Consider the following 57,592-nt stretch of genomic DNA (forward strand, 5'->3'; position numbering starts at 1 on the left):
CGCCCCCTCATGGTCGTTTAAGGAAATGCAGGCTGGGCTCCAGCTGACCCTGCGGGCTTGGGGCGGCGCCAGCGGAGCCCAGATATCTTTCCATTCAATTGACCTCGACGGTAACCCCTCTCCGGTCCCCGTAAGTGAGCCCTGGAGTCGGCCCAGCCTCTCACGCTCCGCCTGTTCTCTTGACCTCGGCCCCGGGGTCCCCATCCCACCTCTGCCCCTCAGTCCCTGCCTCTGTCGCCGCCGGGTCGGGGGGTGAGGCCGGGAAAGCCCCTCGGGAAATCCCCGTGGAGCCACGGGAGAAGGGGGTGGCGGGAAGAAGCCCCGGGCGCCAGTATTTAAGCCCCGTCCCCCGCAGGCGGCGGGACAGAGGGCACCGAGCATGGAGCAGGGCCTCGCCCTCCTGCTTCTCTGCCTGGGGCTCCTGCTTCAGGGCCGCAGTGAGCAAGGTAAGGGCCCGGAAAGGAGGGGGCTTAGGAAAGAGGAGGGAGCTCGGGATATGATAGGGGAGGGACTCAAATTGGGGAGAAGGCCAGGAGGCAAGGGGTTCGGAGGCAGAGGGGCTTGAAGAGGGGAGGGGCCTTGGGAAAGAGAAGGCGCTCAGAGGGAGGAGGGGGCTCAGAAGGGGGAGAGGCTGGGAGAGGAGGGGTCTCAGGGTGAGGGCATCAGTGCTAGGTGGTAGCCGCTGCTGCCAGACGAGGAAGTTGAGAGGGGCAGAGACAGACAGGAGCCTGGGGGCTTGGGCCACCTTCTAACCCCAGGGAGGCGGGCGGGGGGCAGAGGTCGGGGGGGAGCTGAAGGCCGCCTTCTGACCCGCAGGGCAGGTCCTGGAGGTGGAGCCCCCGGGGCCCGAGGTGGCAGTGGCGGTGGGCGAGTCGCTGCAGCTCACCTGCCGCCTGGCCTGCCCCAACCGTTCGGCCGCCTCGGTGCAATGGCGGGGCCTGGACACCAGCCTGGGCGCGGTGCAGTCGGCCCCGGGCAGCAGTGTTCTCAGCGTGCGCAACGCCTCGCTCTCGGCGGCGGGAATCCGCGTGTGCGTGGGCTCCTGCGGCAAACTCTCCTTCCAGCGCACTGTGCAGCTCTTGGTGTACGGTGAGGCCCGTCCCTGCTCGGTACCTCTGCGCAAGTGGTCCCCCGACCCCCATCTGCTGCCCAGGTCGAGGCCCAACCCTACATCACCTCCTCCAGGGCGCCTTCCCCGGATTGCCCACCTGCCCAGTTCAAACCCTCGCGGCTCTGGAACACATTCTCTCATCTCTGCACTCCCCCACTTGTTCCCCAGTCTTCACTCACTGCCTCGAATCCACTCCAAACCACCCGGAGCTGACCCTGCCTTCCCTGCTCTGGGTCTTTCCCCCACCTCATCTTCTAGCCACACGGGTGCAGCCCCTGGGTCTTTGCACAATCCTTTCCTTGTCCTGTTCACCAGCAGTGCCCACGCTACCTCCTCTGGGCTCAGGCAACCCCTATCCACCTTCCCCCACCCCACAGCCTTCCCGGACAAGCTGAGTGTGTCCCCAACGGCCCTGGTGCGCGGGCAGGACCAGGAGGTGGCCTGCACGGCCCACAACGTCACGCTGGTGGACTCCGACTCCCTGTCCTTTGCCCTGCTCCTGGGGGACCGGGAGCTGGAGGGGGCCCAGGCCCTGGACTGGGATGTGGTGGCCCAGGAGGATGAGGAACCCCTGTTCCATGTGACAAGGCGCTGGCTGCTGCCCCCCCTGGGGGACCCTGCTCCACCCCACCTACACTGCCAGGCCACCATGAGGCTGCCCGGATTGGAGCTAAGCCACCACCGGGCCATCCCAGGTGAGTCTAGGGGTGCCCGGGAAGGGGGAGCAGACTTGCTCTGGCTCTTCTAGATCGTGGCTCATCCCCCACCCGCTGGGTGACCTTGGGCCACCTTGAGGATCTCTGTCCCCACCTGGACTGGTCATAGGATATGTGGAGGTAGGGGAAACAACTGGGGAGACTGAGCTCGATCTTTAATCTATTCTCCCGGGACAGCCAGAGCGATACTTCTTCCGTCATTCATTCCTTCATTCAAGCACTTTTTACTGAGTACCTACCGTGTCCCAGGCTCGGTGAGGGCACGACCCTGCTCTCCCGGGGCCCACGAGCTGTCCTCCCCGTGGCCACGAGAGGGCGCCCGTGAGCACCGAGTCGGCCAGTCCCGGCCGTGTCCACCGCCCTCCAGGGCTCCCACCTCCCCGCCCAGAGGGCCCTGCACTACCTGCCCCTCCCCTCCCTGCCCTCCCCTCCTCCTCTCTCCCCTTCACTCACTTGCTCCAGTCACGCGGCGCCTCGCTCTTCCGCCAACCCACCAGACCCAGTCCTGCCCCAGGGCCTTTTCACCTGCTGTTCCCGCTGCCCGGCCCCACTCCCCCCCAGATCCCCCCAAGGCTCCTTCCTCACCTCCCTCAGGTCTTTGCTCAAATGGTGCCTCTCAGTGAGCTTCCCCTGAAATCCCCGTCAAAGGGACGCGCACACACACACACCCTTCTCTTACTTCTGGTTCTTGACGCCTCTTATCGACGTCGGGCATCCTGCATGTTCTCATTTGTACCTGTCGTGGTCTCAGCTGTGTCCACAATAGCTGCAACAGGGCGCAGCACGCAGTAGGTGCCCCATAAACACTTGTCGAGTTAAGGGATAAATGGAAACATTTATCACAGGCCCCCACACAGTAGATGCCAAGCCCACGAACAGGGCATGAAGCCCCCAGCAGCTTCTCTAGCTAAAGAAAACAGCTTATTCTCTGACAGCCCCTCATATTGATGTGCTTGGGCTCCCAGGAGCCACAGGAGGGTCTTGAGCAAGGAGGCTCCCAGGAGAATCAGACAGAAGCCAGGATACTGGGATGGGTTTATCCCAGGGTGTTGTGAGGGGGCACAGAGGGGCAACTGGGTCTGAGAGGTGTTTTAGCAGAACAGGTACAGTCCCTCATGGCCCCGGTCTCCCCTTCTGTAACAACGAGGGATGAAGCAAAAGACCTCTGAGCCCCTCCTCGCTCTGGCTTCCACATCCCCCAGTAACAAAAGCGAGCCTCACCCCACGTTCTGGGCAAGCAGCATAGCCGTCACCCCCATTTCACCATTGAGGAAACTGAGGCCCGGGGAAATTCAGGAGTTGATCTTGGTGCTGCTGCAAGTGAGTGGGGCCCTGAGGAGAGGGCCCCACCCCTGACCACTCGGGTACTTGCCCTGGTGACTCACCCAGGTGGTCCAGGAGAAGGGCTTGAAGGGGCTCTGGTCCAACCCTTCTGTCCAAATAAAGAGACTGAGGCAGGAGAGGGGGCTGGGGCAGCCAGGAGAAAGACACAGCTACGGTGTTTTCCAGTCCTGCATAGCCTGGCTTCCTCGGAGCTCCCCGCATCAACCACCCTGGAGTCCCCAACCACAACTGCCCCGGAGCCCCCCACCTCGACCACCCAAGAGCAGGCCTCCACCCCTGGCTCCTGCCACCCTGAGATCCTCCAGCCCCCCATGTCAGCCAATCAGGAGGCCACCTGGGACCTGTTATGTGAGGTGGCCTGTGGCCCCCCCGGTGTGGCCGTGCACTGGACCGAGGCCCCTGGTGGTCTGGCAGCCTACGAGCAACGAGAGGCAGGAGCGCGGGCTTGGCTGAGTGTGCAGCAAGCTAGGTGTGCCCCCAGGGGCTGGTTCCAGTGCCGTGCGGACCCGGGGGGCAAGATGACCAGCCTGTACGTGGACCTGAGAAGCTGTGAGTTCTGGGGCCTGCGGAGGGGTATGGGCAAGGGCTGGGGGGATCCTTGGATCAAGACCTTAGATAAGAAAATGCCCTGCTCAGCCTCAGTTTCCCCAGCCGTCCAGTGGGCTCCTCGGGTATCGTAAGGTGACGTAGCCTGAGAGTGACCAACAAATAGTTGTTGAGTCCTCTGTAAATTCCTGGCACCACATAGATTTCAAAGCACTTGGTATACTCCAAACCTTAGCGTTTAGAACAGACTGTGGAACAAAGATAAGAATAGAACGCGGCCACACGGGCAATTCTAAATTTTCTAGTAGCCATGTTAAAAAACAAATAAAGAAAAACAGGTGTAGGTAATTCTGATACTGTATTTTATTGGACTCAATCTATCCAAAATACTATAATTTCAACATTAATGGAGCCCTGGTGGTTACAGCAACCAGCCGGCTGCTAAGCAAGAGGTCAGCAGTTCGAAACCACCAGCAGCTCCTAGGGAGAAAGATGTGGCAGTCTGCTTCCGTAGACATTTACAGCCTTGGAGACCCTATGGGGTCGCTATGAGTCGGAATCAACTGGATGGCAGTGGGTGGGTGGTACAGTGGTTAAGAGCTCAGCTGCTAACCAAAAGGTCAGTGGTTCGAATCCACCAGCTGCTCCTTGGAAACTCTATGGGGCAGTTCTGCTCTGTCCTGTAGGGTCACTATGAGTTGGAATCGACTCACGAAAACACGTAATAGTATTATTAGTAGACATTAATACAGAAAAAGTATTAACGAGATATTTATATTCTCTTTTTCTTTGCAAAATAAGTCTTCAAAGCGCTGTATGTATCTTACATAGACAGCAGTTTTCACTCACACCAGCCACTTTCCGGGTGCTTAAAAGCCGCAAGTGGACAGTGACTGCCTTGTTGGACCTAGTTCTAAACTAGAGAAACCTATGCAAGTTTCAAAAAAATAAATAAATCGCAAAATCCTTTGAGTAGCCCAGAGGTTTTGTCAATTTCAGGGACCTGTAAACTAGGGAGCACTTTCTAGCTGCTATTCTCAGCCTGACCTGTTTCTGCATTTCCTTCCCCAGCACCCGACCCTGTGGTCAACCAGCCATCGGCAGCCCTGTGGACCGGGACCTTGGTGCTGGGGCTGCTCCTCCTGACTTTCCTTGCCTACCGCCTGCAGAAGCACTGCCGCTCCCTGGGCTGAGGGCCATGCACCCGCAGTTTCTCTACGCTGATAAGACAGGCAGTCACCCCTCCAGACATGGCCTGCCTCTTCCTCAGCTTAGTTGTGGCCACAGGACATTTGCATGGTTCTGGACAGCACCAGGCCAACAGCTGGACCTGAACCCTGATGGCCAAGGCATTGGGGCCCCCAGCTGCCTGGGTTTCCCCCCTCCGGCGGGGCCCCTGGAAGCCCACCCCCAATGGTTCAGAGCTAGGGAATAAAGGGCATTTGGTCTGAGCATCAGTGGTCCCTGCCGTGGTCTGAGGATGCTGCTTCCTTCACACAGTTCTAACTGTCCCCTGCATAGGCGATTCCCCAGAGACACAGGGGTGCACAGAGACACCCCAGCCCCCTTTGCTAGGGCTAGGGGAGAGGGAGATGGGAGAACACAAATGCTCTGTGCATTGAATAACGAGGAGTTCCCCCAAAAGAAATGCAGAAGGGCATTTGGGAGGCAGCATGGGCAAAGACATGGAGGGGGCTAAAGTGGTGAGGGAGGCAGGAGAGTGGCTGGAAACGAGGTCAGCAGAGGGAGGGCACTGGGGAGCCATGGGAGCTCTAGAGCTGTTAGAAAGGTCCCTCTGGACGTTACCTGATTAGGGTTCGTGCCCTGGAGCAGACGAGCCAATGAAATGTACTCCAAGTCAGAAAGTTTATTAGGAGCGGGCACCAACGGAAAGTCCAGCAGGCTGCTTTATGGAGTCCCGAAAAGCAATTTTTATATCAGAGCTTATATATCATTTTTGCAAAGGTTACATAGTGTCTTCACATCACAAGACAATTACAAGAAACTCTTTATTAGACTAAAGACATGCATGCCAGACATCTGGACTCTAATCTTTACATTTGTAACAGGCAAAAAACTTACATAAAAATCTCTCAGCTAGTGGATGGCCTGCCAAGTGTACTCTGAGACAAGGAACAAGAGGAAAGTTACAGACCAAAAGCACCAGGCAGCTTTCCCAGCTGCTGCCTTGCAGGCTGAAGGCTCTCCCCCAAGAGAACAAAGAAGTGAGACCAAGGCTGCGAGAGCCAAGAAGTCCCTGCATTCCTTTGGAAAGAGACCAGTACAGCTGGTACAGTAAAAAAGGACATTGAGAGTGTACAAAATGCCAAGCAAAAAAAAAAAAGCCTTACAGGTTACTTAGAGTATTATTATGGTGTTAGTTGTGTCAAGCTCTCAGTCGCCCATTTTGGAAAGGAGAAAACATGTTGCGAGGTATTAGGGTCACATGGAGGCCAGGAAGGAGCCCTGGCCCTGCAGTGGTTAGTTACAGTGCTTGCTAACCAAAAGGTTGTCAGTTTAAACCCACCAGCAGCTCCGCATAAAAAAGATGTGGCAATCTGCTTCCATAAAGATTTACAGCCTCGGAAACCCTGTGGGCAGCCCTACGCTGCCTATATGGTCGCTAGGAGTGGGGGCAGCGGGTTGGGTTGGTTTGGAGGCCAGGAAGGGAAACAGCCTGGGATGGGACCTGGGGGCTGAGGAGGTTCATGCATTCTTCCTGCAAACACCTCAGCTACTAGGCTGGGTGGGAAGGCCCTGCCCCTGAGAGCTCCCAGCCAAGAGGGGAAAGCGCACTTCAAAACTACTGTTAATGCAGGAACCCAGAGCAGTCGTCCAACCCAAACTGGAAGGTGAGGGGTGCGACTTCCCCCAGGAGAAAACCCCCGAAACCAAACCCACTGCAGCCTAGTTGATTCGCACTCATAACGACTCTATAGGACAGAGTATAACCGCCCCATGGGGTTTCCAAGGAGCAGCTGGTGGATACAAACTGCCCCTTTTGGTTAGCAGCCCTAGCTCTTAACCACTGCGCCACCAGGACTCCTCCCCCAGGGGAAGCCAGTGCGGGGCTTCACTTAACACACAAGCTCAGAAATGAGCTTCAGATAAGGGTCTGAGGGTGTGGGCGGCGCTCAGTTCTGCAGCCTGGGGTGGATGCGTCCCCGCCCACGCTCCGACTGGGGACCTCTGGTAACCAGGGAGGCTGGTTGCTAGGAGACCGTGCTACGGAAGAACTCTCTGCACACGACCAAAATGGCACGCTATCCGGCTTCATGCCCGAAACCAAGCCCTTCTAGATAGCCATTTTGGGGTCTGGCAATATTCAGATTCTGGGCCCAATCCAGGAGAACCAATTAGTGCACGTAAAGACGGAACCCGCTGAAGAGTGCCAACTAGGACCTAGGGAAAAGGGTGGCCTCTCCTTGAGACTTTTGAACTCTCCCAGCGGGATCCCGGCGCCTCTGCCCTCAACCAAGATGGCGTCTCCGGCGCACTGTGGAATGTGGCGGCGGTTCCGGTCCCGCTGCCCTCACCGAAGATGGCGGCAGTGGAGAAGCGGCGGCCGACTGTGGTCCCGGTGGCCGGTTTCACGGACGGCGGGCGGCCGACGGTGTCCCGCACAGCGGCAGTGGCCGAGAGTGAGGAGGACTTCCTGCAGCAGGTCGGCGTGACGGAGATGCTGCGCGCAGCCCTGCTGAAGGTGCTGGAGGCGCGGCCCGAGGACCCGATCGCCTTCCTGGCGCACTACTTCGAGAACATGGGCCTGCGCTCGCCCGCAAACGGCGGCGCCGGGGAGCCCCCGGGCCAGCTCCTGCTGCAGCAGCAGCGCCTGGGTCGCGCCTTGTGGCACCTTCGCCTGGCTCACCACTCCCAGAGGTGCGGGGTTGGGCCGGGGCTGGGCGGGTGGGGACCGCGGCCGGACTCCAACTCCCAGCGTGCACCGTGCTGCTCCCCGGCAGAGGCGTGGGCGCCGGAGCGCGGGACATGCTGGGGATCGTAGTCCGCAGTGTCTTGAGGCTGCGGGTTACACCTCCGGCGGAGAGGAGGTTTGAGGTCTCCAGCCGGGATCGGGCGCTCGGTGGTTCTGGCCGGCTTCCCCTTTTCTGATGCCTTTTTTGTAGCTGCTGAGTGTCTCTTTGCAGTGCACCCCACTTTTGAAAGCCATTGACCCCAGAGAGAACCTTTTCAAGGTCACAGAGCAAGTTCTCCAAGCCAGGTCCTTCTTCACTGCCTCCTTACCAGCCTTGTAGCATCCTGGGCCATTCAGCCAGAAAATGAATATGGACGGGTCTGGGCTGTGAAGACAGAGCGTTCCAGTCACCCAAGGCCCCTACCCAAATAGTTCCAACAGAGCCACTGGGGCCGTGCCGGGGAGAGGCTCCCACGGGCAGGAGGCATGACCCCAGAGGGCCTTCCTGATGTACAGGAGCAGGGCGCGGCCACTGAAAGGTCCTGCAGGTAAAATGGCCTGAAGACCTTAGAGCTGGAGTGTGGGACCCACGGTGGGGGAGGGGAGGCTGGAGGGTCTGGCTAAAGGTGGGGGGCAGCACCTGCTCTCCCCTATGCCTCTGAGTCCAGGAGGGTTCTGAGTCATGGAAGGTGGTGTGGGATTTCGTGTGGAATGAATGAACAGTCCACATCAGGGTGGGCTGGGAGAAGCTTTTTCACACAAAGCACATACCAGACTTGGTGATTGACTGGGTGTGTGCGTGGGCTGGTGTTTTGGGGAGGGGGCTCTCCAGAAGCTGATCCAGAGACAAAGATTCGTAGGAAGTGATTGCAATATGAGATACCCCCAGTAGAAGAGAAGGAGGATGGAGGGGCAGGGCAGGGGACAGAACCAAGCACGGACGCCCTTTCAGTGCAATCCCTTATGGAACTAAGGTCACCGAGGGACACCGTGAACTCCTGGATCCCCAGCGCCGGAGGCAGCCCTCCCCCAGAGAGTGGCAGGTGCCAGCCACAAGGAGGGAAGCGCAGAGAAGCTGCGGGAGGAGCCAGGCTGGGAGTCTGAGCAGGACGCCACCATCCCCACCAAAGGGGTGAGGGAACAGCGTATGCCCGAAAAACACACCAACAGCACAACCAAGTCCAGCCCAGGGTTCGTCGGCCTCAGACCATTCTCTGGGGCACCCTGTGCACTGTAGGGTGTCGAGCAGCATCTCTGGCCTCCACCGACCCCATGATAGTAGCACTCCCCCGGTCATGACAACCACAGATGTCTCCAGACATTGCCAGTGTCCCCAGCTGAGACCCCCTGAGTTAGGGGATTCCACTAACCCTCAAGAGACACTGTGTCCCATTATCATCTGACCTACTGAAGTCCCAGGACGCTGCCCACATTTAAATCCACACACAGCGTAGGGAGAGAGACGAGGGAAATCACAGAGGGTGGAGGGTCACCCTGGTTGGCACGGCCTGACCCATCAAGGATTTGTCCTGGTGTGCAGGATGACTCAACATTTCTCCAAATGGCTAACACAGGGTCTTTCCCCTCAGCACTTCTGACATGCAGCTGGGTCATTCTCTGGGGTGGGGCCATCCTGTGCATTGTAGGGTGTTGAGCAACTTCCCTGGCCTCTACCTACGCCATGCCGGTAGCACCCCTCCCCCAGTCAAGACACCCCAAATGTCTCCAGACATCACTGAGTGACCCCCAGGGGGCAGCACTGCCCTGGATTGAGAACTCCTGGGTCAGGATGAAAAGTAAGCCTCCCATGTGTCTTCCTGGAGACAGTCAGTAAATACCTCCTTTTCCTTTCTTTAATAAGCACCAGCATGCTTTACAAACTGCTCTGCGAGGACCTTAACATGCATAGGGCTCTCACTAAGTACCCAGTCCCCACCTCACAGACCCTGAAACCCAGGGTCACACCGTGGAGCCAAGAGGGCAGTCCTGCCAAGACCAGAGCTCATAGCCTGGAACTAGTCTCACCCACTGACTCAGCAGATGGCATGGGTGCCTCCTCAGGGCAGGGACTCGCTGATGACGCAGGCATGGCCCCCACACTCAAGGCAGCCCCCAGGAGAGGTGGGTGTGGCTAGCAGCTCAGAAACGGGGTGTTGCTGTCCCCCACGCTTTTTGTCCCACCCTCCACCATGGCTTTGACCTTGCTGGGCTAATCACCCCTTTGTGTGTCTTCTTGTCCCAGATGCCAGGAATGTGTAATAAACAGCGTTTAGACAAGCCCGAGGCCAGATGACAGCTCTGGTCAGAGGCCTATGTTAGCACCTGGCACGCGTTCCATTCTTCCACCCTCATAAGAATGCTGATGTACCGGCATTAGGAGCCTCATTCTCCAGCTGAGAACATGGAGGGGCAGTGATCACAGCCAGGTCATAGCCGTGGTCATAGCCAGGAAGTCGCAGAGGAAATCCAGGGTGGGTCCAGGGAGGGCCTGGTGCATGGAAGGTGCTCAGTGAAACATAGCGGAGCCCAGCAAGTACCAGGCTTTTCCCCGGGGCTGCGGCCTCAGAGAAGAGAGAATTGATGGAAGAGGACTGACTGGGCTGACGGTGCTGCTGGGAGAGAGAGGCTACAGGGCACAGAGTTGGATCAGTCAGGATGAGCTGCATTACATGGTAGTAACAGATAGCCCTGAAACCTCAGTGGCTTTAACACAACAATGGCTCGTTTCCCACTCTTGCGACTTGTTTGACATAGGCTGGCAGGCAGCTTTGCTCGTGCAGTCCTGATGTAAGTCCACACAATCAGGGATGTGGACTTGGGGAAATGGAGGATGACTCTTAAAAATCTCCATCAGAAGTGGACCACACATCACCTACACTCACCTTCTGGTGCTAAAACAAATCACGTGGCTTCACCTAACTTCAAGAAAGTGGAGAAGTGCCTGAGAAGAAGAGAGCTGGAAGCGCATGTGAGCAGCAGCCCTTAAGAAGCCCTCATGGTCCTCATGTCCTGGTGTGGAAGCCCCTGTGTGTTCCCCTCCCACACCAAATACAGCCAACCTGGGTATTCAGTAGGATGTTGTAGAATCGACAGAATGAGGTAAAAAAAAAAAAAGACATTGACTTCTGCCTTGCTTTTGATTGGATTGCTTGCTGTGGGGGAAGCCAGCCGCCATGTTGTGAGGGCACATAAGCATCCCCACAGAGATGTCCACAAGGTGAGGAACTGAGGCCTCTGGCCACCAGCCAGCACCAACCTGCCAGCGTGGGAGGGGGACGCCTTGGAAGTCTGCCTGCAGACAACACAGACATAGCCGACAGACATCTCGACTGCAGCTTCCGGAGACCCTAAGCTAGATCCACGCAGCTCAGCTGCTCCTAGCTCCCGACACACAGACCATGCTACGTGATATATTTGTGTTGCCGTTTTTGGTGGCTTGGTTTTGGGGTAATGTGTTATGTAGCAATAGATGAGAAATACAAGCACTAGCAACCACCACACTTATTGCCACCGAAAATAAAACACAAACCCATAGCCTTTAAGTCAGTTCCAAATCAAAGCAATCCTATAGGGCAGAGTAGAACTGCCCCATAGGGTTTCCAAGGAGCACCTGGTGGATTTGAACTGCTGACCTTTTGGTTAACAGCTGAGCTCTTAACCACTGTGCCACCAGGGCTCCTTTATTCCCACGGGTCTGCCCATTTCCTCATGAAGTTGGTTCAAAACACGACCTACAGCAAAGGGTTACGAGGAGGCGTCGGTGAGCTACCGTGGTAATAAAGACAGCAACAATGAGCCAATGTTCACTGAAGGCTCACGCTGCATCTGGCACTGTCACTGCTTCGCTGGGTGATCTCATTGTCCGTAAAGCTCTGAGCCCAGCACCCAGCAGATAATAAGGGTGCAGAAGATGGGTCCTTTAATGCTCAGCAAAAACAAGGAATTTACAGTCGGATGTGTCGAGAATTGAATTCCAGCTGGGAGAGTCTCCCAGATAGTAGGTCTTTGATCTGAAGGGCTCACCAGGACAGCGTGTCCTCCTGTAAGCTCTGCAGTGGTGATTCGAGCCGCCAGCATTAACTGGTGGGTCTCGGGAGCCAGCAGACCTGCTGCAGACAGATGCCCATTGGCTTGTTGAGCAGACTGCTACTGAGCACCTACTGTGTGTTGATCAGTTGAGCAAACATGCAATCAGGATGCATTGATAATTACAGGTGATTGGAATGTGAAAGTTGGAAACAAAGAAGAAGGATCGGTAGTTGGAAAATAACGGCCTTGGTGACAGAAACAATCCCAGAGAACAAATGACAAAATTTTGCAAGACCAACAACTTCTTCATTGCAAATACCTTCTTTCACCAACATAAACGGTGACTGTACACATGGACCTCACCAGATGGAACACACAGGAATCAAATTGACTACATTTGTGGAAAGAGACGATGGAAAAGCTCAATGTCATCAGTCAGAACAAGGCCAGGGGCCGACTGTGGAACAGACCATCAATTGCTCATATGCAAGTTCAAGCTGAAACTGAACAAAATCAGAGCAAGCCATGAGAGCCAAAATATGACCTTGAGTATATCCCAGCTGAATTTAGAGACCATCTGAGGAATAGATTTGACTCGTTGAACACTAGTGACCAAAGACCAGACGAGTTATGGAATGACATCAAGGACATCATCCATGAAGAAAGCAAGAGGTCATTGAAAAGACAGGAAAGAAAGAAAAGACCGAGGTGAATGTCAGAGGAGACTCTGAAACTTGCTCATGAACATCCAGCAGCTAAAGCAAAAGGAAGAAACAATGAAGTAAAAGAACTGAAGAGAAGATTTCAAAGGGCCTCTCGAGAAGACAAAGTAAAGTGTTATAATGACATGCGCAAAGAGCTGGAGATAGAAAAACAAAAAGGGAAGAACATGCTTGGCATTTCTCAAGCTGACAGAACTGAAGAAAAAATTCAAGCCTCGAACTGCAATGGTGAAGTATTCTATGGGGAAAATACTAAACAACGCAGAAAGCATCAAAAGAAGATGGAAAGAATACACAGAGTCATTATACCAAAAAGAATTAGTTCACGTTCAACCATTTCAAGACGTAGGATATGATCAGGAGCCAGTGGTACTAAAGGAAGAAGTCCAAGCTGCTCTGAAGGCATTGGTAAAAAACAAGGCTCCAGGAATTGATGGAATATCAATTGAGATGTTTCAACAAACAGATGCAGCGCTGGAGGTGCTCACCCGTCTATGCCAAGAAATATGGAAGACAGCTTCCTGGCCAACTGATTGGAAGAGATCCATATTTATGCCTATTCCCAAGAAAGGTGATCCAACCGAATGAGGAAATTATAGAACAATATCATTAATATCACACGCAAGCAAAATTTTGCTGAAGATCATTCAAAACCGGCTGTAGCAGTACATCAACAGGGAACTGCCAGAAATTCAGGCCAGATTCATAAGAGGATGTGGAACCAGGGATATCATTGCTGATGTCAGATGGATCCTGGCTGAAAGCAGAGAATACCAGAAGGATGTTTACCTGTGTTTTGTTGACTATCCAAAGGCATTCGACTGTGTGGATCATAAGAAATTATGGGTAACGTTGTGAAGAATGGGAATTCCAGAACACTTAATTGTGCTCATGAGGAACCTGTACATAAATCAAGAGGCAGTTGTTCAGACAGAACAAGGGGATACTGATTGGCTTAAAGTCAGGAAAGGTGTGCGTCAGGGTTGTATCCTTTCACCATACCTATTCAATCTGTATGCTGAATAATCTGAGAAGCTGGACTATATGAAGAAGAATGGAGCATCAGGATTGGAGGAAGACTCATTAACAACCTGTGTTATGCAGATGACACAACCTTGCTTGCTGAAAGTGAAGAGGACTTGAAGCACTTACTAATGAAGATCAAAGACCACAGCCTTCAGTATGGATTACACCTCAACATAAAGAAAACAAAAATCCTCACAACTGGACCAATGAGCAACATCATGATAAATGGAGAAAAGATTGAAGTTGTCAAGGATTTCATTTTACTTGGATCCACAGTAAACAGTCATGGAAGCAGCAGTCAAGAAATCAAAGGACCCATTGCATTGGGCAAATCTGCTGCAAAGGACCTCTTCAAAGTGTCGGAGAGCAAAGATGTCACCCTGAAGACTAAGGTGCACCTGACCCAAGCCATGGTATTTTCAATTGCATCACGTGCATGTGAAAGCTGGACGATGAATAAGGAAGACAGACAGAAGAATTGATGCCTTTGAATTGTGGTGTTGCGGAAGAATATTGAATATACCATGGACTGCCAAAGAATGAACAAATCTATCTTGGAAGAAGTACAACCAGCATGCTCCTTGGAAGTGAGGATGGCGAGACTGCGTCTCACATACTTTGGACATGTTGTCAGGAGGGATCAGTCCCTGGAGAAAGACATCATGCTTGGCAGAGTACAGGGTCAGCGGAAAAGAGGAAGACCCTCAACGAGGTGGATTGATACAGTGGCTGCAACAGTGAGCTCAAGCATAACAACGATTGTGAGGATGGCGCAGGACCAGGCACTGTTTCGTTCTGTTGTGCATGGGGTCACTATGAGTCGAAACCACCCGACGGCATCTGACAACAACAGCAACTGTGTGATGGGCAGTGCTCTAGGCCATAGGGCTGTTGTAATGGTGATGGAGACATAGAAAGTCCCTGCTCCGTGGGCCAACATCCTGGTGGGGGAGGTACTTATAGGAAGCCTGATAACCGCTGTGAAGACTAATTGAGGAGGGAGGGGGCTGAGGGGGGATGAAGGCCCCACCAGGGAGGTGGTATTTGAACTGAGACCTGCCTGAGGGAGGGGCTTTAGGGAAATGTTGAGAAGGGCATCAAGTGGCGGGAACAGCATGTGCAAAGGCCCTGAGGCAGGGCCCGGCGAGTTGGGGGCAGGGGTGGGGGTACGCTAGCCTGGCCGACATCTCCTCTGCCCCCTCCCCCCAGGACCGCCTTCAACAACAATGTCAGTGTGGCCTACGAGTGCCTGAGTGCCGGGGGGCGCAAGAAGAAGCCAGGGCTGGACGGCCGCACCTACAGCGAGCTGCTCAAGCGCATCTGCCGCGATGGCGAGGCCCCCGAGGAGGTGGTGGCGCCACTGCTGCGCAAGATTCAGTGCCGGGACCACGAGGCCGTGCCGCTGAGCGTCTTCCGCGCCGGCATGCGCACCTGCTTCGTGCTGCTCGAATTCGTGGCGCGGGCCGGTGCCCTCTACCGGCTGCTCGAGGACCCGGGTTTGGCCGCGGCTGACCGCCGCGTGGGCCAGGCCGTGCTGGACACGCTGGAGGGCGCGCTGCAGGCCGGCGACAGCGACGCGGGCGCTCCCACGCGCTACCTGGAGGCCGGCTCGCGCCTCGGGCCCGACAGCCTGGCGCTGGCCATGGACCGCGCTGTGGTGGCCCGGCGTCCTGGCGTCCCCATGACCCGCGAGGAGTTCCTGGAGAAGGCTGCTGCCCTCTTCATCGCCAAGGTCAAGCCTGTGGGCTGAGCCCTGTCTAATCCCCATCACCCCACCTGCCTCCTCCACCTACCACCTGGAAGTCCTGAGGTCAGAACAGCTCACCTGCTCAGGGAGGAGGGTGGGCATGGGACTGGGAGGGGGTGCCCTGCATGGAGGGGACCTTCCCGTGCCCAGATTGATGTCCCCCAACCCCAGCGAGGAGGCTGAGCCCCAGGAATGGCCTTCTCCCCGTGCTCTGGCTGCACCCTCCCAGACCCTACTCCGCTCACGGGTTCTCTCCACGGCAGTAATAAAGCATTTGCAGGTCTGCCCTAGTGTGTGCGTGTTCCGGGGGGCACCCCATCCCCCGCCCCTGGAGACATCAGGGATAGGCCAGGACTGTGGCGGGGGGCTCTATCAGCCGTTGTCCCCACTCCACCAGCCTGGAGGGTGCCTGGCCCCAGCCCACCCTGCAGTGCTCTGGATCTCTGCTCAAGCAGCTGGTCCTTCACTCAGCCTATTACCCGAGCTGAGCAAATGATCGTGGTGACGAATGTGAGGGCTGGCACGGTGCATGCCTGCAGTGTCTTACAGAGCTGTCACTAGGGCCCTAGAAGGAGGTTGATTACCACCTGCCTGTGGCAGGTGGGGAAACCAAGGTCTAGGGGCCTGTCTTAGACTGGGTTCTCTAGAGAAGCAAAACCAGTAAGGCATATAAATATCTACATAAAGAGATGTATATCAAGGAAATGGCTCACATGGTTGTAGAGAATGAAATGTCCCAAGTCCCTGGGTCAGGCTGGAGGCTTCCTCTGATTCACATAGCCACAGGGCTGGCCAGCCCAAAATTGGCAGGTCTGACAGCAGGGCTCTTGCTCACAGGCTGCGAAAACCAAGGAATTCATAGATTGGCAGGTAAGCTGCTAGCTCAAGTCTCATGAACTGGAGGTCAGAAGAGCAGGAGCCGGCTGCATGATCCAGAGGGAGCAAAACCCCAGGAGCCTTGCCAAGAAGTCCACCTGTATTGGATGCAGGTCACACCCCCAAAGAAGCTCCCCTTCAACTGATTGGCTCCTCACAGCAGATCCTGTCATGGAGGTGATCCCATCATACCACCATGAAACCGTATCATAACTGCCGGCCACTGAGAATCATGGCCCAGTGAAGCTGACACACAACCTTAACAGTCACAGGCCCCATGCTGCCTCCCTCACATCAGGGTCTGCTCAGAAGCCCCATCCATGAGATTCATCTAGTGTTTACTGAGCTTCATGGCTCACGGTGGCAACTGCCCAGTACACCTCACACCCGAGTCCCTCTGGGGTCAGGCTGACTTTGCTCCTCAGACATCACCGCCCACCCTGTCCCTGCTCACCCTTTCCGTGGGTACCTATCACACCTAGTCTTGGGCCCAGATGCCCTGTTCTGACCCTTGCCAATGAAGCTCCCAGAAGCTGCCTGCCTGCCCTGCAAACCTCTCCCTCTCGCAGAACTGTCCTTTCCTGCCTCCACGTGCTCCTGCCTCCCAGGATGGCCCCCCGGGACTCCCAGAAGGCTCCTCGTCCCAGCCACTCTGGGGGAAGGCCTTCCAGCCATCCTCTCAACTGTCCTGTGCCATCCAGGAGCCTCCTCCTTTCTCACATCCTCCTCCAAGGCCCACAGTTTCGATTAACACCTGCTGGCCAAGGAGTCTCAAGTTCACCTCTCAGGCCTGGACAGGGCCTTCCTTCAGCCCAGGGTGCCACCCACTTCTGGTGTATCCATGGGGAAGCCTCAAGGACACTTCAGATTCCCACCCAAGATGGAGCTTCACCATCCCCCCACCCCCCAAGCCGGGGCTGCTCTGGAGTTTCTGGTTTCTGTGGAAGGGCCTGAGCAGATACCAGGAGGGTGGCCTAGGTGTTTCCCTGGTGTCCATCCCACCAGCCATCACCACAGCCATATCATAACTTCTCACCCCGTTTCCCCATCTCCAAGGTCACCACCACACAGCCAGTCAGAGCATACCAGTCCCCATGGGCTGCAGTGATTGGTTCAGTTACAAGCATGTGACTCCCAGCCAACAAATGAAACAAAACCCAGGACTTTGTCTGGGAAAGTGGTACAGAGTGGCTGAGCTGGGGGGACCTGGGTCTGCAATTCTGGGACCATATAGTCACCAGGGCCTGTGAAGGAGTCTGTTCTCAGGAGAGCCGAGCTGAGAGGCCCCCCAGCTTCTTTTCTTGCCTCTGTCCCCTTACTCACTCTGGCCGAGGCACCCCGGCCTCTAGCTTGTCCTTGAACACTTCCAGGGCACTCCTATCTCAAGGTCTTTGCACCTGCTATTCCTTCACTCTGTATCAGTGTCCCACCAGACCCATATAGCCGGGCCCCTCACTCCACTCTAGTGTCTGCCCAAATGTCACCTCTTCAGAGACAACTACTGTCTAAAATGGCCCTCCTGCACCCTGTCATGCTGACCCCCTGCCTGTGTTCTTTCTACATAGCCCTCATCAGAACCTGACGCTGCTGCCCGTAGGCTTCCTCACTTGTTGACGCCCTCTCCCTCTGTCCAGACGGCAAGGAGTTTTGTTCCCTTGTTTTACATTTCCTGCACTGCCCCCATCACCCACCCCATACTTCCAAGGCTGTAGGGCATAGGTAGGAAGGCCAATCCGTGGGAAATCTCACAGGAAGTATCGTGACTCATTCTGTGATTGTTTACCAACGGCTCCGTGTGCTTCTATTTAACCCTCACTTGGCCCTCTGATGTCACTGGCACTACCAGCAGCCCTGTGTTCCCAAAGGGTGTCAGCCAGAGAGCCCTGGTAACCGGTAACCGAGCTCAACGTCTTACAGGTGAGGAGGCCACCTCTGGGCCCCAGAGGCTAGCTGAGGGCCGAGGGGTGAAGCTCAGTGCTCCTCACAGATGAGAAGACGAGAGGGCTGCTCTGCCCAGGGCTCTCTAGGCATCTTGGCACCCCCCACCCCACCCTGCCACCTTTGACACTCTGATTTCCTTTCACCAGACAGGTTTGCCTGCCTGTCCCCAGCTGTGATGCCTGACTCATAGTCCAGAGGCTGGCCACCTGGGGGGAGAGGTCACCACAGTTGAGGTGTTAGTACAGCAGTGGGCAGCCCAGTACAGCTGCCAGCAGGGCGGGGACACAGATGGGGTGGCCCCACAACTACAGGCCACAGAAAACCACATCCCCCTCACTGGAGTGGGTGTGGACAGTCGGAAGACGAGGTCACCACGCCCGACTCTCATGACCAACTGGCCAGGCAAGGAATGTGGGGGTGTGTGGGTCCAGGTTGGGAGTCAGCCAGGTCAGAGCTCAGCCTGGGGTTGGAAAGGAGTCAGGGCCTAGCCAGGATCAGGGCCCAGCTGGGGGCTTCAGGGCTCAGCAGGGGTCAGAACTCAGTTCAAGGTAGGGGCTCAGCTGGGGTCAGAGCTCAGCAGGAGTCAGAGCTCAGCCAGGGGCTGGCTGAGGGTTGGGGTTCAGGGTAGGGTCAGCCAAGGTCAGGACTCAGTCATCTAGAACTCAGCCCAGGGTCAGAGTTCAGATGGGGCCAGGGCTCAGTCTAGGGTGGGGGCTGAGCAAGGGTTGGAGGGCGGCCTGGAGTCAGATTCAGCTGAGGGTTTGGGGCTGTCCGGGCTGGGGCTCGGTCCCAGGTCGGGGTTGGGGCTAGGCCAGGATGAGGGCTCCGTCCAGGGTCGCTGCTCAGTCAGTACTCGTTGAATGAAAGCTCAACGTGCAGAGCCACTCGTTTCTTTGCGAACTTCACTGCGAGAGGCGCCTTTGCCAGTCTTTCCAGCGGCTCACGAAACCGGGTGGGCACTGTAACAGGACGCCCGGGCCGGCCCGGTGCTCGGGGACCCTGGCCTCCCGCGGGGCTTCTCCTCCACCCCTCGCAGCCCCGGGCTCCAGCCTCACAGCCTGCCTTCCTACCTGCCCTGAGGGCGGCACTATTCTAGGCCCCTTCCCGGAAAACTGAGGCAGCGCCTGACTGCACCCGGGGCCCGGGCTCCCATGTCCTGCCCTCCTCTCCCTGCTCTCGCCCCCCGCCGTCTGCGGGGCCAGGGCGAACCCACAGGCTCCACGGCCCATCTCCTCTCTACAGATGGGGAAACTGAGGCTAGGGGACGGCGCAGTCGGGCCATCGAACACACCGCACCATCGAGCCTGGCTCCATCCCGCGACCCTGCCAGGCGACCCCCGGCAAGTGAGAGACCTCCCCCAAGTCAGCGCCCCGCCTCGCCCGGCCCCGCCCCCTTGGGACGTCACAAAAACGGCCCCCAAAGCTGCACGGGGCGGGCGGCCAGGCGCAGCCCAGCCCTGACCGCCTCCCCGCGCACAGGCGTCCGGGGGTGCTCGTCCGAGCGGGGGGCGCAGCGGCTCCAGGCGTGGGAAGCGCTCAGGGCCCCGCGCGCTCGGCCCCCTCCCTCCCTCCCGTCGGCCGCGCTCCGCGCGCGCGAGGCGGGGCCGGGGAGGGGGACTCGGCTTCCCGGCGTGCCCCGCGGGCGGGCGCGCAGGCGTAGACCGGGCCCGGCGGCGGCGCGCAGGCGCAGAGTGGGCCCGGCGGCGGCGCGCAGGCGCAGAGTGGGGCGGGGCGCGCGGGCCGGGCCTAGGCGAGCGCCGGGCGGGCGGCGGCGCCAGAGCGAGTGGAGCGCGCGGGGGCCTCGGGCGGCGGCGGCGGCGGCGGCGGCGGCGGCGGCGGCGGAGGAGGAGGAGGAGGCGGCGTAGAAGAGGAAGGCGGCGGCGGCGGCCCCGGAGCCTCCCCTCCGGCCGGCGCGCGGCCCGGCCCGTCTCGCGAGTCCGCAGCGGCCCCGCGGCCCAGCGCGCCCCCGGCCCCGGCCCCGGGCCCCTCCGCCGCCGCCGCCCCCGCCGCCATGGCCCGGCCGCTGGTGCCCAGCTCGCAGAAGGCGCTGCTGCTGGAGCTCAAGGGGCTGCAGGAGGAGCCGGTCGAGGGCTTCCGGGTGACCCTGGTGGACGAGGGCGACCTGTACAACTGGGAGGTGGCCATCTTCGGGCCCCCCAACACCTACTACGAGGGCGGCTACTTCAAGGTGAGCGCGGCCCCCGCGATGCCCGCGCCCGCCCCCTTGAGGGGGGCCCGGAGCCCCGGTGACGCTCACGCTGCGCCTGGGGCTGTGTCCCCGCTCCTCTGCGCGGGTTCTCTCCGCCGGGCTGGGGGGCCCTCAGTCTCTGGGCGTCCGTGCGGCCGCGGGGGTCTCCAGGGCAGCCTCGAGGGTGCCCCGTCGCCCGCTTGACCTGCGGGCCCCCAGAGAGGCTGCCCGGGGATCCTGCGTGTCTTGTCGCCGATCCTTGCTCACCTCGCACCCTGGGAGGGCTCTTCCTCTGGCTGCTCCTCCCTCCGCCGGCCCCGGGAAGAGAGGTGGAGGGGGCCCTGGCAGACCCCAGCCGCAGCTGCCTTCACTGCCTCCTCCCGCAGGAGACAAAGAGGCTCCCCAGCACAGCCAGCCCCTATTGTTGGGGAGGGAGGAGGCCGGCCCAGGGCGACTGGCTGGGCCACTGCTCCGGTTCCAACAAAGGCCGACAGGGACTTGGCAGCAGGGACCTGCTTGGACAGCAGCCACCCTTGCCGATTGCAGCAGCCAGGCCCTCTCAGCTCTGTCCTGAGCTTTACGTAACCTGCTTTCTGGGGTGGTTGAACTGGGGTCACCACTCCCCCCAGCCTCCAGGACTTGATCTGGCTCCAGGCGCCCACCCCAAGCCCCTTGCCTGGCCTCAGAGGCTCCTCTCATCCTGACTGGCTGGTCTTTTCTCAGTTCCTACCAGGCAGGGTCATCTTGAGGCCCATGTCTCTCATCCTGAGCCATCTCCACTCTCTGGGGTGGTTTGATTTCTGGTGGTTTTGTGCCCTTCCTGTTTTGGTTGTTGTGGGGAGCGGGGTGGGGGTGTTCCCTGGGACTAGCTGAGCTTCCCTCTGGTGTGACAGGGCATCAGGCCAAAACCAGGACAGATCTCAGCTCCATAATCGGAGCCAGCCTTGGACTCTGGGAGCCACCAGGCTGTTCTCAGTGCCAACGGGAAAGACAGGGGCTCTGCCTCCTGGTGTAAGGGGGAGTGAGCCCCCATCACGGTTTGCCAGGACGGGCTGCAGGGGACCGAGCTGCAGGGGACCGAGCGGGTGTTGGATGCTGCCTGGGCAGGTGCCGTCTGCGCTGCACTGTTTCAGCGCTGTCTTCTCGGTGGCCACTAGGGCAGCAGTCCCCTTTGCTGGGAATGATTCCTGATAGAGGTGATTCCTAGGAGGCTCCTTTATTGCTGGGTGGTGGGGGGGCGGGGGGAAACAGCCCAGGGTTCCTGTTATCAGGTTCTGTATCTGTGATTAGGTTTTCCGTGTGGTGGGCAGACCTGCAGTTGAAAAGGTCCTGGAATGTTTTAATTGGTTCCCTTTTTCTGAGTCTTCTGTCTTTCCAAGGGAGCAGCTGATTGTTAGGGTGAGGGTACCCTGAGAGCCCCCCAGGCCAACTCAGAGGAAGGGTGGCCTAGAGGGCCAGGCCACTGTCACTTGGTTCCTTTGGGAGATGAGTAGAGCTTTCTGGCAAAGGACACCCTAGTCCTATATGAGCCCTGATCTCTAGCATTGGGTGATTTTATTTTCCTAGAGGAGAATGGGCTGGGGAGGGGGTGCTACCAGACCTCATCATATCTGCCACAATGGGACGCCAGCTTGGTTCTGCCCCCCGCCCCAGTGTGTTGTGTGGGGAGTGCGGGGAAGACTTCACCATGAGGGGTGCTGACACATGGGTCGTGAATTGCCAGGTGGCCAATACTCCGAGCCACTTGCTGCAGTATCTCCTTTTTGAGCCAGTCAGCCCTTCCCATTTCTCCTTCGTGAGCACGGGGTGGGGGCGGGCGGGTGGGGGCATGAGGACAGGGCCTGGTGGTGCGGCATGTGAGGGGGTGTGCTTTGAAGACCTGAGCTGTGTGGCCGCAGCATTTCACTGCCTCCTGAGGCATCCACCTGTTCACTGCAGACCGAGGAGCTCCCAGGTGACCCCCCACGCTAGCCTCTGGTGGTCACCCCCAGCAGAGCAGATTGCCAGCCCTGTGCCCCACCCCCAATGATGCCTGCCGTCATGAAGGCCGCCTGCCCTGCCACACCTGGACCAAACACCTGAGGGCGGAGAGGCAGGACCGGCGTTGACTCACCCTCCCGGGCCTGGCGCAGGAGGCGGTCAGGGGCTGCTGAGCACAGACTGGTCTGTTTAATCCTCTGTTAGCATGGGAGATGGGCCCAGAGGGGTTCAGCAACAAGTTTGGGGTGCATAGCCTCAAGGGCCAGAGCTGAGCTGACTCACAGTCTGAGCCTATTGACTCTGGAGCCCCATGTGCCATCCAGCCTGCCCACCTACCTCTTGGTGCCCATGGGACCACACTGCTGCTCAGAGTCCATGACTGCGCGTGCAGCCTGGGCCCTGGACAGCTGACTCCGCCTGTGGGCCTGAGGGGCTGGGTGGTGGCCCATGGGCCTGTCTCCGCACCCCCAACATACCTGGCGCAAGTTAATTGTCCCAGGCGGTGTTGGCACTGATCCAGCCTCCTCATTCGTGTGGTTGTGGTCCCCTCGTGGGCTGGCCTGCCTACCATGCCTGGCCCTCCACCCCTCACAGGCCCGCCTCAAGTTCCCCATCGACTACCCGTACTCGCCTCCGGCATTCCGATTCCTAACCAAGATGTGGCACCCGAACATCTATGAGGTGAGCCTAGGGGGTTCCCCCTTGGGGCCCCAGGGCCCATCTGCAAGTCAGGGAGGGCACACAGCGTGTGGCTGTGGGATGTGAGCAAGTGAACGTGTGTGCGTGTGGAGTGTGAGTGCACACATGGGCATGTGGAGTGTGTGAGTGCGCGCATGTGAAGCGTGTGCGCATGTGCATGTGGAGCGTGAATGCATGTATCCGGCATGTGAGTGCACACGTGCGTGTGGAATGTGAGTACACGCATATGGAGTGTGAGGGCACGGGTGGAGTGAGTGCATGTGTGTGCGTGTGAAGCGTGTAAGTGTGTGTGCTGGTGTGTGCATGTGGGGTATGTATGGGTGAGCAGGTGGAGTGTGGGTGGGCGTATGGGTTGCACGTGGGTATCAGTATGAGGGTGTGTGTGAGCATGCAGGTCAGTACAGACGTGAGCATGTGGGGTCTGAGAGTGTGATGCATGAGCACGTGTGAGCGTGTTGGGAGTGGGTAGGTGGATGTGCGTGGGACAGCGGGTTGGTATACATGCATAAATGTGAGGTAGGTTGGTATGTGTTGGCGTACACACGTGTAGGGTATGTGAGTGTATGGGGTACGTGTGAGCGTGCATGGGTGAAAGCTTGTGTGGTCATGTGTCAGTGTGCCCGTATGGGTGTGAGCAGCCACCAAAGTGGAGGGACCCACTGCTGACACTGCTCTCTCCCCTCCCCCTCCCACAGACAGGGGATGTGTGCATCTCCATCCTGCACCCCCCAGTCGATGACCCTCAGAGCGGGGAGCTGCCCTCGGAGCGATGGAACCCCACCCAGAATGTCAGGTGAGGTGGCTCTGCCCTGGGGGCCCAAGAGGACATGGGGTTGAGGGGTGTGCAGGGCACTGGTCCCGCAGTGTCCAGGACGCCCCCCTCATTCTCCCGAGGTGGAGAGAACATAAGTAGGGTGTTGTGGCCCCCAGCTCGGCTCCGCGCTGACTCGTGTCCCCCCAGGACCATCCTCCTGAGCGTCATCTCCCTCCTCAACGAGCCCAACACCTTCTCGCCAGCCAACGTGGACGCCTCCGTGATGTACAGAAAGTGGAAGGAGAGCAAGGGGAAGGACCGCGAGTATACAGACATCATCCGGTGAGCGGGGGGTGCTGTGGACAGTGTTGGGGGAGTCTGGCAGGGGGCTCTGGACAGTGCGGGGGGGAGTCGGGCAGGGGGGCTCTGGACGGTGTGGGGGGAGTCGGGCGGGGGGGACTCTGGACAGTGTAGGGGGAGTCGGGCAGCTGGGGGCTGTGGACAGTGGGAGGAGTTGGGTGGGGGCATTGTGGACAGTGGGGGGGAGCCGGACGGGGGTGTTGTGGACAGTGGAGGGGCCTGGCGGGGTGTCTGCAGACAGTGGAGGGGGAAGTCAGGCGGGGGGGGGTATGGACAATGTAGGGGGCCATGGAGCGTGGGGAAATGAGCAGGGGGCCACAGAGCGTGGGTGTCTGCAGACAGATCAACTATAACCAAAAACTGAAAGAAAATCTCATGGTTTTCGTACTTAACGGTTGGTACTTAGATGTGTATGTTTTTTCAAACTTTTTTGAATTTACAGATATGTCTTGTATAAAATGGTCAGATTATAGCAGATGTGGTACCTTAAGGGTGTGCTGGGTGTCATTTATGTGAAGTAGACTCATCAGGCTCAGCTGGGCAAGTTTTCTCAGGTGTGGACAGCTGCATGGCCACCTCTACACCAGGTCCCAAGAGACCCCCAGCCCCTGCCTCAGCAGCCCCTCGTCCAAGCATATCTCAGCGGGTCTCAGCATCACGGCCTCTGTGTCTGCAGTGGTCATGAGGTCACGGCCTTTGTATCTCCAGTGGGTCATGGGGTTGCGGCCTCTATCTGCAGTGGGTCGAGGGGTCACGGCCTCTACCTGCAGTGGGTCGTGGGATTGCGGCCACTATCTGCAGTGGTCGTGAGGTCACGGCCTTTGTATCTCCAGTGGGTCATGGGGTTGCGGCCTCTATCTGCAGTGGGTCGAGGGGTCACGGCCTCTGTACCTGCAGTGGGTCATGGGGTCGCGGCCTCTATCTGCAGTGGGTCATGGGGTCGCGGCCTCTATCTGCAGTGGGTCATGGGGTCGCGGCCACTATCTGCAGTGGGTCATGGGGTCACGGCCTCTGTATCTGCAGTGGATCGTGGGGTGGCAACCTGAGATCTGGGTGCTCTCCTCCACGAGCCCCTGCAGCTGGGCTCCACATGCTGTGCTCTCAGCTGCTTTTCCTCTCGGTGCAGTGGTGCCTTGCATCATCCTCTCTGTTCCACCTGCCTTGCTGTTGTCTGTTACTACGTGTGCAAGTAGGAGGTTGCACATACGCATGTACAATCACACGTATACAGATTGAGATGCGGGACTTTGAGGAGAGTCGGCAGGCTCTGCAGTCTGATCCTGGTGTTTATTTCTCTGAATAGAGTTGTATTGGTGTTCTCGTGCTGGTTGGCCCGTCTTGCCCATTTCTTTCGGGTGCCCTATGGTATTTTACATCCAAAGGATTTTCTACGACTTCGACAGCATTGCACTGTCACACGTGTTTGTTGCACACACCTGTAATCACGTATGGAGGCAGCCCCACCTGTTCATAGCCTGTGAGAATTGTCAACACTGGAGGGGGGGTACTGTGGGCCACGCCCATCCCCAGTCTCCAGAGCGCCCCCTCCTTGAGGTCACTTTATGTGGGAGCCTGCTTTGTTAGTGCACCTGGGTCGGGGCGCAGTTCTCAGGTGGCGCCGGGGTTCCTGCTCCGTCTGGAGACGTCCTGCGTCCCGTTCACACGGAGCATGTCTTGCCCTGGCTAGGGGAACCAAGGACCTGGCTCCAGGCTACCATGGGAGGAGGTAGTGGGCCCGCCTGTGGGGGCAGTTCTGAGCTACAGGCCTGGGCTGAGGCAGGAGCCCCCTCGACATGGATCCACAGCAGGAGGGCTGGCCTCTGTACCTTGGCAGAAGTAAAAACTGGACTGTTCTCAGGCTTGGAACACTCTTTTCAGCTTAGATCCCCTTACTAATAATTTGCATTTCTGACAAGTTCTCAGGTCCGCTACCGGCATAAGAGTCAACTGGGAATCTTGTTACAATGTAGATTCTGATTTAGTAGGTAGAAATGCAGATTCTTGGCAGGGGGTCAAACAGAAGGAACTGTTCGGAAGCCCGCTTTTACCTGACTGGCTTCAGGCAGGCCCACACGGGCCCTGTGAGCTCTGTGAGCCCTGTGTCCCCAGAAGCCAGAATCCCTGTCCTGACTGCCTCCTCACCGGCTGGCTCTCACCAGTGGCTTCTGTGGGTGGTCACTTGTACCTTGGCATCTGTCGTGGCCACTGGGTCTTTGGTCTAGGGCTCTGGCTGGGGGGTTCACATGCTTTGTTTCAGGCTCCTCCCTTCACTCTTGGGTCCAGAAGCTTCAAGCCTGAGGCGGGCTGCATCCCCTCCTGCACCCCCTTCTTTAGTTGGCCGAAGTGAATGTTTTGGTGTTTGGGGAGAGGGAGGGGCTGATGAGTGCCTCCCGCCCTGTGCAGTCCTGTGCTCCTCCTGCCGAGTCCTTACTTGTTGCAGTTCTCAGATTTGGGGTGGTCTCCCCCTCTGCGGAAGTGATGACTGCAGCCTGTTGTGTAAAAAAGATCAAACATCAGGATGTGTGTGGAGAGGCCAGGCCTGGGTCCCTTGGGGACACTGGGTGGTGCAGGAGAAATGGAGGATCATGTGGGTTGCGCGGGGCAGTGGGTCTGGGGGTGGAGGTGGCAGCTGCAGGGGGTGGTGGGCACAAAACCCAGATCTGGCCCTCATCTGCCCCTCTGCCACAGGAAGCAGGTCCTGGGGACCAAGGTGGACGCGGAGCGAGATGGCGTGAAGGTGCCAACCACGCTGGCTGAGTACTGCGTGAAGACCAAGGCCCCGGCACCAGACGAGGGCTCAGACCTCTTTTACGACGACTACTACGAGGACGGTGAGGTGGAGGAGGGTGCTGACAGCTGCTTCGGGGATGACGAGGACGACTCGGGGACCGAGGAGTCCTGACCCTGCCACCCATCTGCCCGCCCGCCCGAATAAACTTACAAATTTTACCTCATGGACGGGATTGTGTGGCCGCAGCCGCCCACCCGAGACTCTACCTCACAGAGGTCTTTGTGTTCCAGGTGGTTCTGCTCCAGGTCTCCCTTTCCTGTGTGTGTTCTGGGGTTCCCGTTAGGGAGGAGCGGCAGGGTCACCTGGGGTCGGGGAGGGCAGTTAGGGCCGGGTGTGGGGTCGGGAAGCCCGGATCCTGCTCAGAGGACGTTCAGCTGGGGACCTGCCCAGAGCAGGAGGGGCCTTGGGGGCCTGGGGCTGGGGGGTAGTGGGCAGCCAGGGACTTCGGAGTGTGGCCCTGCCGCCTGACCCGGACCTGAGGCCTTCCTGGCACGTGAGTGGACGGCTTACCTTGGGCGCCACTTCTCTCTGCTTTGGTTTGTTTGGAATTTAAATAAAAAGACTTTGTGAGAAGCCAGCAGACTTTCCTTGGCCTCCCCCAGGACGGGGACGCCGGGGTCACCTGCCCGACGCTCCTGCCGCCCTTACCAGCGGGAACAGATGGTGGTGTCCAGGAAGCTTAGGGATTCCTCCTGTGGCCAGTTGCATTTGGGGGGACGTGGGGCACGTCCCAGAGCTCTGGGGAGGGCAGGAGGAAGTCCCAGGCCTGGAAATGACCCAGCCACAGTGGGCAGGTGGGGGGACAGGCGAAGGGGGCCGCATGGGCCAAGCCCACCCCAACTTGGTTGGTGTGCCCTCCCCCCAGTGTGGCCGCCTCGGGCCAGGAGCTGGGCTGGAAGAAGGTGTTGTCAGCTCTGGCCACCAAGGGCACAGCCCCCTGCCTGGCCCAAGTCACGCTGTCGCCCAAGAAGTCCAAAGGCCTGAAGCCTCAGCCAGTCTATAGGTCAGGCTCAGGATGGATCAGGTTTGGGAGAGCCTGTTCTGCTCTTTGTGGTGAGGGTGCAGTGTAGGGGCCAGACGAAACCCTGCCAGGGGCTCCCACTGGTTCTACCTTACTTATCCCTGGGGCTCCCACTGGTTCTACCTTACTTATCCCTGGGGCTCCCACTGGTTCTACCTTACTCCTGGGGCTCGCTGTGTACCCCTCTGCTCTCATTATTGTCTATGTGAGGGGGTTCATCCAGTCCACTAGTGCTAGGTTTTCTTTGAAACTCTGAAGCTGCCAGCCTAGCGCCAGGCCCCAGCTGGGACCCTCCTCAGCCCCTAGCCCCTACCAGGGCCTCTTTACCTCTGTACAGCCACGTGTGGGCCCCGTCACCTCTGTATGGCTACGTGTGGGCCCCATCACCTCTGCACAGCCACGTGTGGGTCCCTTCACCTCTGCACGACCATGTTTGAACCCCCTCAACTCTGCACAATGATGTGTGGGCTCCCTCAACTCTGTACAGCCACGTGTGGGCTCCCTCGTGTCTGCACAGCCACGTGCAGGCCCCTCACCTCTGTACAGCCATGAGGGCCCCCCTCACCTTTGCATGGCTGTGAGGGCTCCCTTACCTCCATGACCGCATGGAGGACCCCCTCACCTTCATAGCCATGTGTGGACCCACTCACCTCTGCACAGCTACGTGTGGATCCCTCACCTCTGCACAGCCACGTGTGGACCCCCTCACCTCCACCCCCATGTGCGGGCAGAGCCTCAGTGTTGTGTCCCCCCACCCTCCTTCCACTCAACATAGCCTTGTTCACCTGCCTCTGTTCTTGGGCTTTGGGACTTAAGCTGAGCAACAAAGCAACCCTTGGGGCCCAGACCGAAGCTGAGGAACTGACTGGGGGAGACCTGGAAAGTGAGTTCTTCACAGCTTCCCTGCCTGGTGACATCCCTACACTTGCTCTCCCTGGGGGCAGCCCCTACCTGGTCCCTCTGGGGGTGAGAGTGAAACTGCTTTTCCTGTGAACCTTGCAAATGGTGTCAGGTAGGAGGGAACGGCCTCCTGGTCCCAGAGCAGCCAGCTGAGGTGGGCAAGCCCTGGCTTCTCAGAGCAGCATCAGCTCATGTGGCTGTTTGTAAAGTTTTATTGGGACGTGGTTTACCCATGTGTTGACCTGCCTGGAGTCATCCAATACCTACAGCTTCAGTCCAGTGATGCCCACCCGGGACTTTGACTTCCAGGCCTGTCAGAAAAAGTCTCCGTTGTTTTAAGTGACTCGCTGTGTGCTCATCTGTCAGCAGCCCTGAGAGACTCAGCTCAGTGGGCCGCCTTCACTGCCAAGCCCAGAGAGGGTGAGGACTCTGCCTGGAAGGCTCCAGTGGGGAGTCCGGGCTCTGCCAGCTTAGGTCAGTCCTCTCCCCGAGCCAAAAGCTGAAGCCAGGGTGGGGGGCCCTTGAGTCTGCCAGCTGGGGCAATGTAAGGGAAGGGAGGAGGGTGCTGGGAGGGGACACACCACGGGAATCATCCCAAGCAGGGAAGACCACCAAGCAGGCAGCCCTTGCAGGCTAGGCCAGGACAGACATTACAAGTTGAGCCCTCTGTGATGCCCCCACCGTGGGCTCATGCACACGGGTGTTGAAAATGCCCGGGTGTTCGTAGAAACTGGGTGCTCGCAGCAGCTTTATTCTTAATAACCGAAACCTGGAAACAACCCAGGTACCCATCAGCTGGCCAGTGGGCAAAGTGTGGCCTGTTCCTAAGCTCATCAGTAAGAGAAAGGGACCCCAGACACAACAGCATGGCTCACTGTCAGCATTCTCGTGTCACCGAGTGCAGTGGGGAGCCGGGAGCTGTGAGCAGCACTTCACCCACGTGGGTGGGCGGTTGAAAGGGAGCTGGGCCAGCCCCACCTCACAACTCCGTGGAGCACAGCCCGTCCCTTCTGCTGGTTCTGGCCCTGGAGGACCAGGGGGCCGGTGAGTGGGGCCGGGGAGCAGGTGGGGAAACAGAGGTCATAAGATGGTGCCCAGGGTGTGGGGGTGGGAGTACTGAGTGCAGAGGCTTGGGAACAACTCCAGTGCCCCCAGGCGGGGCTGATGATGAATGTGGGCTCATCCTAGAAGGCAGGAGGGGACAGGAAAGCTGGTAATGGCGAACTCAAGGTTGAGAAGCAGAGAGTGTTGACGTGGGGTTAGCAGCCAGTGTCGCAAAACAACCCGTGTATTAACAGTTGAATGACAAGCTAGTTTGCTCTATAAACCATCTACAGTACAATAAAAAAAAAAAAAAGTCAGCTCGTCCACAGAGAAGGACTCTCCTCACCCTGGTTTGAAATGCTCTCCCAGCTAAGTGGTTACCGGGAGAAGGCAAAGAGGAAAACGGGCAAAGTCAGCCCACACCCTGTGGAAATCTTTCTTTTGGAAAACATGTCAGGAACAATGTTTCAAGGCAAAGTGGGAGAACGTTACTTCCTGACTTAGGTTTGTACCTTTCCAAGGTACCATGCGCACAGATCATCCCACTTCAGCAATTGTTAAAAAAGAACAAGTGTGGAGAGTGAGGGCTAAGGCGTGTGGGGCCTGCTCTTGGGGTTCCAGAAACACTGGTGGCCGGTCCCCACTGAACGGCACGCCGAAAACGGCTGAGTTGTGAGGTGCATGACTCGCGCCTCAATGAAGCTCCTATTAAAAAAATTATGTGACGATTAGGGGCCTGACGTCAATGCCAGACAGATACTTAAACTTTTTTCATTTTGACATAATTTTGGACTTAACAGAAAAGTTTCAAGAATCCTACGAATAGCGTCCATATTCTCTTCCCAGTTAGCATCAGAACAGACACCAAGTAAAGTGGGGAGGTTGGGGAAGGCACCGGGACAACAACAAGGTGGGAGTGGGCTGGCCGACACCAAGGAACAGCAGAGGGGCCCCCAAGGCTGGGTGGGTGAGGAAGCTGAAGGGCCAGCGAGGAGTTTTAAAGCCTGGGGGAGGTCTTGGGAAGATTTCCAGTTGGTTCACATTTAATATACTTTTATAAATCCTTTTAAATTCGTGATTGGTTTAAAACTTAAAAACAGCTTTACTGGGATATAATTCGCACACCATACAATTCATCCATTTAAAGGGCACGACGCAGTGGCATTCAGCACTTTGACAGAGTTGCAGAACCAACACCATGAGCTAATTCCAGGTTTTCATCCATCGCCAGGCAGGAAATCCCATAGTCATTAGCATCAGCCTCCGTTCCCTCAGCCCCTGGCAACCAGTGATCTAATTTCTATTCTAGCTATGTCTGTTGTGGACATTTCGTGTAGTTGGGATCATACATGCCCCTTTGTACCTTGTGTGTCACTGACCGTAATGTTTTTGAGGTTCATCCACGCAGCGGCAGGTATCAGGACTTCATTTCTCTTTACCGCGAATAGTCCATGGTGTGGGTGGACCAAGTTGTGTTTATCCAGCCGCCCGTGGTTGGACACTTGGGTGGTTTTCACCTTCTGACTATTGTGAGTTCTGTAGCTGTGAACTTTGGTACACAAGTTTTTGTGTGGACGTGTTTTTATTTCTTGGGCACCCACCTAGGAGCAGAATTGCTGAGTCACGGTAACTCTGTGTTTAACCTCAGGGTGAATCACCACACTGTGTCCACAGTGGTCGCACCATATTACAATCCTGCCAGCCATTGGGGGGAGTCCAGTCTCTCCACCAATTTACCTGTTAAAGAGCCTGTGTGGCTGCCTGTGGGGGCTGGGCTGTGGTGCCCAGGGAGTCCTGGGGGCCTGGGTGTGGGCGGTGGGGGTGTAGAGATGGGGATGCCCCCCCCGGGACATGGAAGTGAGGGGCAGGGAGGGATGATGGAGAACGCCCGCCTTCCCACCTGAAGCTCAGGGATCCACAGGGATTTGATTAGAATGATCAATCTATTCGGGGTCCAGAGCCTCCAAGCTGCCCAGCTTCCACTGTGGGGAGGAGGGTCCTGGGCCACTGTGGGGAGGAGGGTCCTGGACCACTGTGGGGAGGAGGGTCCTGGCCCGGGGTGCCACTGTGGGGAGGAGGGTCCTGGGCCACTGTGGGGAGCAGGGTCCTGGGCCGCTGTGGGGAGGAGGGTCCTGGGCCGGGGTGCCACTGTGGGGAGGAGGGTCCTGGACCACTGTGGGGAGGAGGATCCTGGGCGAGTGTGAGATTCAAGGAAAAGCCCACTGAGCCCTAACTGCTCCCTGACCCCCTCCCCACAGGCCACATGCTCAAAGCCCAGACTGTCAGAGGTTAAGAGACTGCCCCCCACTGCCGGCCGTACATGGCCTCACTGCAGAAGGCTGTCACCCACCTATGTGGGGGGGTCCTCGTGTACCCACAGTGGGTGCTGACGGCCGCCCACTCCCTGGCCCAGCTGTGAGTGGTCCCCCCTGCCCCTCCATCACCCAGGTGCCCTGGAATGCATACCCTGGCCTCCCACTCACCAGTGACCCCCTTCCCTCTCCCAGTGATGGACTTGGCTGCCTAGGGACCCAGGGAGGGGGGGTGTTTGCTTGCTTCAAAGAAACACAGGAAAGGTTGGCCCCTTCCAACTGGATGAACCTGGGTCATCTGGTGACATCAGGAATGTGTTTGCCACCTGGTGGCCTGAAGGGCAAAGCTGGCCTATGTGGATAAGGACAGCAGAGCTGATACAGGAAGTAACCTGGGCCCCTAAACCTGGGTTCAAAGCTCTTCCATCAACCCTCCCCAGGGCGCCCCCCCACCCCACCCCGGGCTTGCCAGTCATAAAGACCTCAGATCAAACTGATTTAAGTAACAAAAGGAGATCTGCTGACTCCTGTAACTGCAAAGTCTGGGAGGAGGATGAGCTTCAGATATGGCTGGATCCAGGCGCTCCTGTGAGGCACTCAGGAGCCTGTCTGCCTCTCAACACTGCTGGCCTTTGTGCTGGCCGCATTCTCAGGAAGGCTTTCACACGTGGTGGCAAGGACACGCTGCCCCCCTAAAGTCCTGTGGAAAGAGAGCCTGCTTCTCTCTCATCAGGGCAAAGCTACCAGGATTGGCACTGAGGGGCCAGCCTAGATTACATACCTACCTCTGCACCAATTACTGAGATTGAGGCATAAAATACACAGGGGTGAGGCTGGGCCCCTGGGACAAGGAGGCACTAGGCAGGCCTCCTGGGAGCCCCAGGTGGTGGTCAGCACTTTTGGACACAGACTCACCAGGGTGAGGTGTGGGGTGAGAGCAAGGAGGGCTTCCCAGAAGAGAGGAACTAAAAAGGGTTCCTTCGTACCCTGACCCACCCCTCATCCCCCCAGCTGCCCGCATGCCCCTTCCTCTCCTCTCTCCATGTCCTTCCCCCCCGTCCCCCCTGCACTGTCCTCTCCATCCCTCACCAGTGGCCCTCCAGTGGCCCTCAGTCACTCACACTCACCCGTGCCCCCTTTCTGTCCCCCACAGCTGGATGGCAAGGTGAAGCCCACCAAGACCATCCCTCCTCCAACCCCTGCCACAAGGGCACCAGCCAGTGGTGCAGGGGGGCTGGCTGGGGGCTAACCCACCAGGGCTGGACATGGGTGTGCTGGCCACCCAGGGGTGCAACAAGAGCTGCTTCTGGCATGGTACCACCTCTGCTCACATGGTCTGCCTCTCCGCAGAGACCCACCATAGGCCCCCTCCAAGGTGAGGGATCATGGGGAAGGGGCAGCAGGCAGCCTGACCTCTAGCTTTCTCTGTTCTCGGCGGCCACCGAGGTCAGGTCCTACCATTACCACCATTTCTCAGAGAGGTTAAGTAAGTTGCCTGAGGTCACGCAGCCAGGAAGTGGCAGAGCTGGGATTCGAATTCCAGCCCCAAAGATCTCTGGGCATCCGGCATAGCAGGCCCTGGGATGGGGAAGGGGAGGAGGGTGTGTTAAAGGAACAGGAAGGAAGGAGGGAAGGAAGATGGGAGAGAGGAGGAAGTGGGGGGGAGAAGGAGAGACGGAGGGGGGAGGAAGGAAAGGAGGAAACAAGGAGTGAGGAGTCAAGCCAGCAGGGAGGCCCAGGCCCGGGCCTGGTCCTGCTCCCCCAGAAGACACAGTAGTGACCGGTACTCTGTTGTCTGGAAAGGGCGACCCTGGTGGGCCCCTGGTGTGCGGCAAAGGCTCGTGGCTGGGACCCTGTCCTTCAGCTCTAAGGCCTGCACCGGCTTTTTCGAGTCACCCATGGCCACCGCTGTGGCCCCCTACGTGTCCTGGACCAAGAGGATCATCTGCCTAAGAACTACTTTAGGTGAAGGGAAAGACAACACACTCTACAGGAGAGGTCAGCACAACTGGACTAAACCAAAAGCAAAGAAGTTTCCTGAAGAAACTGAACACTTCGAAGGCCAGCATAGCAGGGATGGGGATCTGGGGACCATGGTTTCAGGGGACATCTAAGTGAATTGGCATAATAAAATCTACTAAGAAAACATTCTGCATCCCACTTTGGATAGCGGCGTCTGGGGTCTTCAACGCTAGCAAGCAGCCATCTAAGATGCATCAATTGGTCTCAACCCACCTGGAGCAAAGGAGAATAAAGAACACCAAAGACACAAGGTAATTATGAGCCTAAAAATCAGAAAGGGCCACATAAACCAGAGACTACATCATCCTGAGACCAGAAGAACCAGATGGTGCCCAGCTACAACCGATGACCGCCCTGACAGGGAACACAATGGAGAGCCCCTGAGGGAGCAGGAGAGCAGTGGGATGCAGACCCCAAATTCAGGTAAAAGGACCAGGCTTAATGGTCTGACTGAGACTAGAAGGACCCCGGTGGTCATGGTCCCCAGGCCTTCTGTTAGCCCAGGACAGGAACCATTCCCAAAGCCAGCTCTTCAGACAGGGACTGGACTAGACTACGGGATAGAAAATGATACTGGTGAACAGTGAGCTTCTTGGCTCAAGTAGACACGTGAGACTATGTTGGCATCTCCTGTCTGAAGCGGAGATGAGAGGGCAGAGGGGGTCAGAAGCTGGCCGGATGGACATGAAAAGAGAGAGTGGAGGGAAGGAGTGTGCTGTCTCATTAGGGGGAGAGCAACTAGGAGTATATAGCAAGGTGTATATAAATTTTTGTATGAGAGACTGACTTGATTTGTAAACTGTCACTTAAAGCGGAATTAAAAAAAAAGATCATCACCTGAGGGTGGTCCCCACTGTAGGCCTGACGCTGGGGGAGAGGGTCGACCTGGACTCCCCTCACTAGATGGGACTCTTCCCCTCAGGGCTGTGGGCAGGGAGGGTGACGGGTAGCGGGGGACTGGCCACCTCTTAGAGGACCAATAAATGGTAAGGAGGGATCCAGCAGAGCCTTCCTAGATTCTGCCCCATGCAGGCCGTGTGTCGGCCCAGCCTCAGTTTCCCCATTCATGAAGCGAGGAAGCCCAGCGGGGCCGGCTTCTCCCAGGAGCGACGCGTGGCCGCCAGGGGGCGCGCTGGGACGGACACTGGGAGTCAGGAGACAACAAAAACCCAGAACCTGTTCTTTTTATTGTAGCAGCTTTATTGAGATATAACACCAGTGTTCAGTTCGGAGGTTTTCGTGTCTTCACAGGGTCGCGCCCTCCCTCAGGGACCGACCTGAGAGAAGCGAAGGTGCCTCCACCCGCGCCGCAGCGCCGCCCCTGGTCGCCTTCGGGAGGGAGACCAGCTGCCCTCAGGCCGCCGTGACCCCACGGTGACCCCGAGCCTGTCAGAGCAGCGCGGCCTGTAGGGTTTTCTTCTCTCTCTTTTTTTTATGCTTTATTTATTTTGTTGCTATTGAGACTATTCACAGCAGAACATACACCCATTCAAGTTTCTACATGTACGATTCAGTGACGCCGACCCCGTTCTCTGAGCTGTGCAGCCATCCTCACCCTCCTTTTCTGAGTGGTTCCTCCCCCATGAACATAAACTCTCTACCCACTAAGGTTCCTATCCAATTTTTGAGTTTCTGTTGTTAGCATAATGCTCAAAGCAGATATTTTTTACTAGTTAAGCTAAACTATTGTTTGGTTGTAAGATTTCAGGTTTTTTTTTTTTTGCCTTGGACTTTTTTTTTTGTACTTCAGACAAAGGTTTACAGAACTAGTTTCTAACTAAACAATTAGTACACATTTTGTTTTGTGACATTGGTTACCAACCCCACGACATGGCAAAACCCTCCCTTCTCGACCTTGGGTTCCCTGTTACCAGCTTTCCTGTCCCCTCCTGCCTTCTCATCCTTGCCCTAGGGTTAGTGTTCCCCTTTAGCCTCATTTTGTTTTATAGGTCTGTCTAATCTTTGGCTGGAGGGTGAACATAGGGAGTGACTTCATTACTGAACTAAGGGAGGTGTCCCGGGGCCTTGGTCTCGGGACTTCTCCAGTCTTTGCCAAGCCACTAAGTCTGATCATTTTTTGTGAGTTAGAATTTTGTTCTGCGTTTTTCTCCAGCTCTGTCCAGGACCCTCTATTGTGATCCCTGTCAGAGCAGTCAGTGGTGGTAGTGGGCACCATCTAGTTGTGCTGGACTCGGTCTTGGTCTGGTAGAGGCTGTGGTGGTTGTGGTCTGTTAGTCCTTTGGGCTAATCTTTCCCTTGTGTCTTTGGTTTTCCTCATTCTGCCTTGCTCCCAACAGGGTGAGACCAGTGGAGAATCTTAGATGGCTGCTCACAAGCTTTTAAGACCCCAGACGCTACTCACCAAAGTAGAATGTAGAACATTTTCTTTATAAATTATGTTATGCCAGTTGAGCTAGACGTTCCCTGAGACCACGGTCCCCACAGCCCTCAGCCCAGTAATTCGGTCCCTCAGGGAGTTTGGGTGTGTCTGTGGAGCTTCCACGACCTTGCCTTGGACAAGTTGTGCTGGCTTCCCCCGTATTGTCTTACCTCAGGGGCTATTTTTGATTTAAGGTTTAAAGATTATCTCAGGGCAATACAACCAGAATGCTCCTTAGAAGCAAGGATGGTGAGACTTTGTCTCACAACTTTAGACATATTATCAGGAGGGACCAGTCCCTGAAGAAGGACAGCATGCTTGGTGAAGTAGAGGGTCAGCAGAAAAGAGGAAGACCCTCAACAAGGTGGATTGACACAGTGGCTGCAACAACGGGCTCAAGTATAACAACAATTGTGGGAATGGCACAGGACCAGGCAGTGTTTCGTTCTGTTGTACACAGGGTCGCTATGAGTCAGAACCGACTGGATGACACCTAACAACAACAGAGCAATGGTTTTGGGGGTTCATCCAGCCTCCATGGCCAGAAAGCCTGGATTCCATGAGGGTTTGAAATTCTGTTCTGAATTCTCCCCTTTCTGACCAGGGCTCTTCCATAGAATCTTTGATCAAAATGTTCAGAAATGCTCCATAGGGTTGTCAGTGGCTGATTTTCAGACGTACGTCACCAGGCCTTTCTGAGACGACTTTGGGTGGACTCGAACCTCTAACCTTTCAGTTAGCAGCTGAGCTGCCCACAGGGCATAAGTACAGAAAGTTCCCCACCTCTCCCCCATTTTTCCTAGGAGGCCAGCATCTTGTATCCTCTTCCAAGGATATTTTATGTGGGTATGAGCCCAAAGGAGTGTCAAGGAGGTTTTGTACCAATGGAAACATTCCATTCTCACTTGCCTGTGTGTATAATACTCTTTAAGGTGGTTCCCTTCAGTTCATCAGGCCCAGCCTTGGTTCAGTAAGGACCATTCAAAGTGTTCCCAAACCCTCCTCCCACCTCACAGTCCCACCCATGGGTGGACCTGTGGGCTAGGTTCCCAGAGATTAACCTTGCTGGTCAAAAGTTAAGTGCCTTTATTTTTATTTTTTTGACACGCAACAACATTTCTTATTTATTTGCACTTACTAGGTTCCAGGGACTCTGTGAAGTGGCAGGAACAGGTAGATGAGTTGGACAGCTCTTTCTTTGCATATTACAAAGAGAGAAAGTGGGGGCAGAGAGGTAAGAAAGAAGGAACCAGGGAGAAAAGAGGGAGGAGAGAGGGAGAAAGGAAAGATAAAGATTCCCTTTTTTGTCAAATTACTGAAGAGTTCTTATCTTTTATTTAAATAGATCTTACATATTTAGCATAGTTTTAGATTTACAGAAAATTTCCAAAGAGGGTTCAGGGAGTTCCCATCCACCGCACACCCAGTTCCCTGTGGTGGACACTTGACATGGTTACATTGGTTATGTTGGTTCTGTACATTACAATCAAGGAAGGATAAGGATACATCGTATTAGCTAAGGTTTACATATTATTCAGATTTCCCTACTTTTTCCCTATTGCCCTATTTCTGTCAGAGGATTCCTATCCAGGACCCACGTGACGTTTAGTCTTCGCCTCTCCCCAGGCTCCTGTGGGTAGTGATGGTTTCTCAGACTTTCCCTGTTTTTGAGACCTTGACAGTTTTGAGGAGAACTGGTCGGGAGTTTTGTGGGAGGCCCCTGGATGGGGGTTTGCCTGGCATTTCTCTCATGGTTAGACTGGGTGGTGGTTTGGGACGGGCTTTTGTAATCTTTAACTTTTTATAGAGGTGTCGCCTACATACAGAACGTGCCCAGGTCAGAGGTGAGTGGATGACTGTTCACAAACCCAGTCCTCCGTGAAACCAGGGACAGAACTGGAGCCCCCAAGGCCCCCATCTCCCGCCCCCAGTCACTCCCCACTGAGACCCCCACCTCCCAAGAGGGGGCACTTACCCCATTTGAACTTGGTGTAAATGGGATCCCACAGGGTCGTCTCCTGAGACTGGCTTCTTTCCCTGAGCGCTGAGCTTGAGATTGCTGTGTGCCCTTGGGGACAGAGATCCTCCATGCCCGTGGTTGTAAAGTGTTCCTCTGTGGGCCGTGTTCATATATCTGCCCTCCTGCAGGCCAATGGCTCTCACCCAGGGTGATTCTGTCCCCAGGGAATACTAGGGGGTGTCTGGAGACATTTGTGGTTGTCACGACTGAGGGAAGGGGTGCTACTGGCATTGAGTGGGCGGAGGCCAGGGATGCTGCTGTTTTCGAGGTCTTTCCATTGGACACTGTAGCACGTATCCGAGCTTTGTTCCTTTTTACAGCTAATATCTCATCATCTGGAGGGACCACGTTGTGTTTCTCTACCGTCTGTTATGGACACTTGGGCGTGTCCAGCTTTTGTTCCTGTGAACAGTGCTGCTGGTCTCTGTGTGGAGGTGGGTTTTCAATTCTCCTGGGTGGACACCCACGGTGGCACCACTGGGTCCTGCAGTGATTCCTGTTTGACCACTTGAAGCCGTGTGGCCTGTGCTTTGACCCCTCCAGAAGAAGCGGGGCTTTGTTTCTGAACATCCTAGATGGAGGTGGGGGGCCGCGTGGAGGAAGAGGTGGGTTTCCTCTGCTGCCTCTGTCCCAGGCCCCCACCCAGTAGTCAGAGATCACCCACACCCCTCCACAGGTCCTGGCCCCCCAGTGGTCAGAGGTCACCCACGCCCCTCCACAGGTCCTGGCCCCCCAGTGGTCAGAGGTCACCCACGCCCCTCCACAGGTCCTGGCCCTCTGGCTGGAGATCAGTCGAGGCCAGGCCATGTTTACAGGTGAAACCACTGCCCTGGAAGAAGCCTTATTCCACTGCCTCCGTCCTCAGAGGGTCTTCCTTTTGCGAGAAGGCATTTTTAGGGCAGCTACTGCAGGACACTGTGATGTGGGTACGTGGTACTGAACACGGAGGACTTCAGGCAATAATAATGTTATCAGTATCAGTTTATCAATTGTAGTAAAGGCACCACACCAACAGAAACTGCAGGGGGGAGGGATATACGGAGACTCTACTTCCTTCACAATTTCTCTGTAAACCTAAAACTGCTCTAAATAAAAGTCTGTAAAAGTAAAAGGCAAAAAAAAAAAAAAAAAAGCAGAACAACCCCACCGTGGTTGTGTGATCGTGGGAAGGACAAGGTGAGTCTGAGGACCCGCTCCTTCTCCACTGTGTTTCTGAGACGTTTTGTATCAACAAGTAGAAAGCTTGACTGTGGGGCGCTTTGAGTTGGGCGAGGCCTCGGCAGGGAAGTGAAGGGGCCCTGGGGGAGAGCCAGCCAGTGCCAAGCGCTGCCAGGGCCGGGGCGGGGTAGGGTGGGCGGGGTAGGGTGGGGTGGGTGGGTGGGGTGGGGAGCTGGATGGGTGCTGGCGGCTGAAGCCAGCAGGGCCCTGGAAGGCACTGGGGCTGAGGGCTCGGGGAGGAGCTTGGCTTCACCCAAGAGCTGCTGGGACAGAGAAGGAGGGCTTGGGGCCCCTCCTCTCCGTGTCCTCAAATGCCAGCAGTTTGGCAGACAGGCCGGGGCAGCAGGAGCTGCTGTCCTCACTTTTCTGTTCCAGAAAGACACCCAAATCCAAAATCCACATAGGCCTGGGTGTTCACACACCCTTGGTGACTTAGTGGACACCTGCCCTGTGCAGAAGGGGACAGGGTATGGAGCCCAGACACCTTCTGTCCCCACCCTCCCACTGGGTGGGGCACAGAGAGCAGGAACACTCCCCAGACAAGGGCCCAGAGAAGACAGATACAATAGGGGAACTGCAGGGCATGCTGGGTGACCTGGCCCCAGGGCAGGGCTGCATTCCAGGGTTAAGGTGGCCAGATGGAATGCAGACATCCAGTTTAATTTGAATTTCAGAAGACAACTGCTAATTTATTTTCTTTCTTCTTATTTTATGTTTTGTTGTGCTTTAGGTGAAACTTTGCAGAGCAAATTAGTTACTGGTTCAAGAATTTATACACAAATTGTTTTGTGACATTGATTGCGATCCCCATGATACGTCAACATTCTCGCCTTTCACGCCCCAATTCCCCATTTCCCTCGGTCTGTATTTCCTGTCCCTTCCTGCCTTCTCATCATTGCTTTTGAGCAGGTGTTGCCCTTTTGGTCTTGTATACATGACTGAACTAAGAAGCTCATTCCTCATGTATGTTATTGTTTGTTTTATGCTGTCATTAGGTACCCTCGTGTTGGTTCCAACTCATAGCGACCTTGTGTACAACAGAAACACTGCCCGGTCCTGCACCATCCTCAAAATTGTTTTTAATGCTTGAGCCCATTGTTATAGCCACTGTGTCAATCCACCTTGTTGAGGGTCTTCCTCTTTTTCACTGACCCTCTACTTTACCAAGCATGATGTCCTTCTCCAGGGACTGATCCCTCCTGGTAACATGTCCATGGTATGTAAAACCAAGTCTCGCCATCCTTGCTTCTAAGGAGCCTTCTGGCTGTACTTCTTCCACGACAGATTTGTTCATTCTTCTGACAGCCCATGGTATATGCAATATTCTTCGCCAACACCACAGTTAAAAGGCATCAAGTCTTCTTCCATCTTCCTTATTCATTGTCCAGCTTTCACATGCATATGAGGCAATTGAATATACCATGGCTTGGGTCAGGTGCACCTTAGTCCTTAAAGTAACTTTATAGTGTTTTATAGACCTATCTAATCCATGGCTGAAGGGTGAACTTCAGGAATAACTTCAGTTCTGAGTTAAAAGGATGGCCTGGGGCCATAGTCTCAGGGGTTCCTTTAGCCTCTTTCAGACCAGCAGGTCTGGTCTTTTTTAAGTGTGTGTGAACTAGAATTTTATTCTATATTTTTCTCCTGCTTTCTCCAGGACCCTCTGCTGTGATCCCTGTCGGAGCAGTTGAATAGCCTTTATTTTTTAGAGCAGTTTTAGGTTTACAAAAAAATTGCAAAGAAAGAACAGGCAGTTTCATTACATTGTGCGTGGGGTCACCGTGAGTCGGGCTTGACTCAACTGCAGCTAGCAACAACATGGGTTTTGACAAATGCAGCTGTGATCTGCCCCCATCACCACACCCTGCATCGTTTCTCTGCTGCCCTAAAGATGCCATGTGCTCCACCTATTATTTAAAAAAAAAAAAAAAGAGAGTCCAGGGGTGTCATGCGATTAAGTGCTTGACTATTTGATGATTTTAACCCATACAGAGGAACCTCAGAAGACAGGCCTGGCTATCTGCTTCTGAAAGGTCACAGTCTTGAAAACCCTACGGGGCAGGTCTCCTCTGCACAAATGGGGTCGCCGTGAGATGGAATCGACTGAACGAGGAACAGCAACCTGTCCCGAAGACTGCATGGGGTGTGCTTACGGAAAAAATTCACCCAGGCATCTTGTATTTTCATTTTATTTGCCGTATCTGGGTGGTCAAGGAAATGTCTCTTCTTGGAACCAGAGAGGCATGAACCCTCTTGTCCGAGGGGGCAGTGGTGAGCAGAGCATGGGTCAGGGGGCCGGGGAGTGCCAGGACACCGTGTCTTCAAAGAGATGCAGCTTGACCTTGTACATGAAGACTAAGGCTTCCAGAAGCTGCAGGTGGCCCTCATGTTTCCCAGGAGGCCTGTTTTCCGACATGTGGGATGCCGAGGGGGAATTCAGCAGAAGCTCGCCAGGAGGCTCAGGATATCAGCCAGGCAGGAGGGGTTGTTTACAACCCTGGAAGGGCTTTGAAGCCAGTGGCCCCTGCCTGGGCCTCGTGGTCCTCCCCGATTCTGCACGTAGCTCCCAATCCCCCAGTGGGGCTGGCAGCCTTTCTAAGCCTGGATGGCTGCCAGGGCTGGGGCTCGGCTGCTCTGAGGCCCAGGCCCCTGACCCGCAGCCATCCCTGGCCTGAAGCCCTTGCCAGCTCAGCCCCTTCCTTCATCAGCATGCCCCTCTGTCGCCCAGCACTGCCCGTCCTTCCAGCCTCCCCTCCCTGTCCACCATACTTGGGCTCCATCAGCTCTGAGAAGACCCCTCCCTGGATAACGCTTCCCTCCTGCTCAGGCAGGGGACACTGTGTTCTCAAATGTCACCTCCTTGAAGAAGCTGCTGGACCCTCACCTGAAGCAGGCACTCTCCCCTGGGAACTCACATCACCCTATTTTTGTATTGAGATGTAATTTGCTCACCAGGCTCTTTACCCATTTAAAGTGCACAGCTCAGCGGTTTTTAGGGCATTCACAATGCTGTGCAACCAAAACCTTTGCCTGGTTCCCGAACCTTCTCACCGCCCCAAAAGGGAACCCTGTACCCATTAAAAGTCACTCCCCATCCCTCCTCCCCTGGTCCCTGGAAACTGCTAATCCACTTTCATCTCTATGGATTTGCCTATTCTGGACATTTCATATCAAAATGGAATCAGACAATATGTGGTCTTTTGTGCCTAACTTCTTTCACGGAGTATCATGTTTGTGAGGTCCGTCCACGTTACGGCAGGTATCAGTACTTCTTCCCTCTTTATGGCTGATAATCCGTTGTGTGGACGGACCACGTTGTATTATCTATTCAGCTGCAGATGGACACTTGGGCTGTCCCCTTTCTCCACATTATACGTCTGTATGTATATATATATATTTTTTATATATAGCTCGGAGTGGAATTGCTGGTCACATCAGTTTTACGTTTGAGTTTTTGTGGAGCCACCAAACTGTTTTCCACAGCGGCTACACCATTTTACCTTCCCATGAGCAATGGATGAAGATGCCTGTCTTCCCGCGTCCTTGCCAACACTTGTTATCATCTGTCTGTTTATAATAGCCATCCCAGTGTGGGTGAAGGGGCCCTTGGCGATGACTAATGATGTTAAGCACCTTTTCCTATGCTTATCAGCCTTTTGTACATCTTCTTAGGAAAACTGGCTATTCGGGTCTTTGCTGATTTTGTATTGTTTGTCTTTTTATTATAAGCTTGTAAGAGTCCTTTATAGATCCCAGGTATAAGTCCTTTATCAGACATATGATTTGCAAATACTTTCTCCTATTTGATGGGTTGTCTTTGCACTTTCTTGGTGGTTTCCTTTGAAGCACAGAAGTTTGGATGGGGTCCAACTTATCTACTTTTTCTTTGGTTTCTTGTGCTTCTGGTGTCATGTCTAAGAAACCATTGCCTAATCTAAGTCACAAAGATTTATCCCCATGTTTTCTTAGAAAAAAATTAAAATTTTCTGTTTTTTTTTCTTCTTCTAAGAGTTTTCTAGTTCAGTACTTATATTTAGGTCTTTGATCCCCTGGTGGTATAAACAGTAAATGTGCTTGGCAGCTAACTGAAGGGCTGGAGGTTTGAGTCCATCCAGAGGTGCCTGGAAAGAAAGGCCTGGCAATCTACTTCCAAAAAAAAATCAGTCACTGAAAACCCTATGTGTCCTTATAGTCCCATTTGGGAAGTGCTTTTCTTTGTTACGTTAATGAGGAAGTGTTAGTGTTGGGTGCGTCTTACATCAATCTCTCTTGAGACATAAAAGAGCAGATTAAGGAAGCAAGCTGAGGAGAGAGATGGGGGAAGACAGGTACCAAGTCACAGGAAGATCACGGAGGAACAGAAACTGAAAAGAGGTAAGGACCTTCCTCCAGGGCCAACAGAGAGGGAAAGCCTTCCCCGAGAGCCAAAACCCTGAATTCAGACTTCCAGCCTAAGTGTTAGAAAATAAATTCCTGCTTGTTTAAGCAAAAAAAGAAAGAAAACCCTACAGAGCACATACAGTTTCTACTCTGCCGCACTGGGCTACCGCCATGAGTTGGAATCGACTCAACAGCGATGTTTTTTACATTTGCATTTATCAGCATTTGAAATTACTTTATTGTTCTGTATGTTTCTGTAATGCTTTCCAATCATATTAAGTCTAAGTCACTCCTATCCTTGCATATATACATATATGTATGTACTCATAATATGAATTTAGAAATAGAAATATGTCTGCCTTTGTAGGCCTCTCTAACCATTAACTGTAAATCATTAGAAAGTGATTTAGAAATTCCTAACTGACAAATAGAAGCAAGTGAAGTGGGTGAAGAGCGTGAATAACCATAAAGTTGACTTAAACCTGGCATGCTGCGACGAAAGCAAACAGCATAGCAAGCTTCAGAAACTAGTCTTGAGATATAAATCTAAACAACTTCCTCATCTCTAACCCTGAAGAAAAGACGAGACATTCGGCTAACCTCTAACTCTGCAGAGAAGACGTTACCAACTAGTCTTTGATGTCACAGTGGGCCCATCCTGTGAGGCCAAGACGAGGCATCTGTATGTAAACCCTGAACTTCCGCCCACCCGCTGAGAAGGCAGAGATGGGAGCTCCTCGCTGCTGCCAACCTCGCGCCCAGCTGTGAGGGACCCCACCCGTGGTCGAGCCTTCCTCCCGAGACCACTCCTCAGAGAAAACGCCTGGAGTCTCTCAACACGGAGCTCTCACCACGGAGCTCTCACCACGGGGCTCCCACCACGGGGCTCCCACCACGGGCTCCCACCACGGGGCTCCCACCACGGGGCTCCCACCACGGGGCTGTCACCACGGGGCTCTCACCACGGAGCTCTCACCACGGGCTCTCACCACGGGCTCTCACCACGGGGCTCTCACCACGGAGCACTCACCACGGAGCTCCCACCACGGGGCTCCCACCACGGGGCTCCCACCACGGGCTCTCACCACGGGGCTCCCACCACGGGCTCTCACCACGGGCTCTCACCACGGGGCTCCCACCACGGGGCTCCCACCACGGGGCTCCCACCACGGGCTCTCACCACGGAGCTCCCACCACGGGCTCTCACCACGGGGCTCCCACCACGGGGCTCCCACCACGGGGCTCCCACCACGGGCTCTCACCACGGAGCTCCCACCACGGGCTCTCACCACGGGGCTCCCACCACGGGCTCTCACCACGGAGCTCCCACCACGGGGCTCCCACCACGGGGCTCCCACCACGGGGCTCCCACCACGGGCTCTCACCACGGAGCTCCCACCACGGGCTCTCACCACGGGGCTCCCACCACGGGCTCTCACCACGGGCTCTCACCACGGGCTCTCACCACGGGGCTCTCACCACGGGGCTCTCACCACGGAGCTCTCACCACGGAGATAACGGTGGCTGTTGCCTGATTCTCTGGCTCTACGGGCGGGGGCCTTGTTGCGTGCTTTGTTTGGCAGGACCCCCCTGCGGTAAACGAAACGAGTTTATGCGAGTCAAATCCGAGTGTTGATTAATTTCTGAGGCGAACACCCCACACGGCATTCATCGTTCGCGTCAGTGTGTGTAGTAAAAACACAGGCCCCAGGGCAGAGTTGCCAGACAAAATGGAGGTCGACCAGTGAAGCTGCAATTTCAGAGAAACACAAATAGGTTTTTTTTTTTTTTTAAATAACTATGTCCAAATATTGCACGGGACACTTAAACACTACAAAATTATTTGTTCTCTATCTGAAATTTAACTGCTGTCCGGTATTTTTATTTGCTAAGCTGGTAGCATCAAGCCAGGGGTTCGCATCCCACCTGGTCACAGCTGGCACCCTGTAGCCTCACTAAGAGCTTTTCCAAAGACTCGCTGCCGGAAGGACGAACGGACGCGGCCCACAGACTCTCCGAGAAGCCAGGGCGGGAAACGGCCTCCCAGCCGGGTCCTCGCCGGCCCCGCCCGCGTTTCCTAGCAACGCCGGGGCCGGGGGCCAGGAGGCCAGGAGGCGTGGCTCGCCGCGGACACGTGCCTGGTGCCGCCGCCCGGATGCCCTTAGCGCTAACCGGTCTGAGTCAGCGCGTGCGTACGTGCGCCCCCGCGCGTGCGCAAACGGACCGGCCGGCGTGCCCTGCGTGCGCGCGCCCCGGACGCCGCCCTGCGCGCGCGCGCCCGCGGCCTCTGCCGGTTCTTATTGCGGCCGCGGGCGGCGGCGGCGACGGGTGGCGGCAGTTGGCTGCGGCGGCGGAGGACGGACGAGGCGACATGGCGGCCGTGCTGCTCGTGGTGCTGGTGGCCGCGCTCCTGGGCGTCGAGGGCGCCTCCGGGGCGGGTGAGGACCGGGCCGGGGTCGCGACGCCCGAAGGGGGCCCGGCATGGAGGCCGCGGGTGCGGGGCGCCGGTGCGGGGCGCGGGGCGCCGGTGCGGGGTCCGGGGCGCCGGTGCGGGTGCGGGGCGCCGGTGCGGGGTGCGGGGCGCCGGTGCGGGGTGCGGGGTCTGGGGCGCCGGTGCGGGGTGCGGGGCGCCGGTGCGGGGTGCGGGGTCTGGGGCGCCGGTGCGGGGTGCGGGGCGTCGGTGCGGATGCGGGGCGTCGGTGCGGGTGCGGGGCGCCGGTGCGGGGTCCGGGGCGTCGGTGCGGGTCCGGGGCGCCGGGGGCGGCCGGGCGGAGTGGCGGTGAGGCCGCGCGCTGGGGGCTCCCGGGGAGCTCCGGACAGGCCTGGCTGAAGCCCGCGGCCGGGGCTCGCGGCGGGTGGGCTTCTCATCGGGACCTGGGAGCGAAGCCCCCGAGCTTGGGGGGAGCACCTGGGGCGCCTGGCCCGGGGCGGTGCTGGAGGTGCAGTCCCCAAGCTGCCGTTCGGGCCCCCGGGCTGGAGCCTCCGGGAGGGGACTGGCCCTGGATGAGGGCATATGGGGTGGGCTCCAGAGGTGGGCCGCCTGCCGCCGCTTCCAGCAGGAGCGTCTGGACCAGAGGGAGGGAGACCGGGGCCTGGGTCCTTGAGCGTCCTCCCCTTTGGGCCAGAACTGCGGGGTCGGAGTCTGGGCCTGGCCTCGGTCTCGTCTCATTCGTCCCGGGAGCCCCTTGGAGCCTGCAGGGCCTGGAGTGCGACCTGAGACTGGATCTCGGTGTCACCCCCTGCCTGGGGCCTGTGTTAGGGTAGGGGTGCAGCAGAAAGACCCACCTCCCCTGAACTCGGATCCATGGCTGTGGTCCCAGTATGTCCTGGGCAGCTTGGGCTTTCTCTTCTGGAAAATGGGCTCCTGTCATTCTCACACTGACGCGAATACAGGTGCATGTGAAATGGCTCAAAAATGGGTCAGCTTCCTGGGTGGGGGGATTATCATTCCCGATGGGATTTGGGCCTCAGCCTTGCTGTGGTGTGCACTGTCCCCTGTGCCACCTGGGGCCTGCTGCTGGGCCTCACCAGACCTTGGGCTCTAGTCCGCACCTGCTCCTACAGCTGGGGAAACTGAGGCCCAGGAGGGAGGGAAGATACTCCAAGGTCATGACGAGGTTGCCTTGGCCCCAAAGTTCAGGGTAGGAAATGTCCAGAGTAGTTTTTTAAAGATTCAGTGGTGGTGGATTTCCAGTGCAGTTTGCTGAAGTGGGAAGAATGGTCTGAGGGGAAACACAAGAAGGGCTCTCTTGCTTCATAGGGTTGTTCCTTTCCTGTATCTGGACTACACGTTTGGTTTTGGGTTAAAGATTTACGGTGTCCACACGCACATAGGGGACAGAGTGCAGACGTGAGGGCTGGAATCCGTGCTTGGGAGAGGTGGGGGCATCATTCTGGCAGTGGGCACAGTGGGTGGGAGCTCCTGACCAACTTCAAGACTGTTTGGTCTTCGCTTTTCTAATCACACAGCTGTTAACTGAGATGCTGAGACACAGATATGCCAGGGGGCGGCAGATAGGCTGTTGCTGGCAGGGGACCTTTAGAAGCCACCTGGTGTTGGGGACGCATCCTTATCTGGGTTCAAGCTCAACACACGTCTCACCTCGAACTAATGCTGAGCGCCACACTCTCTCCCGGGCAGGCGGTGGTCTGAGCTGAGCAGGAGTAGGGTGGAGTTGCCGGGCAGACTTGGTTCGTTTTCCTTTCTCATGCTGACAGCCCTGCTCTTCTCTCCCACTGGGGAAATCTGGGGCCGGGGGACCCACAGATGGCAGACAGTGCCCCGCAGCCCTGCTGTCTGCTCCACCCGGGCGGGGCGCCTCCCCTGCAGGCCTGGGCAGCTTGTTTACCTCCAGGCCCGTGGCTGGCCCCCAGCCCAGAGGGAAGCAGGAGGGAGTGGCTGTTTTTAGATGAAGGTGACTTTACTTGAGATCACAGGCTGCAGATCACGTGGCCAGCATCAGCTTTGACTTTTCTAGGAGCGGGGGGTCAGGGCTTCCTGAGGTCTTGAGTGCTCTTGGGGGCCTCCTGTGAACCCTGGGGGCCAGGCGGGATCCAATCCTAAACCTCCTGCAGAAGTGGGGGAGGCTTTTCTGCTTTTTTCAGTTCTTGCCCAGTAAGGGGCCTTTTGAGACATTTTTTACTAATTGTCCCACACTGAAAATTAACATCATGTGTGATCCTCACTGCCTCTTGAGAGTGGCCTTGACACTAGGGGTTTTTATCCCCCAGAGCCTACTTCTGCCCCTTGGGGACAACATCCACCTTGTTCGGAGCAGCCCCAGATCTCTAGGATGTGGCCCATGGATGCTGCCCCGCTGGTGCTGATAGATGGGGGTGGGGGTAGTCCACACTCACCCCTTCACAAACGCAGAGGGAACAGACTCTCCCCCCCCCCCCCGCCCCCCCCCCAGGCCTCTTTTCTAGCAGCTCTGGGTGGTGAGAACAGCTGTAAAGGTAGAGAAGCCCGCGGGGAGCGGGGGGACCTTAGACTCCACTTCCTGCCCTGTTCCAGCCCTGCCCTGCCCTGTACTCAGCTGCTGGTTTCGCAACTGGGGAGGCCTGATTCTCTCTGAGAAGCTCAGGAGACCAGAGGTGGCTCTCTGCCGAGGACAGTCGCCTTGCCTGCCTTGGGCTGCCTCGTGGGGGACCACTTGGCTCTTCTCACCACTGCCTTGGAACTGGGGCTGTGTGTGTGCATACGTGTGTGTGTCCCTCAGCAGTATTCAGGGACTGCACGACACATTCGTGGTGGGGGCCTGTGGGGGAGGAAGACACACCTGTGTGAGGACCTGTCCCTCTGCCCAAAGCAGACAGCACCTCCGGGAGCTGTGTCAGGATGCTTCTGCTGGGCTTCGCGCTTCACCTGCATCAGCTGGGGATTTTGAGATGTTCTATCCTCTGTTTTTGTTTAAAGGAGGCACCTGCAAGTGACCAGAGGTGGGGCGGAGGGTCTGGCCTGGCTGCCCCATCAATGGCCAGGTGACTCCCTGGGTAGGGCCAGTCCGCCGTGACCTGTGGGGGTGGGAGCCAACATCACAGCCATGGAGTACTCTAGAAAGCAGCCCAGCTGTGATGTCTTCCGGCAGAAAGACTTCTGTCTTTCTGGGTTGTGGGGTGTGAGCTTCAGCCCACTTCTCCGTGGGTAACCCTGCCCTGCAGGGGGTCTTTTCTGTTTTGTCAGGATGTGTTTCTCCTGGAGGGATGGGGTGTGAGCCAGAGCGCTGCCTTGGGGGGGTAGTAGCTTCAGTGCTTCCTGGTGGCCAATCATCTGGGGCTGCAGCTCAGGCCCCCTCGTGGCTCCGCGCAACCCCCAAGTGTGTGTGTGTGGCTCTCCCGCTGGAGGTCACTGTGCCCTCTGGGGGCCTCGGGTCCTTCAGGGTCATACGGTCCTGGTGGGTGCTCCTCTAGACCTGGTGTCTGGTGCCCAGCCTCTGAACGGCTCCTCTTGCCACCTGGTGCGCTCAGTAGGGTGATGCGGAATCTACTAACTTGCTTTTTTTCTCCATCGGCTCCCCTTGCACTAACGCTGGTGCCTACCCCGCCTGCTGCACAGCTGGCTTCCTGTGGTCACCGCTGTCCCAGGAGCGCGGGCCAGGGGACCACGTGGAGCTGCACTGTGAGGCTGTGGGCAACCCTGTCCCTGAGATCCAGTGGTGGTTCCAGGGGCCTGCACCCGACACGCCCTGCGCCCAGCTCTGGGATGGCGCCCGGCAGGACCGTGTCCACATCCACACCACCTACCGCCAGCATGCGGCCAGCACCCTGTCCATTGCCGGCCTTACTGTGGACGATGTAGGCACTTATGAGTGCCGGGCCAGCAACGACCCTGACCGTAACCACCTGACCCGGGCACCCCGCATCCGCTGGGTCCACGCCCAGGCCAGCGTGCTGTTCCGCGAACGTGAGTGGCGGCACACAGACCCTGGCCCGTCCCAGCCGCCTGGCCCTTCTCTCCAAGTCCCTCTGAGTCCCTTAGCCTGTACCCCACCCCCACCCCCCCCGCTTGGCAGATCACACCCGGGCTCCCAGCCCCACCCTGCACATAGAGCATTGTTCTCGTCCCGCCTCTCCTGGCTCCACGTCCTACTTGGCTCCGGCTCCATCCCGTCCTCGGCTCCATCCCTTCAGCCCTCCTCCAGCCTTACATCTACTGCCTCCCTCACTGCACCCTGTGGAGTGGCGGGTCTTGGTGTCCATGATTCTGGAGGGGAGCTGGGTGTCCACGCTCTGAGCTTAGGGACACCACACCACCACTTGGCTCAGGCTCAACTTTGAGGCCTTCTGGAACCCTCAGTGTGCTTCTCAACTTGTAATTCCAAGTTGCTCTCAAAACTCGGCCCCTGAAGAGAATCTCCTAGGCTAGCTGGAGATTCACTCTGGCTGGAAGTTACCAGCTGCTTCTGCACTACAGCTCACAGCTTGTCTGGGACTTGGGGTGGGTCACGACAGGACAGGCGTCACCATACATGCCCCAGCAAGTGGGCAACAGTGTGAAGCTGCTGGGGGCCTTGGGGGTGGTTGGACTTCAGGCTGGGGCTCTGTTCATACGAGACACACAGCCCCTGTTTCCATGGGTGGAGAGTGAGTCAGACCCCGCCTGAGAGGTGCAGTGACTGGGAAGGGCATTTGGGGTGGGTCTTCTGTCCCCAAGCTGGCCTGGGCCTCCAGCCTAGGGACTGTGGATTGTTGGCTGGACAGTTAGGGTCTCAGCATGTGGAGGGGGGACAGTTAGGGTCTCAGCCTGTTGAGGGGACGTTAGGGTCTCAGCCTGTGGGGGGGCGGTTAGGGTCTCAGCCTGTGGGGGGGACCGGTTAGGGTCTCAGCGTGTGGGGGGGCGGTTAGGGTCTCAGCATGTGGGGGGCGGTTAGGGTCTCAGCGTGTGGGGAGTGGTTAGGGTCTCAGCGTGTAGGTGGTGGTTAGGGTCTCAGCCTGTTGGGGGGACGTTAGGGTCTCAGCCTGTGGGGGGTCGGTTAGGGTCTCAATGTGTGTGTGGGAGGTGGTTAGAGTCTCAGCATGTGGGGGGAGCGCTCCTGCAGCCCTTGCAGTACCCTCCCCAAACTCCATGCTAACCTATCTCTCGTGTGCGGCTTTGCAGAGGGCAATGTCTCAACTTCTGTGAAAGACGTCGACTCCAAGACGCTCCTGACCTGCTTCCTGAACCACAGCGTCACGGCCATCGAGGGCCACCGCTGGATGCGGGGGGACAAGGTGCTCAAGGAGGACGCACTACCCAGCCTGAAGACTGAGTTTGAGTGGGTCCCTCTCCTGCATCAGCCTCTCCCGTGGTCGGTTGGCAGTTCAGCTCGGGCAGAAGTTAGAAGCAGGCTGTGGCTCACACCCGGGTCCTGTCTGTGTCGGGTGGGGGCGGGTGGGGACCTCCTGTGATGCGGCAGGCAGGACACTCCGCCGTGTGGTGTGTGGTGCTCGTGGCTCCTCGCCCACTCATGGCGCCTGGTTGCAGGTTGGACTCAGACGACAGGGCCGGTGAATATGCCTGCATCTTCCTACCTGAGGTCGTGGGCAGGGCCAGCTTCACTGTGAGCGGTGAGTTCTCCTGGGGCCCGATGGGGGTGTGGGGCTTGGGGCACTGGGAGTCAGTTTCCTGCAGGACTGAAGCTCAGGCCCTGTCCCCGCCACTCAGGCCCCCCGAGGGTCACAGCTGTGAGGAAGTCGGAGCACGCCAACGAGGGGGAGACCATCGTGCTCAAGTGCAGGTCAGACTCCTTCCCGCCCATCACCGATTGGGTCTGGTTCAAGAAGACTGAAACCAAGGAGCAGGTGGGTACCCCGGGCCCCTTCCCTGTGCCCCCCATGGTCCTCCCCACACGGTCACCTCCCACTCCTGGGTTGTGTCGGTCCCCGCCGACCCCGTGTCTCTCCCTCTCACTCCTGGCCCTTCCCCCGCACAGACTCACCATCACTCCCAGCTGCCCTCCTCACCCTGGGCCCCCCTCACTTCTGGGTCACGCCCCCCACAGTCGCCCTCACCCTCGGCCCCCTGCCCCAGGTTATCGTGAACGGCTCCCAGAGCAGGTTTGTGGTGAGCTCCTCAGAGAAGCGGTCAGAACTGCATATCATGAATCTGGACATGAGCACCGACCCCGGCACATACGTGTGCAACGGCACCAACACCGAGGGCACCGGCTATGCCACCATGACTCTGCGGGTGCGTAGTCGCCTGGCTGCCCTCTGGCCGTTCCTGGGCATTGTGGCCGAGGTCCTTGTGCTGGTCACCATCATCTTCATTTACGAGAAACGACGGAAGCCCGAGGAGGTCCTGGACGGTGAGGCCCAGGGTCGGACAGGGCTGGGGGTGCTCGGTGAGAAGGGTGTGGGTGGGCGGTCTAGGGGTCCCCCTGTAGTGGAAGCAGGTGTGCCCGTGCTCACTGCCCTTTTCTCCTTCCGTGCTGGCTGCAAGCTGGCGTCCTCCACGGTGAGTGGCCCCCTCTGCACTTAGTCCAGCTGCTTGGGTCCCAGGGCTGTGGCCGCCGCCAGCCTGTGACCTGCATGACGCGGAGCTCGGGAGGCCATCTCCTGTCTGTCTGTGCGTCTGCATGCCCCTTGTCAGCAGGGGGCGCCACGTGTGGGTCCTGGGACACCTTCTGCAGGCCGGCCTCGTGGGTTATCTGCCATGAGGTGGGGTTGAGTCCCCAGGGAGGAGCTGGGCTGCGGCCAGGCTCCTGGCCAAAGCAGAGTGCATCTGTGGTGGAAGCGAGGGGCCAGCGCAGATGTGTGGGCATGGTCTCTGCACTTGAGCTGGGGCATTACTGACGTATTCTTCTCTCTTCCATGTCCACCGCCCCACCGCTGTGTCTACACAGATGAAGACATGGGCTCCGCACCACTGTGAGTTCTGGCCTTGCCTGGAGGGAGGGCAGCAGGGTTACCTGGGCCGAGGGGTGAGCTGCCACGCCTCAGGGTCCTGCCCCCAGTGCAGACCCAACACTTGGCGAACCTCGTCTCCAGTGTGTGCTGGGCACCACCCAGAGGCCACAGGTGCACATGCCTGTCCTCCTTTCTTGGGGGGCCCTGGCTGAGGAGCACGTGGAGACAAACTCAGATCCTCTTGGGGAGTGTGGTGCTTTAGGGGCTTCAGGGGCCAGCCCGCACACTGATGGTCCCCGTTACCCCCCAGGAAGAGCAGCAGTCACCACGTGAATGACAAGGACAAGCACGTCCGTCAGAGGAATGCCAACTGAGTGCAGGTGGGCCACGGGGCACCCAGGCGGGGAGGGCCTTACAGGGCTCCTGCTGCACTGCCCAGGCCCATGACTGTAGCCTGAGGCCTGAGTCCAGGTGCCCTGGGGGGACGCGCCGGGTGGGTCTGAGCCTCCTTCTCTCTCTAGGCAGCCTCCAGGACACCTGCCCTGCCTATGGGTCTCCCTCTCTGAGTCAGTCCCCGTGTCTGCCAGATTCCCTCACCTGCGAAGAAAACCCGCCTGGGAGAACAGTGGTTGTAGAGCCAAGTCGTATCCTGATTTTCCTCCTTTTTTTCAAGCTAAACTAGGGTTTGCTACATACAGAATTCCATTCAATCCTACTCCGTTGGGGTTGTTTCTCCTTTTCTTGCCATTCTCGCGAACCCAAGGGGATCAGTGAGGTCTGGGGTACCCCGTCAGGTGGCCCTGGCGGCTCCCCTGCACAGTCCCTTCTGGGTGCCCTGGCCGTGGTCCGCATGTCCTGCCTGTCTGAAGCCTGTGCTGTCTGGTCACATCTGCTCTTGGTGTGTTCTATTAAAGGCCTTAGTCTGTGGTCTGACCTGGAGTCTCTGTGGGCAGGGGGCAGTCTGGTGGGGCCCTAGGGCCTCTTACCCTCTCAGGGGACCCCTAGGCCCCCGACATGCTAACCTCTCCCCTCAGCTGGTGTTGTCTGGACGAGCAGTGGGAGGCTGCTGGGCTAGGGTCTCTCCACCTCAACCACAGTGCAGTTCCGACCCGCCCCAACCCTGACCCTTGTTCACCAATAAAGACTGACTCCGCCTCACTTTCTGGTTCCTGTCTGCCTCTGGGTGGCGGTGGGGCTTGCCAGAGACCTTGTGTTTGGTTGGCCCTGTGCCCCCAGGATGGACAGCAGCCCCCGACCTGTGACACCCACCCCCTGCAGGCCGACACTAGGGTTGCACCCACCATGGTTGAGGAGGGTGCTGCAGTGGCCTGGGTGGCCTATGAGGGTGGGGGCACATTCCAGGGGCCAGAGCACAGTGAGCGGGGCTCCCAGCAGTCTCTTGACCACCTGGGACATTGTGTTCAGAGCCAAATGAGCCAGAATCGACCAGGCAGGTTGAGTCCCCCTGAGGTAGGGAGGAAGGTGTGGGCAGAGGGAGGCTGAACCTGGAGAGCTTGGGTGGGAGGACACGGGCTGGGCAGTGGAACAGGTCAGGAGGGCCTTCTCCCAGGGGAAAAGCAGAGACTAGGAACCGGGGCCAGCCTTCTCGTATAGGTAAGGAAATTGAGCCCCAGGTGGGGAAAGGCACCCCAGTCCCAGAGCAAAGTGCCAGGCCTTTGGCTGGTCTGAGAGAGGTGACCGGGATGGACTGGGGGGCATGTGGGCCACTCCCTTAGAGAATCCAGAAATCAGGGTTCCTAGTGGCTGCCCCTCGCCAGTGGTGGCAAACTCCAGGATTTTCAGTGGTACCATAGAGGAAGCCAAGCCAACGACCGGGGCCCACGCTTGGCCTGGGGGTCGCCAGTGTGAGACTCTGCAGGTGAGCTCTGAGATGGGATGCAGGCTGGTCCTTCTGCCCTTTTCCTGTCACCCCTGCAGGGGGTGGGGTCCACAGTTCCTATGAGAAGGGGATGAGGACCCAGCGGGGCCTGAGCACCCCAGAGCTGCCCCTTGCCATTTTCCCTTCAGAAGTTGGGCCCCCAGCCTGTCTGCCTTGCTCAATAGTGGGGTTTCACCCACCCCACCAGCCTCATGCCCTTCCCAGAGCCTTGGGGAGAGCCAGGCTTACAGGTTCGGCAGCTCCAGGCCTTCGCAGCCACCACCAGAGGGCGCCATGCCCATGCCCACTAGTGGGCTGAGGCCAGGTCCTGCAGCTGCGCACACCTGGGCAAGGTTGGCCCCCTCCCTGAGCCCTGGGGTCCCGGATGGACACACACCCCACTGAGGCTGGCCCCCTGTCTGTGTCTGAGAGGACCCATGGGCACCCACCCCAGTGAGGTATTTACCCAGCGACCCAGGTGATGCATGGCTTTGTTCACTCGTTTGGTGACATGAATTGGGCACCTCTGGTTTACCTGGTGCTGGGGGTTCAGAGTGAGTGGGCAGAAGGGTCCCTGGTGCTGAGGGTTTAGCGTGAGTGGGCAGAAAGGTCCCCAGTGCTGGGGGTTCAGGGTGAGTGGGCAGAAGGGTCCCCAGTGCTGGGGATTCAGGGTGAGTGGACAGAAAGGTCCCCGGTGCTGGGGGTTCAGGATGAGTAGGCAGAAAGGTCCCTGGTGCTGGGGGTTCAGGGTGAGTGGGCAGAAGGGTTCCTGGTGCTGAGGGTTAAGGGTAAGTGCAGAAGGGTCCCTGGGGCAGATACAGTTGACCCAGTGAAGGCAGAAAGTAGAGAGCCTGGGGGTGGGGTGGGCGAGTAAAAGGGCCTGTGGGGAGGTGACAGGTGATACCCCTCCTGGTCACATGACCCAGCCCTCTCCCTCACAGGCGACACGTGCTGTATCCATCCACCCTGCTCTGTCTCCCCAGCATTTAGCATTTATCAGGGACATCTGGGCTCCATGGGTGTTGCCAAGCACACAGAATTCTCCAGACAGAAAGCTGGGGCATGAGAGTTTCAGGGGGGTCCTGGAGAGGCAAGCAGAGCCTAAGCCCCCCTCAGCGGATTCATCCAGGAGGGCCCCCCAGGGGGAGGGGTGATGGTGTGTGAACTTCCAGGTAAACCGGATCAGCACACCACATGCCTCCTTTCCTACAGGAGCACTCTGTGTCCACTCATTCACTCAGCAAGGGTGTAAGGAACGCCCGCCCGTAGTGAACACTGCACCCCACAAAGTAAGCTGGAGTACGTACGGCTCTCTGAAGCCTGCCTCGGTTTCCGCAGAGTGAGACGGGGAGTCACGGGATTGAAGATCATCTTGCCAGTGCTGAGGACTCTGCCCCCAGGGCTGCCCTGGGAATCGCGGGGTCTTGGGAGTCCCAGCTCCGGTGGGCAGAGCCAGGCAGGTGGACCAAACAAGGGCTCATTCGTGGGGCTCCACTGGAAGCACCCCACTGCCTCTGCTCCTGGCCCGTCCTGTCTGCACAGACTTCCCTCCCTCTCCTTGTCCCTTGCCAGGACTGGGGCCCTGAAGGGGCGGTTGCCTGTGGCAACAATGGGCCCCTTACTCTGGTCCTGAGATTCCAAACAGCACTTCCCACTTAATGGGGGTCTAAAGGCAGGGGGCAGTGACCCCAAGGTCCCACAGTGGGGGGGGGGCAGCAAGAGAGCAGTTGGGGAGGTCACATGGCAGCAGGGGACAGGGCTGGGGGAGCGCCGGGAAGAAAACAGCCAGAAGTGGGGGCCACCAGACTTTGGCCCACCCTCTCCCTTATCCCTACCCCCCAAGTTCCCAGGGGAGAGTGAACCTAGCAAGGGGCCCAAAAAGAAAGTCCAGGAATCCTAATGGATTTGTCACTCACAAGGCTCTCACCTAGTGTAAGCCCCGGGGCCCTCATCCTGGACCTGCCTGACTGAGCAGGCAGTGCAGGACTGGCTGGCGAAGCCAAGGAGGATGCCAAGGGAGAGGTTGGGGGCCGGGGGCCAGGTGAAAGGGGCTCGAGAGCGGGAACCCCAAGGGCAGTGGCCCTGAGGCTGGAGTGAGCTTGGCATGTGGGGGTCAGAGGAGACTGTGTGCCTGGAGCCATGAGCAAGGAGGTAGAGACACACCATGGCCATGGGGAGGGATTAGGAGCCATGAGAGGTTTTAGGCAAGTTAGAGAAGTGAGCTGACTGGCAGTTTTATATTTGTCTACACAACCTAGCTCCACCCCACCATCTCTGGGACCCCCCCACTCCACCCCTGCTTAACTCTCTGACCTCCAACTTCTGACCTTATCTCCTGCCACCCAC

The 57,592-nt window shown here is 57.2% G+C and overlaps 4 protein-coding genes across 4 annotated transcripts; all 4 read left to right on the forward strand.

Moving 5' to 3' along the window:
• The first annotated feature begins 372 nt into the window (after positions 1 to 372).
• MADCAM1 (mucosal vascular addressin cell adhesion molecule 1) lies at positions 373 to 5,255 on the forward strand. Its single transcript, XM_049875767.1, has 5 exons — positions 373 to 446; positions 817 to 1,089; positions 1,489 to 1,806; positions 3,337 to 3,720; positions 4,789 to 5,255. The coding sequence occupies exons 1-5, from the start codon at positions 380 to 382 to the stop codon at positions 4,908 to 4,910; spliced, it is 1,164 nt and encodes a 387-aa protein (XP_049731724.1). The 5' UTR covers positions 373 to 379; the 3' UTR covers positions 4,911 to 5,255.
• A 1,973-nt stretch (positions 5,256 to 7,228) lies between these two features.
• On the forward strand, positions 7,229 to 15,461 carry TPGS1 (tubulin polyglutamylase complex subunit 1). Its single transcript, XM_049876051.1, has 2 exons — positions 7,229 to 7,596; positions 14,617 to 15,461. Exons 1-2 carry the CDS (start codon positions 7,259 to 7,261, stop codon positions 15,155 to 15,157), a joined length of 879 nt encoding a protein of 292 aa, XP_049732008.1. The 5' UTR covers positions 7,229 to 7,258; the 3' UTR covers positions 15,158 to 15,461.
• A 4,473-nt stretch (positions 15,462 to 19,934) lies between these two features.
• On the forward strand, positions 19,935 to 27,316 carry CDC34 (cell division cycle 34, ubiqiutin conjugating enzyme). The gene is made up of 5 exons (XM_049876053.1): positions 19,935 to 20,159; positions 22,734 to 22,820; positions 23,534 to 23,631; positions 23,800 to 23,934; positions 26,641 to 27,316. The coding sequence occupies exons 1-5, from the start codon at positions 19,983 to 19,985 to the stop codon at positions 26,852 to 26,854; spliced, it is 711 nt and encodes a 236-aa protein (XP_049732010.1). The 5' UTR covers positions 19,935 to 19,982; the 3' UTR covers positions 26,855 to 27,316.
• Positions 27,317 to 46,314: 18,998 nt separating this feature from the next.
• On the forward strand, positions 46,315 to 54,525 carry BSG (basigin (Ok blood group)). The gene is made up of 8 exons (XM_049876054.1): positions 46,315 to 46,478; positions 51,638 to 51,794; positions 52,004 to 52,086; positions 52,184 to 52,320; positions 52,550 to 52,826; positions 53,364 to 53,388; positions 53,678 to 53,747; positions 53,889 to 54,525. The coding sequence occupies exons 1-7, from the start codon at positions 46,412 to 46,414 to the stop codon at positions 53,739 to 53,741; spliced, it is 810 nt and encodes a 269-aa protein (XP_049732011.1). The 5' UTR covers positions 46,315 to 46,411; the 3' UTR covers positions 53,742 to 53,747; positions 53,889 to 54,525.
• The last annotated feature ends 3,067 nt before the right edge of the window (positions 54,526 to 57,592 follow it).

This window comes from Elephas maximus, chromosome 3 (assembly GCF_024166365.1).
Source record: "Elephas maximus indicus isolate mEleMax1 chromosome 3, mEleMax1 primary haplotype, whole genome shotgun sequence".
Lineage (NCBI taxonomy): Eukaryota > Metazoa > Chordata > Mammalia > Proboscidea > Elephantidae > Elephas > Elephas maximus.

Coding starts and splice junctions, on each gene's coding strand:
- CDC34 (XM_049876053.1), top strand. CDS start 19,983: ATGGCCCGGCCGCTGGTGCCCAGCTCGCAGAAGGCGCTGCTGCTGGAG. Junction 22,821..23,533: donor GGCACCCGAACATCTATGAG/GTGAGCCTAGGG, acceptor CCCCTCCCACAG/ACAGGGGATGTGTGCATCTC. Junction 23,632..23,799: donor AACCCCACCCAGAATGTCAG/GTGAGGTGGCTC, acceptor GTGTCCCCCCAG/GACCATCCTCCTGAGCGTCA.
- MADCAM1 (XM_049875767.1), top strand. CDS start 380: ATGGAGCAGGGCCTCGCCCTCCTGCTTCTCTGCCTGGGGCTCCTGCTT. Junction 1,807..3,336: donor CCACCACCGGGCCATCCCAG/GTGAGTCTAGGG, acceptor GGTGTTTTCCAG/TCCTGCATAGCCTGGCTTCC. Junction 3,721..4,788: donor GTACGTGGACCTGAGAAGCT/GTGAGTTCTGGG, acceptor TTCCTTCCCCAG/CACCCGACCCTGTGGTCAAC.
- TPGS1 (XM_049876051.1), top strand. CDS start 7,259: ATGGCGGCAGTGGAGAAGCGGCGGCCGACTGTGGTCCCGGTGGCCGGT. Junction 7,597..14,616: donor CTGGCTCACCACTCCCAGAG/GTGCGGGGTTGG, acceptor CCCTCCCCCCAG/GACCGCCTTCAACAACAATG.
- BSG (XM_049876054.1), top strand. CDS start 46,412: ATGGCGGCCGTGCTGCTCGTGGTGCTGGTGGCCGCGCTCCTGGGCGTC. Junction 46,479..51,637: donor CGAGGGCGCCTCCGGGGCGG/GTGAGGACCGGG, acceptor GCGGCTTTGCAG/AGGGCAATGTCTCAACTTCT. Junction 51,795..52,003: donor AGCCTGAAGACTGAGTTTGA/GTGGGTCCCTCT, acceptor GCCTGGTTGCAG/GTTGGACTCAGACGACAGGG.